Raw genomic sequence first — 72,089 nt, 5'->3', positions numbered from 1 at the left:
GATCTAGGGGAAAATCACTGTGTATATGTGTTTTATGTGTTATGCTCTCGCATTGTTTATTTTCTGTGTTTTAGAATTCGTATGCAGGTAATTACTATACGAGGTTAAAACCTACAGAAATACATTGGGTTTGATCCTAAATCTAATGATTTCAAATTCAAAACTTATTGTTAGCTTTGTGAGAAAATGGAAGGAAGGGTAACAAAGAGATGTTATAGGTGGCTATCCAAAGGGGTTAGAATGACATTGGTAAAATTCATTTTGGAAGGGATCCCTATTTATTAGTTATCCTTAGCACACATTCTTGAGGGAATGTTGAAAAAAATAGAAGAAAGTGTTTGAGTTTTCTACGTATTGGAAAAAGAGAAGAGGAGAGGATACCCATAGTTAAGTGGAGTAGGCTTTCAAAACCAATAGAGGCAAGAGGTTTGGGCTTAAAAAGAAAAAGCACTTTTTTTGGCTAGGCATTGGTAGTAAAAAGCCTACAAAGGATGATGCAAAACAAAGGTTTATGGCGGAATTTACAATATCGAAGTACATGGATCCTTGGTTTATGGGGGACTACTTGATTAGAATAAAAGTGAAGTCATATGGAGGAACATTAATTATTTGGAAGGCTCTAGAGAAAGCCTAATGCTTGCCAAGGAAATGGTTGGCCTCGAAGTTCATAAAAAGAAATAAGAGTAAGAATCAATGAATACTTGTGGATGAGTTTCCTAAGTAACTTTGGGCTATTAGATCAATTAAAAAATACTCTTAACAACTTGGAGATTTACCATTTAGAAAATGCAAGGTATCCATTGTCTGATTCTACCTAAAGCCGTGAATGGAAATATGCCTTACAATTGGAATTTTAGGGAGAAACAATAAAGGAATGGTAATAGTTCATATCCAGAACTATTGAAGGCAATAAAAGAGTATATAATTTATGTAAAGTTATTATGACCCCTTAATGCGACATTTATAGCTCTAATTCAAAAGAAGAGCAACCTAGAGATCTTTGATGACTACAAGATTATATCATTATGCAATTCGATGTATAAAATCACAATGAAGATATTGCCCAACAAAATTAAAATGATTTATTTAGGTTTATCTCAAAAAAAGGTAGTTTGGGTGCCTTTGTAGTTGTCAAATTCATGACTTTATGGGAACAACACAATGTCTCCCCTCAATAAAGGTGTTTTTTTCTTTTTTTAAGCTTTGGTTATGAATATTGATTTGGCTAAGGATCAGGGCAAAGTTTTTTGGTTACACCTAAGCCAATTACCGATTCAAATTAGAATGTGAATCCAAGTTGTGAATTTGACAACAAATTGTCTCTCTTAAATGTCACTTACAATATTAATAAATGGATCACCTTCCAACTTCTTTTATTTCACGAGGTATCTTGGGTTGGGATGTTGAAATTCCCTTTCTTATTTTTTGTGGTGGTTAAGGATTTCAGTAGGATGATTAATGCACACAAAAAGGAGAGTATTATGAAGGGTGTCAATTTAGGGAGGCAACTGTCACTGACTCATCTTCTATTTGTAAATGGCATTGTGATGCTTGGATTAGGAATATTAAGAGAAACGATGAAGCAAGGAAGTTCTTAACCTACATTGTAAAGTGGTGGGGATGAAAGTGAATATTAACAACACCTTGATTCTTTTTAATGGCTTGAAAGGGGATTTAGAAAAGAAAATATCTCAATTATTGTCATATAGTCCTATATCCTTTGACAATAATATATAATACCTTAGGTTCTATCTAAAGCCTAATGATCACATATTCAAAGGATGATATTGGCCATGAGAAGATAAAAGGGAAGGCAATGAACTAGTGTTGAAGATGACTTTTTAGAGTGAAAATTTGACATTGATAAATTTGTTTTGGAAGGGATCCCTATTTTTGGTTATCCTTAGCACACTTTCCTAAAGGAATGTTGGGGAAAAATAAAAGAAAATGCAAGATAAGTTCAGAGTGAGGCATTATAGATATCAAAGGAAAATGAAATCAGAAATCCTTTTCAATTAGTTTTGAAGGATTATATAAGGATAAATTCATTTTAGATCACAAGTCATTTCCATGCACTATTTCTTGGGAAACATGGCTAGCAAGAAATGAAATAACTTTTCAAGATGAGGAAATACTCCTAATTAAGGTTTATCATGAAGTCAAATTTGCTTATGGGGGGGGGGACCTGGAAACAAAAAAATGAAGCAGTTGAGAACTCTAATATGTGAAGATATAGATAAATCAATGGTTTAAGAATATTTTAATGGTGCGTTAAGGAGATATATGAGTATGTGGAGTTAGGGGGTATACTTTTTTTCTATTAATAAACAAATTGTTGGTCAAGGGGCTGATAATAAGGAGAAAAAAAATTGCATTATGGTTGTTGCTCAAAATTGCATTAGAAGTATTAATATAAAATTGTTTGATCATAGGGGGCTTCAAGGGCAACATTTATTAGGAAATGAAAAAAAAGGGTTGGAAATTTATTGTTAAACCAAATCATGGAAAGAGTGAATGAGGTAAGGAACATGTTTACAAATTTATCTTTTCAATCATGTTTTTAAGAAGTGAATAAATAAGTAGACAAGTTCTCTAAATAGGCAATACTTCTATAGGAAGTTATGTTATATGAATTTGAAACAAATGAGGATTGAGCTCTCACATAAAAGCTTCAATCCTTATATTGAATATTAACATATTTGTAGAGGAGAATTATGTTTCTTTTTATGAAGTTATGATTTATATAGCTATTCTATAAGCCATTGCACTCTTTTGTTTTGTTTTTAGTCCTAAAATTACAAGTTAAGTGGCTCTCGATGACTATGCTACAAGATACAAGATATCTATTTTTTTTTTCCATGTGATGTTAATGAAATAGAGAACTAGTGCTTTAGTACTATCACACAAACACCTCATTGTATGGTATAAGTTCCTCTTTAAATATTAATATAACCTTTTATTATTAGAAAAAGAAGAAAATAAATATGTGTAACTAACATAGATTTAACATAAACAAGTAGGATAAGTCAAATCCCACTAACACAAATGGATTTCTAAGGTTTTGCTATGTAAGGTGACTAAGGTATAAAACTTGTTGTAATTAGGAAGAGACACTAAAAAAAATCCAACCATGTTTGAGGGTTGTTGTGGCCCATATATGGTGTAATCCTCAAGTTATTTTTATGGCTTAGATGCCCCTGGATCATGGTTTCTTAGACCATAGGTTATTTCCGCAAGTCAGAGACACATTAGCAAACAAAAAATCCATAGACATGTATGATAAAAAAGTAGCATATGCAAGAGGATCATGCTTATCAATAGGTGGATATGGGAGTATTAATATGGAAGAAAAAATAAAGATAGAGAAATGTCATTGTAGCAAGATAGTCAACATTATATTAATAAGAACCAATGTTATCAGAATGGGACCAAAATTAGTTGGTTTGACTAGTTTTGGCACCGTACTGGTCCAGTTTGGTGTTTCAGATCGATTAAGGTAATTTCTACACTAAATTGAAAGGTTGTGTAATGGAACCAATTGGTTCGGTACTAAACTAGAATTAAAGCACTAAATAAACTCGTTCCATAAATAACCAAATAGTTCGGTGTAGTGTAGTATGACATTGCTAAAGATCACCAAATCTTATTTTATTAAAAAAAACATACTAAGAAAAATATCTAAACCTAGGGCCCTACAAAACCTAACCTTAGTAATTAATGGTAATATTAAATTCTTAAAGCAAAAGTTAGCATTCTCATTGTCTTTCCTTTTCTATCCTTTTATTTAAATTTTTAACATTGCCATAAATTGTTTTAGGATGTTTGTGGGTGGTTCCAACGTCATTAGAATTCACATGGAGAAAATATAATTTTAGATCCCATCCAAAATTTAGCAAACTTAAAAATATTCAAGATTCAAGGTTGGTGATATTGTAAGGTTTCCACTATATTCTAAATGCATCAACAAAGACACTCTAAATGGCCTCTAGAATCCTAAATTACCAAAGCACTAAATGAGTGACTATCATGACATAGTCTATATTTTAGAGTCTAGACTCTATAATTTGATCATATGGTACTAGTTTCTAGCCATGGTTGTATTGGTTGTTGAACTCTTCTGTCATGTATGAGAGTATTGGATTAACATTTAATCAAGCCTCTGTGTACCTCGATGTTGTTTGTAAATATTGTTGAACTCCTTTTCCATGTCCCTAATGTCTCCATGGCTTGAGTGAAGGGTGCAGTTTCACTTGGGTCATCATAGAGGAGTTTAACAACCAATACAATAATCATCAGGCACTAGTACCATATCATCAAATTATAGAATATAGACTCTAAACTCTAGATTATGTCATGATAATCACTCATTTAGTGCTTTGGTAAGTTCGGATTCTAGAGGCCATCTAGAGAATCTTTGTTGATGCATTTTGGTTCAAAGATGTATTACACTTAGTGTTCTTTTGATTGTATGTCACTATTACTTCCTATATAAATTGGAAAATTTGCATATTCATGTATAAATGGTTTGGATTCATATGGATGCACATGAGTGTTGAGATTGCAACAAGATGATGGAGCTTAGTGAAAAGAGTCGCCTTCACTAAGTGGGCCCGCAGGCTATTTTTGGCGCAAGTCTATTTTTAGACTATGTCTATTTTTAGACATATGGATCATGTCTATGGATTGCAGGTTGCTGTTTATGGATGATTGATCAAGTTGGGAAAAAATAGATGGACTTCTATTTTTGATGAAAGTGTGAGTGATCACAGTGTGAGTGATCAAAGTCTATTTTTAGACTGGATGTCAAAAATAGAAAAGTCAAATATTATTATCTCACAATAATATTTGGACTATAAACTTAATCTTATTCTCTTGGAGCACTTCAGTTTGAGCTACAGAGGTGGCACATGCAGTTGTCAGAAGGAAATACGCTTTTCTTATGAGTCAGTTGAGTTGTTGCATGCATGACTTCAGTTAGAACTCAATCAGTTGAGTTTGGTGGAGTTGACTGTGGAGTTGATGGAGTTGTGTTCAGTTTAGCTTTGTTAAACTGGTTGTATTTAGTCTAACTGGCAAATAGACTAGAGATGAGTTGGGTGAATTAGTTATTAATTAATTCACAAGTTATTAACTCATAATACAACTAATGAATACATCAGTTAACTCAGTTGCATGTGAGTGCATGTTCAGTTCAACAGGGACAGGTGGTAGAGAATCAGATTGCTATCAGTTGTGACTATAGTTGTGCACCAGATCTTGCACAATCAAGGGATTGAGTATGCCAATGAGTTTGCTCACGTATTTCCCCACATTATAGCTTGTGCTCACGTCCAACAAAGAGTGAGTGACTATTTTGCAGGTGAAAAACGAGTTTGGTGAGCCATTCTCATCACTTCTTGAGCAGGTATTGAGCAGTGGAGGCAGGCAAGCAGTGGAAGAGATTTGGAGATCAGATCTGAGCTGTATTGTGTGTAACAGAGGTGGAGATACTTGTGAGAAGTATTATGCTGTGTAATGTTACATGACTCAATCATTAATATACAGATAGTTGGGGTTTTTAGCGAGATGCTTTCCCCGGGATACATACTGTGTTAATGTGTGAATGCTCTTGATGTTTTATTGTTATTGATGGTGCTATATTGATGATCAACGTAGAGGAGCTTATGTATTGTGTATGTTTTCCGCAATAGTACATGATCAGGATAATCTCCATTGAATATGTGTTAAATTATTCAAAATTTCTACATGGTATCAAAGCGAGCTAGATAATTGTAGAAAAAGTTTCTACATGGTATCGGAGCTGTTGATCATCAGATCTACTATTCAGGAAGTGTTTACATTCTATTTCTCTAGGCAGAGCCTGTAATCGGGCCAGGTAGCCTCTGGATTCATCCTTCCTTTGGAAGGTGAAATATCCGGTGAATGCCCATACAGTCAATCTCTGTACGAGAAATATTGTGTTCTCACGAATTCTAGATCGGAAGTGGTTGAGTTGGAGCTGGTGGAAATTCGAATTTGCAGCAGTGTTGTTGAAAATGTCTTTCAACGGATTGCAAATGTTATTCCAAAGCAAGAGCGACCTGGCGCTCAAGGATAAACTCAGAAACAATAAAGGTGAGAATGGATCTTCATCAAAGGTATCTGATGAAGAGAATTGCGCTTTGGCTGCCAAAGCAAAGAAAGGGAAGAGCAAGAAAGCTTCTCAGTCTGGTGCGAAAGGCAAGAAGCAGGATATGTCCAAGGTGAAGTGTTTTCATTGTCACCAGCACGGACACTATGCCACAAATTGTCCGCAGAAGAAGAAGAACAAGCAAGCTGCTGGATCTGCAGGGGGAGAGGCCTTAGCTTCTCAGTTTGAGCTTGATTTTTCATTGATCGCATGCTTGGTTTCAAGTGTGATGGGATCAGTGTGGTTCTTGGACAGTGGTGCGTCTTTTCACATGACGGGAGATAGAGATTTGTTCTCTGATCTGGAGGACAAAGATCTTGGAGTGCACATCGAGATGGGCGATGATGGTAGATGCAGTGTGACCGGTATCGGTACCATTTCCTTTGAGAGGGAGTCTGGTAAACCCTTTGTATTGAAGGAAGTCATGCATGTTCCAGGATTGAAGAAGAATCTCATCTCAGTGGCGATGTTAGAAGACAAGGGGTATGATGTTGTTTTCAGCGAGGGAAAGGCCTTCCTGCGCAGCAAGACAACTGGTGAGACCAGGAAGATAGGGGTTCGAGTGAGGAACCTTTATCAGTTGCATGTAGATGGATGCGCAGCAATGGCAGGCAAGGCAGAAGGATTGGTGAGCCGGGATGATGGCGAGTTGTGGCACAGGAGATTGGGTCACCTTCACCATGGAGCCTTGAAGATACTGCAGCAGATCACTACAGGACTTCCTAAAGGCACACTTGCGCAGTCAGATCAGTGCAAGGGGTGTACTTTGGGGAAGTTTGTGAAAGCCACCTTTCACGAGAAGGATAGTTGCGCCACGACGATCCTTGAGAGAATTCACACAGACGTGTGTGGACCTTTCTCAGTTGCTTCGACAGCAAAACACAGGTATTATGTGATTTTTGTTGATGATTTCTCTCGTAAGTGCTGGATCTTCTTCATGCAGAAGAAGAGCGAGACATATTCAAAGTTCTGTGAATTCAAAGCACTGGTCGAGAAGGAGTCGGGGAAGAAGGTGAAGGCTCTTAGGAGCGATAATGGTGGTGAATACATCTCGGACGAGTTCAAGGATTTCTGCAAGACAGAAGGGATTCGTAGAGAGCTCATAGCTCCCCATAACCCACAGCAGAACAGGGTAGCTGAGCGGAAGAACAGAACGATTGTGGGTGCTGCACGGGCAATGTTGCATGATCAGGGCCTACCCCTTCACTTGTGGGCGGAAGCATGCAATACAACAGTTTATGTGCAGAACCGTTGTCCTCATAGGATACTTGGCATGAGTACACCTGAGGAGACTTATTCTGGTAAGAAGCCTGATCTTTCTCATTTGAGGATTTTTGGTGCTAACGTTTACATGCATGTGACGAAGGATGCCAGGAAGAAGTTGGAGCCGACCGCAGAGGTTGGGATATTTGTGGGGTACACTGATACGCCCCACAACTATCGTGTGTATTTGCCAGACAGTGGTAAAACTGTTGTGCGACGGGATATAAAATTTCAGGAGGAGAAAGCAATGAAGTGTTCGCTTGAGAGGGAGCTACACTTGCATGCAGATGAGGAGCTATTAGTTCCTAAGGATGAGCTTCAGGACGTGGATCAGCCACAGGACGAGGTTCATGGAGTGGAAGAGACCACTCATGCAGCGCCAACCATCAGAGGGCGAAAGCGCTTGACAGAAGCTGAGCGACTGGCTCAAGATGCAGAGAAAGTTGTAGGACCACCTACAGCCCAACGCAGGCAGAGACAGTCACCTGATCGGTACACTGGATACATGGCTCTTATGAGCAAGTGTGTTGTGACTGAGCCATCCTCTTTCGAGGAAGCTGTGGAGGATCCCGCATGGGTAGACGCCATAGTGGAAGAGTATGATTCTATTGTCAGAAACAATGCATGGGAGATTGTTCCTAGACCGGAAGGGAAATCAGTGGTGGGTTCGAGATGGATCTACAAAGTTAAGCAGGCAGCTGACGGGAGTGTGGAGAAGTACAAGGCAAGATTTGTTGCCCGAGGCTTTTCACAGATCGAGGGGATCGATTATGAGGAGACCTTTGCACCTGTCGCAATGTATTCTTCCATACGGACGATTCTTGCTCTCTCAGCGCAGATGGGATGGCACATTCATCAGATGGATGTGAAGACTGCGTTCCTCGACGGAGTCATTGAGGAGGAGGTGTACATTGAGCAACCCGAAGGCTTTGAAGTCTTCAGCAGCGAGTCGCATGTGTGCAGGCTCAAGAGAGCGTTGTATGGGTTGAAGCAAGCACCACGTGCTTGGTACACACGGATAGACAGCTATTTCACAGGACTTGGATTCTCCAAGAGCGAGGCGGATCCGAACCTATACCAGATTGTGGTGGAGGGTAAGTTGCTTATCATTGTACTGTATGTTGATGATTTGATTCTAACGGGTGATGAGCTGTTGATACTGTCATGCAAGAAGGATCTTCCTACAGAGTTTGAGATGAAGGATTTGGGCCTCCTTCACTATTTCCTGGGATTGGAAATATGGCAGCACAGTGGTGGACTGTTTGTTTCTCAGGGCAAGTATGCTCGGGAGATACTGGAGAAGTTCAACATGCATGGCTGCAAGCCTGTTGATACTCCTCTTCCTGGAGGTTGGAGGAAGGAGGATGCCACTTCAGGAGAAGAAGTGGATGCCACTGTTTATCGACAGTTGGTGGGGTCGCTGATGTATTTGGTCAATACACGACCTGATATATGCTATGCAGTTAACCAGCTTTCACAAGCTATGGTTAAGCCTACCAAGCTCTTCTGGAAGGCGGGCAAGCATGTATTGCGCTACTTGAGAGGCACATCGGGATATGGTTTGTGGTACAGACAGGAGGATGAGGTGAAGCTATGTGGCTTCACGGATGCAGATTGGGCAGGGAGCCCAACAGACAGAAAGAGCACATCAGGAGGGGTCTGCAGTATTGGATCGACAGCAGTTTCTTGGTACAGCAGGAAACAGAGATCCGTGGGACTCAGTTCAGCGGAGGCCGAGTATATGGCAGCAAGTTTGGCTGCATGCGAGGCTATATGGATGAGGAAGATCCTAGTTGGTTTGTTCGGTTCTCATTTGGATCCTACTGTGATTTACTGTGATAACCAGAGTTGCATTAAACTCTCGGCTAATCATGTATTTCATGATAGATCTAAACATATTGACATCAGGTACCATCATATCAGAGATTGTGTGCAGCGGAGGATCATGTTACTTTCGTACATTCCAACGGAGGATCGGGATGCTGATATTCTGACGAAGGCTCTCACCAGGAGCAAATTCGAGTACCACCGAGGCAGGATAGGGGTTGCTGATAATCCATATCTTGTCGAGAGGGAGTGTTGAGATTGCAACAAGATGATGGAGCTTAGTGAAAAGAGTCGCCTTCACTAAGTGGGCCCGCAAGCTATTTTTGGCGCAAGTCTATTTTTAGACTATGTCTATTTTTAGACATATGGATCATGTCTATGGATTGCAGGTTGCTGTTTATGGATGATTGATCAAGTTGGGAAAAAATAGATGGACTTCTATTTTTGATGAAAGTGTGAGTGATCACAGTGTGAGTGATCAAAGTCTATTTTTAGACTGGCTGTCAAAAATAGAAAAGTCAAATATTATTATCTCACAATAATATTTGGACTATAAACTTAATCTTATTCTCTTGGAGCACTTCAGTTTGAGCTACAGAGGTGGCACATGCAGCTGTCAGAAGGAAATATGCTTTTCTTATGAGTCAGTTGAGTTGTTGCATGCATGACTTCAGTTAGAACTCAATCAGTTGAGTTTGGTGGAGTTGATGGAGTTGTGTTCAGTTTAGCTTTGTTAAACTGGTTGTATTTAGTCTAACTGGCAAATAGACTAGAGATGAGTGGGGTGAATTAGTTATTAACTCATAATACAACTAATGAATACATCAGTTAACTCAGTTGCATGTGAGTGCATGTTCAGTTCAACAGGGACAGGTGGTAGAGAATCAGATTGCTATCAGTTGTGACTATAGTTGTGCACCAGATCTTGCACAATCAAGGGATTGAGTATGCCAATGAGTTTGCTCACGTATTTGCCCACATTATAGCTTGTGCTCACGTCCAACAAAGAGTGAGTGACTATTTTGCAGGTGAAAAACGAGTTTGGTGAGCCATTCTCATCACTTCTTGAGCAGGTATTGAGCAGTGGAGGCAGGCAAGCAGTGGAAGAGATTTGGAGATCAGATCTGAGCTGTATTGTGTGTAACAGAGGTGGAGATACTTGTGAGAAGTATTATGCTGTGTAATGTTACATGACTCAATCATTAATATACAGATAGTTGGGGTTTTTAGCGAGATGCTTTCCCCGGGATACATACTGTGTTAATGTGTGAATGCTCTTGATGTTTTATTGTTATTGATGCTGCTATATTGATGATCAACGTAGAGGAGCTTATGTATTGTGTATGTTTTCCACAATAGTACATGATCAGGATAATCTCCATTGAATATGTGTTAAATTATTCAAAATTTCTACAATGAGTAGATTTATTTTTTTAAATCAAAATTTGAATATTTTATGTATTTTTTGATTAACCAATTTTTTGGTCTAATTAATATATATATATATTCTTAGAATGTGGTCCCGTTAACATCTTTAGAGTAAATTGATTCGATAACTAGTTCAATTTCGATAACATTGATACAAACTATTAGTTAAATATGACTTACAAGGCATGAAAATGTTACCAAGAATCTTAGTACTAAAGTGGGGAAGAAGAACAACCTATATGGATTGTGAGGAGCCAATATCAAACACAAGAGGGCGAGGGTCCTAAAAAAAACTTATAACCCTGTAATAAATTTTATCTCATGTCCACATGAAAGTACTTAATTTTTTTTACTCATAGACCAAGCAAATGGATTGATGAATGGTGACATAATTGGTTTTAAAGAAGGAAAAAATGGCACTCCCCTCTCCATTATAAAAGGAATCTTCTTTTTTGGAATGTTATGGATCTATGAAACCCTAGTCAAATACTTTGTAATTTGTCTAAAGATTTTAAAAATATGTGTTTTCAAGAAGTTAAGATCAATTTAGACTTCTATTGAAAATAATCATTTATTTTATATTGTCTACTTCATCTATAGATATGTCTAACAATTAAGAGGGATACGAGATTGAACTTTTATTGTCTCCAATGCTTGCTAATTATATAACAAAATGATGAGTCATCTTAGGTTAATGACTCTTCTTGGTCATTTTAAACCCCAATGGTCGTAATTTGTGTTATGAACACTATGCTTCCAGTGATTCACTTGAGGCATCTTCATTACATCAGATGGTTGGGGATCTACTTGGAATTCTAATTTACAATGATTTCAATGTTGTAGAAGCTCTAGAGGATGAGGAGGGTTTGATTCTTCATTGTTGAAGTATTAAGGAAGGAGATGATCAATTATAATTATGATATAGTCTTATGGTCTATGATCACGATATATACAACAAAAATGACTATTTAGAGTTTTATTCACCTTAAACATAATTACTGACATAATGAGAACTGTGGTGTCAAAATGAGAAATCTAGCCCTAAAAACTCATATTTCGCTGGTCAAAAGCAACAAAATCAACCCTTGAATAAAAAAATGGTGCTCAAATTCCTTCACATTAAAATATTAATTTCTAAGGCAAAAAGCCCCTAATCTAGCATATGGAGAGGCAAAAGGCCCCTTTTTATAATTAATTAATCTAAAACATACAAAATTGGGCTTTCCGTGCCATAGGTACAACAACTAAGGGTCAAAATCCCTCAATAATGACATATCTCCCTAAGAAAGGGAAAATTAGCACTCTAAAGTGTAGTATCTAGCCTCTAAAGGCCCTTCAAACATCTACCTTTATTCAAACCATACCCCATAAGGATAAGATGTGATGTCCTCCAAGTCTTCTAATGTGGCCCTATGGGCTTTCAAAATAGGCACTAATCCTCCAAAGCCTTACAAGGTTGAAAAAAATCCTCCACAATTTGAGTAACTAAAACCCTGACATCTCATATGCAAAAACATGGTCTCCAAAATGGAGTTTGTAATGTTTCAAAACAAGCATTCAAAATGGGGCCAACTCCATAGATATAAAGGAATATCAAGGCTTGAATCAAGTCAGTACTAGTGTAATAAAAGTCAACTTAAATAAATATATGTCGAAAATGCAACAAGATGATGGAGCTTAGTGGAAAGGAGTCGCCTTCACTAAGTGGGCCCGCAGGCTATTTTTGGTGCAAAGTCTATTCTTAGACTATGTCTATTTTTAGACATATGGATCATGGTCTATGAGTTGCAAGATGCTATTTGTGGATGATTGGTCATGTTGGTAAAAATAGATGGACTTCTATTTTTAGACATATGGGCGGAGTCTACTTTTAGACTGCCAGGCTAAAAATAGAACAGTCGAATATTATTAGCTCTTAATAATATTTGGACTATAAACATTATCTTATCCTTTTGGAGCACTTCAGTTCGAGCTACAGATGTGGCACATGCAGCTGTCAGAAGGAAATACGCTTTTCTAATGGGTCAGTTGAGCTATTGCATGATGGACTTCAGTTAGAACTCAAGTGATTGAGTTTGGTGGAGTTGATTGAGGAGTTGATGGAGTTGTGTTCAGTTTGACTTAGTTGAACTAGTTGTATTTAGTCTAACTGCAGAATACACTAGTGATGAGTGATGTGAATTAATTATTAATTAATTCACTAATTATTAACTCATAAATCAACTAAAGAATACATCAGTTAACTCAATGCATGGACAATTCAGTGGAGACAGGTGTTATAGGTGAGTGAAAGGGCAAGACAACTATCAGTTGTGACTATAGTTGTGCATGAGATTTGCACAATCAATGGATTGAGTATTGCCAATGAGGATTGTGTGGTTCAGCCAAGGGAAATACGAGTTTGGATCAGCCATTCTCATCCATTCTCATGCAGGATTGCGCAGTGTAGGCAGGCAAGCAGCGGAGGAGAGTTGAACCTGTGATTGATTCAGATCTAAGCTAGTTTGTGTGTAGCAGGTGGAGATAGTACTGAGTACTTGTGAGGAGTATTGTACTATGTATTGTTACATGTTCTCAATCAATATAATATACAGATAGTTGGGGTTTTTCAGCTGTATGCTTTCCCCGTGATATACTGTGTTGATATGTGTGATTGATGCTTCAATGTGCGCATGCGATTGTTTCTGAATACTGCAAATTGATGATCAATAGTAGAGGAGGTTATGTATTATGCATGCATTCCGCAATAGTGTATAATCAGGATAATCTCTGTGAATAAGTGTTATATTATTCAAAATTTCTACATGGTATCAGAGCAGAGTTGATCATCAGATCTATTATTCAGAAAGTGTTTACATTTTATTTCTTCAGGCAGAGTCTGTAATCAGGCCAGGTAGCCTCTGGATTCATCCTTCTTTTAGAAGGTGAGATATCTGGTGAATGCCCATACAGTCAATCTCTGTACGAGAAATACTTTGTTCTCACGAATTTTAGATCAGAAGCGGTTGAGTTTTGAGCCGGTGGAATTCGAATTTGCAGCAGTGTTTTCATGGTGTCAAAGTTGAAATGTCTTTCAACCGATTGCGATTGGAGTATGCCATTGAGGGCAGCTCGAATTATATTGCATGGAAAGACAGGATGGAGGCGGTGTTAGATGATAATGGGCTGAAGGAGTTCATAGAGGCTGAGGTCCCAAAGCCTACTGATGCTGCTCACGTTGAGGCTTGGCAAAAAAAGACAGCAAAGTGTCGAAGGATTCTGTTGGAGGGCGTGAAGGATCACATTGTATCCAACCTGCATGGAAAGGCTTCTCCATACTTGATGTGGAAAGCGTTGACAGATCTATTCCAAAGCAAGAGCGACCAGAGGAAGTTGGCGCTCAAGGATAAACTCAGAAACATTAATTGTGAGAATGGAGACAGTATGCCCAAGTATCTCACGAAGTTCACCCAATGCTGGGATGAGCTGGGAAGTGTGGGGGTGACTATCGATGATGAGGACTTGGTGAGCTTGGCTCTCCTTGGTCTTCCGAAGAGTTGGCATTCTTATCAGGACTCTGTCAATGGTCAGGAGAAACTGCCAGGATGGGAGAGACTTTGGTCAGATCTTGTGCAAGAGGAGATCAGGTGGAATACCAGGGACGAATCTTCATCAAAGGCATCTGATGAAGAAAATTGCGCTTTGGCTGCCAAAGCAAAGAAGGGGAAGGAGAAGGGTTCTCTTTTTGAATCCAGTTCTTCCAATGATGGGAAGAAGGTTGACAAATCGAAAGTGCGATGCTTTCGTTGTCATGAGGTGGGCCATTATGCTGCAAATTGTCCACGGAGGAAATCCAAGAAGGGATCCGGGGAAGGATCTGAAGGTGAGGCACTTGCTTCACAGTTTGAGTTGGATTTCACACTCTTTGCATGCATGGTTTCATCCATGGCGGGAAGTGGTTGGTTTCTTGACAGTGGAGCTTCTTTCCACATGACCGGTGACAAGAGTTTGCTCAGTACTTTGGAGGAGAAAGATCTCCATATACACATAGCGATGGGTAATGATGAGAAGTATAGTGTCTCAGGTGTAGGCACGGTTATTTTTCAGAGGGAGCATGGAGCTCGCCTTACCTTGACCGATGTCAAGTATGTACCAGGACTGAAGAGAAACTTGGTGTCAATCGCGATGCTGGAAGACGGAGGCTATGATGTAGTCTTCAGTAAGGGAAAGGTTTTCCTTAGACACATCATCACTAGACAGGTGAAGCAGATTGGTTCACGGGTCGAGAACCTGTATGCTCTTGAGGTTCAAGATGCATGCAAAGCCTTGAGCAGCGAGGCAACTGATGGAGACTTGGTGGTTGAGAGGGAGCGTATATTACCTCTCAACATGCAGAGCCAGAAGAAGTCTCAGACGATTGTGGAGGAGCCACGATTAGTGCAGCAACTTCAGGAGATTGTGGAGCAGCCACAACAAGGGAAGCTGAGAGGAGATCGAGTAGAGACATATACTCATGCAGAGACCTCCAATAGGGGGAAACTTCGAGCCAGGTGGGCTGAGGGATCACATGTAGCCATACCTCCAGGAAGGAGGTGGGGTGATGTGGATTGATCGTCCCAAGGAGGAGGGGCAGGATCCTTGAGGTACCCAACCTCTTGGATGAGACCTTGCTACGGGAGCCCCAATGTGGAGTAGCAGAAACTGACTGATTGGGTAAAGACAGATGCGGATGGAGCGGCAGAGAGAGCAACAATGTAGGGAATCCCAGGACAGTGCATAGTGTTAGAGCCTAGATTTGCCTCAGGCTGAAAAGACAAGGTTCTAGGTCCACATCAAACCACGCTCAGCCTCGTAGCTAGCCCTACGAGGACAGGAGAGGGCTCTCTCCGGGTCAGTCTCGGCAAAAGGTAATCGATGAGGCTCGCTAAATTTGCAACTGATCTTAGGCTAGGTATTACGTGCAAGGATTTGATTTGGTTTTTGGTAATTTTTTGTTGAAAAAATGGGAAAGGCAAATTGGGCTCGGGGACGAGGCACAGTTTCTGCAGAGTTCTGATTGGGGCAAGGAAGGCAATCACTTTGATGCTTTAAAGTGAGTGAATGGATAGATAAGACTGATGAGGAGCTAAGGAGAGCAAGAGAGTCTCAAGAATTCTCCTTAAACAGATGAAAACATGAAAATTTAAACAAATTCAAAGGCAAAGCATAGCAGTTATGGATTCTACCTTAATCACTCATTTGTTCAAATTCAGAAGAAGAAGCAGGAAAATGATACACATTACACTAATGAACTTACAATTACTCAGAGAAGCACACCATCGAAACATAAAACCACATGGATCCCAAACAGTGCTGCAAAACCCTGGTCTTTCCTTAGCCAAAAATGCAGAGATAGAATGTACAATGATATGCCAAAGCAATCCCAAGTGTCCAACCCTGAGAATGACTTAGAAATTACATAATATAGACAAGCCAAACCTATTCCCTTGCCTCTAGGGGTCGAGCTCATCATTCTAGGAGTTGTTTGAACCAATTCTAAACAATGAACTAAAAACTAGGTAGTCAAACAACTTACCCCTATATGCTAGCAAACTAATTCATTCACTCACATTTCACCTTTTGGTGAATGAATCCTCTAGAACAAGTAAAATGTGCCAATATTACATCATGTTTGTCAAATTACATCATGAAAAGTCAAGAATAACTTCAAGAAGCAAAACTGATCAAAACTGGGCGAATTGCTGAGCTGAACAGTGAAAAACAAGCCAAAATTCTTTGTGCGCCGCGCCAATTTCTATGTGCATTGCGCCACTTTGAGGCACTTTCTGAAGTCCAAATTGAGCCCAAGTGTGCTTGTTGGAAAGCCCTACCTGTCTACTTTCCAACCCAAGTGGAATTTCTGAATTTGGTGCCCATTTGCCCCTCCAAAACCTCAATCTCCCAAGACTGCTTCCTGTGTGTGAAATTAGGGGCAGAGAGGTCATTTTTAGGGTGTTTTTGACCTCCCGAGGACTCAAAACTTGCCCAAACTTCTTGGCCATGCACCAAAAGTCATGATTTTTCATGAAAAATCCAAAAATATAAACATTTTGCAGTTTGGAGCTCCCTAGCAAAACCGCGCGCCACGTGGTGCGGCGCACAGGGAGAAAAACCTGTTTTTTAGTGCAAAAAATTTCAAAATGCAAAAATTGCTCCAAATTTCTTGAAATTTGGGCTGGAGCTTCCTCATTAAGTGTTATGCTGGGCTAAAGAGGCTTCGGCCAATATCTTAAGACGATCAAGCTCCCTTTGCCTCTTTTGCTTCCTTATTGCCTTCTTCAATTTTGCCTTTAAATTCCTCATTCGTGCCTTGCAAACCATATTCTGTGCCCTATAGTGAAAAACCATGTGTCTCAGCAATGCCTTGTCTCTATCGGCCTTATCCAGAAGTCTCTCCAAGTGGATGTTGACTCTCTCAAGCCAAGACTCTCGATCAGCGTCGATTTCTTGCTCAAGCAAAGTGAACTCCACCCTCCTTCTTTGGGCAGCTTGGCGGTTTTTCTTTATGTTTTTGCCACCTCTATGAGGCCTCCTGGTTGCATGTACTTCTGTTGGCGAATCACTGTGGGTCTCCTCCTCACGATCATATGACGGATCAGATGCCATCTCTACTAGTGGATGAAATGTCTTGGAGCTGCCTTGAACTGTCTTGATGCAAAATAGGTGATTTTATGGTGTGCCTTGACCTTTGCCACCAAGGGGAACAATGATAGGTGGGACTGTGGAGGGAGAGGGTAAGAGGGGTTTTAGGAATGTTGCCAACTGGAATTTTGGGAATAGAAGGGTTTTAGGGATATTTTTTAGATTTTGGGATAACAATTAGGATTTAGGAACATGTAGCTAGGGTTTGGGATAATGAGAATTAGGGATATAGGGTTAATGAGAATTAGGGATATGGGGTTTGGGAATGGGTTTATGAAATTGGAAAAAAAATCAGGGAGGGAGTGATGAAGTGGAATTGACAACAAAGCTCAAATTGCAAACCCTATGCAATTGTTTTTGAGGAAAAATTGCAAGGAGGTAGGGTTTGAAAATTTTCTCACTAAAACACCATAAACACCAAAGTAACTCATTCATTGGTCATGGGAGAAATGTTAACTTATTTGAACACAAGAAGATTGAGCAAAGTTTGCAATTTGGGAGAGTTTTTTGAGTGAATATCAGGCTTTTTAGCCCAGTGCGCCGCACCTTCCCAGTGTGTCGCGCCAGTGTAAATTTACACTAGAAATTTTCTCCTAGTACGCAGCGCCTCCCCAGTGCGTCGCGCCTTTTTTCAGGAGCCTTTTGGAGGCCTTCACGGTGTCCAAATTGGGTGTAGGATAGCTCGTTGGAAAGGTATTTGAGTCTACTTTCCAACCCAACTATAATTTTTCAATTTGGAGTTCATTTTCCCTATCAAAAATCAAATCTCCCAAGACTGGTCAAAATGTGCCAAATGAGGCTGCCTCAAGGCAGAGTGCTGTTGCAGTCAACTTTTGAATGCCTTCCTCAACTCCAAATTGAGCTCATGATAGCTCATTGGAAATATCTTTGTGTCTAAATATCATTTGAATCATCAATCAAGTCATTTGGCTAACCAAGCTAGGAGAAAACTTGATTTTCCCAAGGTCACTTCAGAGGTGCATCAATTCTCCCGAGGCAATTGTATTTTTGACATTTCTCTAAAACCATGACACCTGTGTAAAAAGTGAAGGAGGTTTTTCTTCCTTGGAATTTTTTGGACAAAAACCTCTCTCAGTTTTTACAAATTCATCTTTTATTGCTTAGAAATATCATTTGAGTGAAACCTATCCCGATGTGTGGAACATGGGATTTGTCGAAATGAAGTGAAATGAAGGGGATAGGGAGCTTCTAAATTCTTGAGGAAATTTTGGGAAGTAGGGAGGGATTTTAGGAAGTAGGGAAAAGTGTAATCTCAGAAATTGAGTGAGGGGAAGTGGTACAAAAGGGCAAAACACAGGCCCAATCTAGAAAATAAGGTTTGTAGCAAGAAACTAGGGTTTGTGCGAAAATGAGGAATTTCGGGAATCTCAGTGATAGGAAGTGTTTAATAAGGTACATTAGGGATAGGGGAAGGTAGATGAACATCAGGATACAAGTTTTGCTGATGATTTGACCATCCAAGAGAAATTGCTTTCAAAACCCTGGGAGAGGGAAATGACCTTACCTAGGCGCAACTGAAGCATGAACAAGGTGTAAAATGACCCATTGGAACCTGACATGATGATGACAACCCTCTGAATAATGGTAGACTCATCTGAATGGTGACATGAACCGACATTTGGACAACTTTGAAAAAAGTAAGCGCAAACCCTAGACCTAATACCTAGTGACCAAATTTTGCTTGAAGACTCATTGAAATGACAAAATTTGACCTTGACACCTTAAAATCACTTTGTAAGAGCATATTTGATCATTGGAGGAAGGCTGAAAAGACTGACACTAACACATAGCTAGCAGGCTGTAGCAATGCGAGAGGCACAATTGTTTTGCACAGTGCTAGGTGGCACAGAGAAGTGTGCACTGGTGCGAGATGCATGGAGATATTGTAGTAGCGCAGATGTCAGAGAGGGAGCACTTGTCAGCAGCACGTAGAGTGTCAGCATCAGAGTATGTTCCTAGCCCAACAGAGTGGTCAGTTGGGAGTGTTTTTGTTCCAAGTGTTGTTGGAGCAAGTGGACCAGGCAAATGTGTTGCATGCAGAACATTCCAGAGTTGCAGGATAGGTTGCAGATAATCCATATCTTGTTGAGAGGGAGTGTTGAAAATGCAACAAGATGATGGAGCTTAGTGGAAAGGAGTCGCCTTCACTAAGTGGGCCCGCAGGCTATTTTTGGTGCAAAGTCTATTTGTAGACATATGGATCATGGTCTATGAGTTGCAGGATGCTATTTGTGGATGATTGGTCATGTTGGTGAAAATAGATGGACTTCTATTTTTAGACATATGGGCGGAGTCTATTTTTAGATTTCCAGGCTAAAAATAGAACAGTCGAATATTATTAGCTCTTAATAATATTTGGACTATAAACATTATCTTATCCTCTTGGAGCACTTCAGTTCGAGCTATGGATGTGGCACATGCAGCTGTCAGAAGGAAATACTCTTTTCTTATGGGTCAGTTGAGCTATTACATGATGGACTTCAGTTAGAACTCAAGTGATTGAGTTTGGTGGAGTTGATTGAGGAGTTGATGGAGTTGTGTTCAATTTGACTTAGTTGAACTAGTTGTATTTAGTCTAACTGTAGAATACACTAGTGATGAGTGATGTGAATTAATTATTAATTAATTCACTAATTATTAACTCATAAATCAACTAAAGAATACATCAGTTAACTCAGTGCATGGATAGTTCAGTGGAGACAGGTGTTAGAGGTGAGTGAAAGGGCAAGACAGCTGTCAGTTGTGACTATAGTTGTGCATGAGATTTGCACAATCAGTGGATTGAGTATTGCCAATGAGGATTGTGTGGTTCAGCCAAGGGAAATACGAGTTTGGATCAGCCATTCTCATCCATTCTCATGCAGGATTGCGCAGTGGAGGCAAGGAAGCAGCGGAGGAGATTTGAACCTGTGATTGATTCAGATCTAAGCTAGTTTGTGTGTAGCAGGTGGAGATAGTACTGAGTACTTGTGAGGAGTATTGTACTATGTATTGTTACATGTTCTCAATCAATATAATATACAGATAGTTGGGGGTTTTCAGCTGTATGCTTTCCCCGTGATATACTGTGTTGATATGTGTGATTGATGCTTCAATGTGCGCATGCGATTGTTTCTGAATACTGCAAATTGATGATCAATAGTAGAGGAGGTTATGTATTATGCATGCATTCCGCAATAGTGTATAATCAGGATAATCTCTATGAATAAGTGTTATATTATTCAAAATTTCTACATGGTATCAGAGCAGAGTTGATCATCAGATCTATTATTCAAAAAGTGTTTACATTTTATTTCTTCAGGAAAAGTCTGTAATCGGGCCAGGTAACCTCTGGATTCATCCTTCTTTTGGAAGGTGAGATATCTGGTGAATGTCCATACAGTCAATCTTTGTACGAGAAATACTTTGTTCTCACGAATTTTAGATCAGAAGCGGTTGAGTTTTGAGCTGGTGGAATTCGAATTTGCAGCAATGTTTTCTTGGTGTCAAAGTTGAAATGTCTTTCAACGGATTGCGATTAGAGTATGCCATTGAGGGCAGCTCCAATTATATTGCATGGAAAGACATGATGGAGGCGGTGTTAGATGATAATGGGCTGAAGGAGTTCATAGAGGCTGAGGTCCCAAAGCCTACTGATGCTGCTCAAGTTGAGGCTTGGCAAAAGAAGACAGCAAAGTGTCGAAGGATTCTGTTGGAGGGCGTGAAGGATCACATTGTATCCAACCTACAAGGAAAGGCTTCTCCATACTTGATGTGGAAAGCGTTGACAGATCTATTCCAAAGCAAGAGCGACCAGAGGAAGTTGGCGCTCAAGGATAAACTCAGAAACATTAAGTGTGAGAATGGAGACAGTATGCCCAAGTATCTCACGAAGTTCACCCAATGCTGGGATGAGCTGGGAAGTGTGGGGGTGACTGTCGATGATGAGGACTTGGTGAGCTTGGCTCTCCTTGGTCTTTCGAAGAGTTGGAATTCCTATCAGGACTCTGTTAATGGTCAGGAGAAACTGCCAGGATGGGAGAGACTTTGGTCAGATCTTGTGCAAGAGGAGATCAGGCGGAATACCAGGGACGGACCTTCATCAAAGGCATCTGATGAAGAAAATTGCGCTTTGGCTGCCAAAGCAAAGAAGGGGAAGGAGAAGGGTTCTCTTTTTGAATCCAGTTCTTCCAATGATGGGAAGAAGGTTGACAAATCGAAAGTGCGATGCTTTCATTGTCATGAGGTGGGCCATTATGCTGCAAATTGTCCACGGAGGAAATCCAAGAAGGGATCCGGGGAAGGATCTGAAGGTGAGGCACTTGCTTCACAGTTTGAGTTGGATTTAACACTCTTTGCATGCATGGTTTCATCCATGGTGGGAAGTGGTTGGTTTCTTGACAGTGGAGCTTCTTTCCACATGACTGGTGACAAGAGTTTGTTCAGTACTTTGGAGGAGAAAGATCTCCAGATACTCATAGCGATGGGTAATGATGAGAAGTATAGTGTCTCAGGTGTAGGCACGGTTATTTTTCATTGAATGCCACATAACAACTATATAAATTGTCCCTCTTGCCATGGTTGACATTTCTGATACACTATTTCTTGTTTATTGTCCTTATAATAACCATAAAAATGTGCCCTCTTAATGCTACAAGCACATATAAATCTAATTTTGTAGTTTGAATAGTAGGAGATGTGAGTCTCCCAAGGTTGCTCATAAGTGAGGGACATATCTTATTGATTTTTTAAAGATATATCCATTGTCCAAGGAAATTTATCTTCAATATGGTTGTGAGCCGCATCCCTTGCTTCCAACACATGCCCTTATCGAACTTTCACTACTAAGCATAACACAATCAGTCTCATCTAGAACAATTCCAGGCATGTCTACAGTTTCAACATGTGTAGGGTGAGAAGATTTTATCATAGCTTCTAACAATGGAATATTTTTGACAATAGACATTTAAATCAGAGCGCACTTGTATCTCATTATTTTTAAGCCAAGGATATCTTCCTATTAGAGAGAGAGAGAGCATAACAAATAAAAAACCATAAATAATAATAAAACATGAGAAACAAAATTTATGTGATTCACCCAATATGGGCTAAATCCACCAAGAAGTGGCTAAGCATTTTATTATGTCATCTATAAACTCTTTGACATTTTTATAGCCTTCATATTGATTTTTACCATGCCATCACAATGGTCGAAAGGCAACTTTTTTCCAAGTTAAAAATCAGTAACTTTCTATTAATAAAAACGAAAAGCTACATTTAGTAGATGCATTGAAGCATTCTGGATGTTGTCCAGAAGGACCCGTGTGCATGACACACACATAATAGTGAAGCTACCAAGAAAAATAAAAAGATTAAAAGATAAAAATAAAAAATAAAAATACACATTTCCAGCTAAACTAGACTTGTCTTTTTTACCTTTTTTCTTTTGAACTTTTTGCCAGGCCCCCAGAGGTGGAGAGGTAATGACGATTGCCAGCTGATTATAGCTTGTAAAATTTGGGATATCTTTGGCTGAATCAGAGCTTTCAGAAACATGTGGTCTCTTATTTCCACCAGTGCCTTGGTTGTTGTTATTTTCCTCTACTTGGCTTTCGAGTATCGGATTAACTACTGAGTTATTTGGAAACTCTGGTTGTTTCTTCTGATATTCCTTCTTTTCATCTCCCATATCTTGTGAGCCTTGTTGTTTTTCTGTCTCCTATTGTTGTTGGGTTCCATCTTGTTCTTCTTCATCATCATCTGATGAAGGGGGTTCTGGAAATTGCCATCCTTTTTGCTTTTGCGTTCTCTTCTTTGTTTTTTTCTTTACTTGTTTGCATGTATTTTGCAGATGCCCTGTTTGGTGGCAGACTCTGCATCTAAAGGCAGTATTTTCAAAATCTAGCCATTGTATCCACTTAAAATATTTGTGTGTCAGATTTATACAATCAGGGAGGCCTTTACTCAAATCCATCTCCACACAAATACGTGCAAAGGTGAAGATCCCTTTTTCCATTCTTTCTCGATCTGTCTTTAGGTACCTTCTGAGGGAGTTCCCTATGCCTTCTAGAACCTGATGGTGCCAAAAAGGAAGCGGAAGGTTATGTAGCCTAACCCATACCGACATTTTTGTGACCACCATTGTATTTGCATCAAAACCAGAGAACCATGGGGTTACGAAGAGGCCCACCCTTCCCTAGAACCATGGCCCATCATTTATGACGTAATTGTAATCTTTTTGGGTGTCAAACCGAACCACAAAAAAACATTTTGCGCACAGGTAAATATCACATTCTCTTGTCCAGTTTTGGTATATCCATTCATTAAGCTCTCCAAATTTTGGCCAGAATCCATTAAAGTGACAAATGATGGTGTTTGTGTGTAAAATAGTGAATATATCACTTACTTCTGGTAATTCAATGGACAAATATGGCGCCTTTTCCATCTTTTCTACAATGTATGGACCTGGAATTGTTAGATGTGGGGCTTGTTTGTCCTGTGCTGCAGGTTTCCCTCTTAGTGTGTCTTTGAAAGAGGCCTGATCCTTGTTGGTCGGATTTTCTCTTGTTGTTGTGCTTGCTCTTGTGGCCCCGCCTTGTAATCTTAGATTCAGGATAATGGTGCAATCACATTGAATCCCATAATATTTCAATTGGATCTCTTCCTGCAACACTTTCCCAGAGAATATAAAACTTTGTGATAAAATAGGAATACCTATAGCTTTTTGGGCATTTTGCTTCAGATCAATCACTACATCCGTTCCTCGAACCCATATCATTAACGATTTCCCAGATATGGTTTTGATGAAGATCTAATATAAGTCCTCTGGATTTGGGGTTAAACCTCTGCTTTCCTTGCTTGGTGGATGATGCCATGAACCGACGCTGCATAAATCCCACCTCTTCTCTGCTTTTGTTCTTTCCCTCGATCTGTGCCCAACCCTAGTGAAAAGGGTGCACAACCTTGCATGCATCACTAGTCCGTTGTTGGGGAAATGATAAGTACCATTAACCCTCGACAAAATGCTCTGATAAAAAATAGAGATAAATAAAGCAACCTCTATCCAAAAAGAGGCATGAAAAAACTGCGATTTCTTTGCCGCATACTCATACCGTCCAAATAAAATTTCAGAGATGGAAGCGTAAATAAGAGGCTCCTTTGTACTGTAGTGTGCAAGAAAATATTTGACATGCTGAGTCTTTTTATTCCACAGGGGTTTCCTGTTGTCATTGATGTTAGAAACTCTGTCCAAAAAACAGCCAGGTCGTCTCTGTCCTAAGCAAGGTATAGATCCATTCCCGTGTACAGCCCCCCCTGTCCCGGTCTCTCCAGCTTCCCAAATCCATCGTGGGGGAGAAAATCAACCCTCTGCACACCAAAAACATCTAGTTCCGAGGTGAAAAAGCCTATGTCAATCCATATTCCACTGGCTTCCACCATATCGCCTCCATCCCTCTCGCCATTTAAAAAACCCTTGCATCCAAGGCCGCAGTTGCTTCCATAACCGCCTCTTATGTGTTTTTGTCCTGACTGACTTGGTCTATGCCATGTGAGATGATGCCAATAGAGGCTAGAAACACAGCTATTTCCTCGAGGCCCTTGTTTGGGATCCTTCGCCTGTAGCAGATGGGAGGGAAACTCCCAGGAGGAGGGCCAAAACCTAACCCCCATCTCTCCTTTACGTAGGTGATGCCTGCCTTCCCCCTGATCATTGCCTTCGTCATTCTTCTTTATGTCAAATGATTATCATTCGGCCTAAAGGCAACTTATAATGGAGTAATCATGCATTTAATTAGGCTACATTACATGAAAATACCATGGGAAAAACCATGGGTTATAGAAACCTAAAGCTCGTAAACCACCATTGGTACACCTACAATGACAATACCAAATTAACTCTTTGACCGAGCCAAGTATACTCTAACAACCTTGAAAAGTCCCCCTTAAAATTAATTTGGGGAGATTAACTTAATCCTATTATCATTGTTGAAGTCCATATAAAAAGTTTCCATCTACTAGAATACATTGGCAACCAACCATTGTATCTACGAGTGTTCTAGGACACTTTTTCTCATACATAGTTCATTAACCATCTCACATCCAATATCTCACATTCCCTCCTCATGCAAGCATACAAGTACACATGTCACCCTCATACCTATTCAAGTGGTCCATTCCATAACTTGATCATACATAACTCCATGTGACACTATAGTACGACATGTGTGGCTGACTAATAGTCTTATAACAAACTAACCTCAAAATAGCATATGAGTACACATGCCACCCTTGTACCTATTCAAATGCTTCATTCCACAACTCAGTCCTCCATCCTCTCTATGCATGAGAAGGATGACATCATGTGATACTATTGCACTACAACGTGTATGCTTGAATAACAAATCTTGCAACAACCTTCAAGTCAACCCCAAAAGATATCCAAATCAATGAAATATTATAAAATTAAGCCTCAATTAGCCCGAACATGTGAGTTTAGTGACCTCTTAAGGTGATATCATCATGCAAAAGGTGTGTCTCTCTATGAAAAGTGAAAATAATAACTCAAGTGATGTATCTTATTCCATTAGTCATGTATCTCCGCCCAAGTGAGGTGGCACATCATCAAAATGACCCTCCAAAACCCATGTCACCATCAAATGAAGGACTAGTATGACAACATTAAGGTAATGGGTACTTTTACCCCTCTTTAACACCATTAAAGACCAACAAAAGTAGTGTAATTTCCATCAAGAAGGTAGAATGTTAGCCTGAGGGCATCCAATTATCTTAGTGGTGCACCATCTCTCTAGTCGACATCCTAGCACCAAATCTCAATTTCTAAGGTCCTAGGGCCAAAGGGGGGTCACATCATTAATTCAATGTCTTCATCAAATCAAACACTCCTTAAATGACTCAAACATCCTCCATAGAATGTCATGTGTCATCATGAAATGTCATTGGAGGTTCTCTACAAAGTGCTTGAGAAGCATCACTTATCCCTCAAGTGATCATGGATACACCTAAACGAATCAACTAACACATACTTAAGGAATTAAGTGAGATCAACATCTTGGATGCAAGAACCATATGAGCATCAAGGTGAACCATACTCAATTCTAAACTCATCAAAGTACTTCACACAAGTACCATCTTCAATGTCCTACTAGCTTATGATTATGCACAATTCACCTCACTTAGGTATGGGGAGGGTTATCATATGACCTTATTATGTGCTTCTAACCCTAAAGGGAGGAACAATTACTAGGTAGACCCTTTCAAATGATATGTAAAATTTATGGGTTGGCATTTACTTCACAAAATGTGTCATAGTCTTATACTAGGTTATGCAAACCATTTTCCATGAGCGCCTTTGTAGAGGGAATGTTTATTTGCTTGAGTTACCTTCTCTCAATTTTGTTTTTTCCAAACCCCCAATCTTTCCTTTTCTTTTTCTTGTTTTAAATGGACCAATTGACAAGTTTTATTGATTTATCAAGTAATAATGATAAGATAACCCCTATTTAATGATGGGAATTTTATTGCTTCATAAGGGTCGGGATGTTTATAAAGAATTCCTTTTACTTTGATAAGCATGATATGCATGGATACTCTTGGGGACAAGTGGTTATATAAGAGGGAGTTGAGCTTAAGATAAAATCAACTTTTGCTTGCTTTACGTCCCTTACCATTATTTTGTATTTTGGCATTTGGCTCATGATTTTTTTTCTTACACTTTCATCAACCTTGGGGTGAAGTAAGGGAACAAGTGCACAACCAATAATGGTATATAATCCAATTTCAACCTATGATCCATACTATAATGCCTTAAATATTAAATGAAAGCACTTAAATGAAAAAAATGTTAAAATACCTCACCATTGATGGCTCCACCTTCATCTCATGAGTAGGCTAAATCAATGAGTGTACTAACCGAAATGGATGAGAGGCATTAGAGGTTAGTATTCTATGGATCATGTTAGGGCTATTTGCAGGCAAGATGCAACATAGGAGAAAAAATATCTCTTAGTTTTACACATGTATCTGCATGGGAAACAAGGACAAAGGTGTACATTCATGAGTCATGTTGTTTTTAACGGCTTGGAGGAGGATTTAGAAAGGAAATTATCACTTACTACCATTCATCTATCCTTTGATAATGGGACGCAATACACTGGGTTTGATCTTAAAGCTAATGATTACAAATTCAAAGCTTATTGTTAGCTTTATGAGAAAATGGAGGGAAGGGTAACAAAACGATGTTATAAGTGGCTATCCAAAGGGGTTAGAATGACATTGGTAAAATCCATTTTGGAAGGGCTCCCTGTTTATTAGTGAAGTCATATGGAGGAATGTTAATTATTTGGAAGGCTCTAGTGAGAGCCTAACGTTTGCCAAGGAAATGATTGGCCTGGAGGTTCATAAAAATAAATAAGAGTAAGAATTAATGAAGACTTGTGGATGAGTTACTTAAGTAACTTTGGGCGATTATATCAATTAAAAAATACTCTTAACAACTTGGAGACTTACCATTTAGCAAATTCAAGGTAGCCATTATCCGATTCTACCTAAAACCAAGAATGGAGATATGCCTTACAATTGGAATTTTAGGGAGAAACAATTAAGGAATGGTAATAGTTCATATCTAGAGCTATTGAAGGTAGTAAAAGAGTATATAATTTGTGTAAAGCTATTATGACCCATTGATGCAACATTTATAGCTCAAATTCAAAAGAAGAGCAACCTAGAGATCTTTGAGAACTACAAGACTATATCATTATGCAATTCGATGTATTAAATCACAAAGAAGATATTTCCCAACAAAATTACGATTATTTCTTTGGGTTTATCTCAAAAAAATTAGTTTGGGTGCCTTTATAGTTGTCAAATTCATGATGGTATGGGAACAACACAATGTCTCCACTCAAGCAAGGTGTTTTCTTCTTTTTTAAGCTTTGGTTATAAATATTGATTTGGCTAAGGATTAGGCAACGTTTTTTGGTTACACCCGATCTTATTAATGATTCAAATTAGAATGTGAATCCAAGTTGTGAATTTGAAAACATATTGTCTCTCTTAAAAGTCACTTACAATATTAATAAATGGCTAGCCTTCCAATTTCTTTTATTTCATGAGGTATCTTGGGTTGGGATATTGAAATTCCCTTTCTTATTCTTGGTTGTGGTTAAGGGTTTGAGTAGGATGATTAATGCACACAAAAGGGAGAGTAGTATCAAGGGTGTCAACTTAGGGAGGCGACTATCACTGAATCATCTTCTATTTGTAAATGGCATTGTGATGCTTGGATTAGGAACATTAAGAGAAACGAAGAAGTAAGGAAGTTCTTAACCTACATTGTAAAGCGACGAGGATGAAAGTGAATATTAACAACACCTTGATTCTTTTTAATGGCCTGAAAGGGGATTTAGAAAAGGAAAGTATCTCAATTATTTATCATAAAGTCTTATATCCTTTGACAACAAGATATAATACCTTAGGTTCTATCTAAAGCCTAATGATCACATATTAAAAGAATGATATTGGCCATGAGAAGATAGAAGGGAGGGCAATGAACTAGTGTTTTGGATGACTATTTAAAGCGGGAAATTCAATATTGATAAATTTATTTTGGAAGGGATCTCTATTTTTGGTTATCCTTAGCACACTTTCCTAAAGGAATGCTGGGGAAAAATAAAAGAAAATGCAAGATAAGTTCAGAGTGAGGCATTATAGATGTCAAAGGAAAATGAAAGCGCAAGTCCTTTTCAATTAGATCTGAAGGATTATATAAGGATAAGTTCATTTTAGGTCACAAGTCATTTCCATGCACTATTGCTTGGGCGACATCACTAGCAAGAAATGAAATAACTTTTCAAGATGAGGAAATACTCCTAATTCAAGTTTATCATGAAGTCAATTAGTCTTATGGGGGCAACCTAGAAACCAATGAAATGAAGCAGTTGAGAACTCTAATATGTGAATATATAGATAAATAGATGGTTTAGGAATATTTTAATGGTGCGTTAAGGAGATCTATGAGTATGTGGAGTTAGGGGGTATACTTTTTTTCTATTGATAAACAAACTATTAGGCAAGGGGATGATAACAAGGAAAAAATATTTGCATTATGGTTGTTGCTCAAAATTGCATTAGAAGTAGGAATATCAAACCGTTTGATCATAGGGGGCTTCAAGGGCAACATTTATTGGGAAATGAAAAAAAAGGTTGGAAATTTATTGTTAAACCAAACCATGCAAAGAGTGAATGAGGTAAGGAACATGCTTACAAATTTATCTTTTCAATCATGTTTTTAAGAAGTAAATAAATAAGTAGGAAAGTTCTCTAAATAGGCAATACTTCTATAGGAATTTATGTTATATGAATTTGAAACTAATAAGGATTGAGCTCTCCCATAAAAGCTTCAATCCTTATATTGAGTATTAACATATTTGTAGAGAAAATTATGTTTATTTTTATGAAGTTATGATTTATAAATCTATTCTATAAGCCATTGCACTCTTTTGTTTTGTTTTTAGTCCTAAAATTACAAGTTAAGTGGCTCTAGGTGACTATACTACAAGATATAATATGTCGATTATGTTATTTTTATTTTTATTTTTGTGATGTTAATGAAATAGAGAACTAGTGCTTTAGTACTATCACATAAACACCTCATTGTATGTTATAAGTTCCTCTTGAAATATCAATATAAGTTTACTTCTTTTTTTCTTTTTCTTTTTAACATCGTCGGTTGCTGTATTGTATTTCAAAAAAAAGAGGAGAAGGTAGTTCCCCTGAGGTACATAATGTTATGCCATGAGGTGCTAGGAGAGAAGGAGTTACAGTAACAAAAATCTCCTTGTTCCTACCTTTTAGGCTTTGAAGAAAAGACTGAGAAGAAGTAAATCCTAACAAACTATAGCAACAAAAAACAACATTTGCAAAACATAATTAATCTATATTGATGTGGCTGATATGCCTCACTGTAGATTCTTCAGGCTTATCATCTTCTCCAGCGTGCTTTATGCTTGAAGAGCTTGTAGGTACTGCAGTTCTCTTTTCCATCATATATTTCAGTATTTCAATGGATTCTTCAGCGTGAGCACACCTGTTGGATAGTTGGTTGAACTGCTCATGCAATGAAGAGATTCTGTGCAGAAAAAGATTAATATCAGCTTCGTATTTTTCCTTAATGAGTCGGCTTTGGCTGTCAATCTTGGCCTCCATGATCTTCTAGTTGTTGTCAATCTTGGCATCCAAGATCTTCTGGTGGGCTCTCAACTGTTCCAACTTAGCTTGAAGATCGGCACAATGAAGGCAATCCTCGCTTCTCGCCATTGGAGTAGAAGAAGACTGTGATTGAGGGAGCTGAATGATCAAAGGAGCGGGTTTATGGCCTCTTCAGTTTTCCCTAGGAAAACTCCACCAAAACTTGAGAAACTCCAGTTAACCCCGCCAAATTTGGAGTAGTTTCGCATTTAGCGGACCCGCCAAAAATATTTCCAACTTAATCCGCAGTTTAATTAGTGGATAAGCATGGATCAATTAACATAAACTCCACTTAGCGCATTAATGGCGCAGTTAGCAGTTAATGCTAGCGGTTAAGGTTTCGAGGTTGGTCACATGGGGAGGTTAAGGTTAACGACTACCTCCCTGAACCGTCACAGTTTAACACTTTAATTACCAAACACACCCAACATATGTTAAGTCATAATGTGTGGCATAATGGTAATGCGTTGGGTTTGTGTGGGAGGGGTTACGAGTTCGATTCCTCGACTTTCCAATAAACATTTAAATGACCTTTGAGAGGGCACGTCGCGGCCTCCAGGCTTGCCATGTGTCAGCCTCTCATTGATCCACCTAAATGACTTTGACCGGTCTAATGCTGACACTTGTCACATCCCAATTGAGCTAGCTGTGGGAATATTTTGAGAATATTCCCAAGATTATTCCCTGTAATATTCTTTTTGTTGACTGAGCTGTGCGGATGCCTAGTCAGCATCCCAGTCAACCTGGACCCAAAATTTGCATGTTTGATAAAACAAACAACAGGCTTTATCTTTCTCATATGAGTTTTGTTTTGAGTGAAACGAGTCATGTTACAATTGTATCGCCAATACGAATGTAGTCGTTCAGGTTTTGAGCGATTCCCAACACTTTGATTTTTGAGCAAATTTTTGCTCCTAATCCAGATTCTGATCATCAACTCACTCTAGTTAACTATTACAAGTTGTTATGAGAATAAAATTCGATTTTAATTCTCAATTTAATTCAAGGACAACTTAAACTGGAATTTCTGGATTCTATTTTTATCATTTCTTGTTTCTATTTTCAACACTTTGGCACTGGATCCTGACAACTCTAATTGAGGGAGGCAAGGGATGTGCTTCTCGATCTGACTGAGGCGAGCATTTTGGAGTTGAATCTGACGCTAGATAAGTTGAAATTCCCTGTGAATTTCTTGCAGGTCTGTGTCTGGCTTGGATGAACCAACAAAAATGGACGCCAATTCTTTTGCCACAATATTCTTCATAATCTAATATAAATAAACCGTTTGTTGAAACTAAGTATATCTACCTCGAGAATGGCCTAGATCCTAGACCAAAGTCTATCAATCCTCCAAGTCTAGGTCAATATTCTAGGCCTATTGTTTTAACTCTGATTCCCACCCTGAGATCACCTAATAGACAGAGGGAGGCGTATTAAGATGATAAGTCTGAGAAGCTTCCCTGGTCTTCCCAGTAATGCTACAGCGCCCTCGAACCCTAGGTTGCAGACGCTGAGATTGTCCAACACCTCAACGTTTTCCTTTGCTTCGGCTCTGAGCCTGTCCCCCCCCGCCCCGTCCTACGTTCCCTCTGCGAGAGGAGGGTTGAACCATAGGGCTGACTTACAAACCACACAAGAGAACACTAAACCCAAATCTGAGAATCACAACAACTACCTTCCAGGAGCCCGTCTGAATTGGCAGCCAGCTCGTAGAGAGACAACCTGGCATAGAAGCTTTACGAGACCAAAAGTAATGTATCCCTGAAAAGATGAAAAGACATGATACAACATAATAGTAAGCAAGAGACTCAAAAAATAGAGTATGCTTCATGGAGTTGACCCAACCCTGGCACAACGGGCCACCTTTTTTTGCCTTCAATGCCCAGTAACCCTTTGAAATCAAGGCTACTTGCCAATCATGGTAGTTCATGCCACTGATTCCCATACCGCTTCAAGCAACTAGTTTATCATTAAGGAAACGATTTGAAAAAAAGAACCCATAAACCTAGAACACTAGTTAAAGCCCCAACATCATTTGCAGAATACAAAGCCATCAGAGAAAGCAGAATGCCATAATAAATAGAAATATTGTCAAGGTGCATGGGACAGTTATCAAAATTGGAATTTATTGTCTCACATACAACCTGGGAACCCTTGTAACTTTTCGGTCTCATCAACTTAGAAACAACCATCTTAATATTCAAGCATTAGCAGTTAACCAAAGCGGGGACGATGTACTTAGGGCTAACAAAAAGGACATACCTGCACCAAACGCTCACAAACTGGAGAGGAAGATGCACTGATACCACCCTTTCACAGATACCCTTACAGCCTGGAGGAATTGTTTTACCATAGCAATCAATTAGACTGAAATTCTTGAGCTAGACCTCTAAATAAAGCTTACTAATCAAAGTCTGCGCCTTACAATACACCTAACAACGTTCATTGCCACCTTACACATGCAAGGAGGTAAATGAGGGCTGTCATCTGACCACATATCAATATACCTCATAATTACACCGCTCCTCACTTGGATCCCTCCAAGACCACTTCATCGGCTCTCACCCTGATTGAGGGAAATTGACTATTTTATTTTTTATTTTATTTTTTATTCTATTTTATTTTTATATTACTATTTCTTATCTGTTTTTGTTATATTATTATTATTATTATTATTTTAACACTGTCGGTTATTTATTTTTTATATTGCAAAAGGAAAAAGGAGCGGGCTCCTTGTACATTCGGAAGGAGGCTGGTTCAAGTGTAGTGCACAAAATGGGAGCGCAGTCCCAACATCCGCACTTGCAGCCTTAATTCTATAAAATTCAAAAACTGGCATGGCATATTGCCTTACAAACTATCCTAGAAAAAAACTATATTTGCACTGCAAAAAAAAAGAAAAAAAAAAAGATGATCACCAGAACTGATTTACTGATTCCTCTTGTTGAGGGCGGCACTTCTTGCTGTTCCTGGTGGATGTTTTGATTGAGGGTCTTGATGTACTCAACTATTTCTTCAAGATGCTTGCATTTTTCTTTTAGATCTTCTATTTCAGCTCTCTGTTTATCTATGTCTCTTTGCATATACACATTGGTTGTCTTCATTTCTGCCCTGAGGTCCTTTAAAGCTTGATTAAACCTTCCAATCATGAACCTATTGGCCCTACAAGTTGGGCAACTGTCGTTCTTTTCTGCTCTTTCTAATGGATTGCATGCCATTGTATTGCTTTGAGTTGTTGTAGAGGCTGTGTCTTTTTTGATCCCAGTGTTGGCCCTCTTACTTTGATGCGTTCTATTTGTTCCTCTGTTCTTGATGGCGAAGTTCTGGCTGGTGGAGTCCACTTGATGAAAGATTCTCAAATATCTAGGAGAACAAAAAAAACATTTTTCCTGCTTTGTGTTCCAAAAACAATCCAAGGAGTTGTCTTGAAATGAGGAGCTGGCCGAAAGATGTTGCTTATGCGAGAGGTAAAGAGTAATTAGAAAATTTGATTCCAGAAAAACAAATGACTGAGGACGCTGGGGAGATGAAGCTGCTCTCAAGATGGGGGTAGGTCTTAAAAAACATAACTTATGTATTGTACAGAGAGGGAATGCGAGGAAGTGGAGAGAGGCTATTGAGAGGTTCTGAGTGCTTGAGTTATGAACGTGAAATATACCGAAAGTGCAATCAGCTGGGGAAGAGCCCTGAAGAGCGACTAGTGACAGTAAGGTTATACCACGCTGAGGTTGATTGAGCCTGGGTATATGAATGAACTGCGAGGTTGATGGATCGGGAGAATGAAGTGGGTGAGCTGTTGGAAGCTTCAGGCTGATAATGGGATCATCAGGAGGACTGCGGGCAAGGGGATACAAAGAGATTTGATCACTTAAGAGATAGCCTGAATGTAAATAGGTTGGGCTTTCTAGATAACGAATATGGCTGAGCTCTTCGGCCAATTTATTGACCTTAGAGCAGAAGATTAACCTGCTACTAAAGGTGATTGTCATGATGTAGATCACCTTTATGCTTTTACAGTTGCCCATGATAGAACACCTTGCGCTTGTATGACATTTTCAATCCTGTAGCTTGTGACTGATATGACTATTTTCGTCTTTGCTTAGAGATTGAGTTGATTTTGCACTCTAAATCTTGCAAATTGCACTCGAGATCCAAAGATAACAAATCTTCTTTGTGTTCTGTAGGCAATCCCATTTCTGGGAGTGAAGATTTGTTCATCTTTTTCTTTCCTTTTGTTATGCTTCATTCCACTTTCTCCTTTCTCAGTCCTCATCATAGGTGTAGAAGTCATGGTATGTTTACACAGTAGACTTCGTTGTTTTCCTTGACAGTCCCAACTAGTCTTTCAATTGCTTTATTGGCATAGTTATTCGCTTCTTTGTTTTGATTTCTCAACATATGTTTGAGAGTTATTTTTCCTAGACTTTTTATGTTTGATCTAATCCTTTGACAATTTTTATTAATAGCGATACTATTGAAATTCTTATCGTTGACCATTGTTGCTATAATGATTGCCGAGTCTCCTATAATTATAGGATCCTTGATCGCAAGTTTTTTTAACAATCTTGTGCCTAAGAGAAGGTTGTATGCTTCCGCCTTGTTGTTTGTAATTTCTCCGAGACTCCATTCATAAGTAGTAATTGTTTTCCCATTTGGGTTTGTAATTACTCCACCTGCACCTGCTTTTCCTGGGTTATTCTTTGATGCCCCGTCGAAAAAAGTATTGGATCTTTTTTGTTTTTGCCTCCATTCTTCCAATTCTTTATCATCCATCCTTAACTTCCAATTCTTGACTGTGGGAACTTTTTTATTTTTTGTTGTAGCTTCTATATTTTTTTCGAGTATTGCTTTGCTGCACCAATATTTCTCTTCTTGTTGTAGGTTGTTCTGGTCCACATTTGTCATTCCATTGGAGTTTATTATTTCTGATACTAGACTCCATGTTTTTTAAAGAATCTTGCCTATTCTTGCATTTTGTTCTTTGAATATACATTTGTTTCTGGCTAGCCAAATCTGTGAGCACAAAATTGAGGGGAGGCATTTCCAGATCCTGCTTATTGTGGCCTTGTTGCTCTTTGAATACAGGTAGCTCTTCTCCCATGTTTTATGATGTGATGATAGCTGATTTGAAAAATTTATATTTATTTCCAGCGGACTTGTTATCTGGTCCAACATTCTCTGGCCACCCTACAGTCCATGAAGAGGTGTTGAGTTGTTTCTTCCTCCAGTTGACACATGACACACCTAGATGGTCCATGTATTCCTTTTTTTTTTTCATAGGTTAGAATTTTCCCTTTGAGAAGAGTCCAAATGAAAGCTTTGATTTTAGGAAGGTATTATGTTTTCCAGGTTACCTTCCATAGACTCCAGTCTTGTTGGTTTTGTTGTTCTTGGAGGATGTTATACTCGGATTTCACCTTGTATTCCCCTCCATTTGGATCCCACACAAAGTCATAATGTTCCTCTCTGTTTATGGGAGCTACTCCTGTAAGATGAGATTTTAATTTCTCCCATTGGCCTTTTAATTTTTTTGGAATTGTTGGTATTTTCCATTCAAGCCAGTTATCCTGATCCCACTCAGAGATTGAGTATAAAGTATTTATCCTTCTCTCTTCCATCCAACCATGAAGTCCTCTTAAATCCCGCTGGAGATTTAGAGGTTCTCTTCCCATTATTCGATCCTCCCAAATTGCAATTGTTTTTCCATTCCTTGGATTTTTAGAAATGTGGTTTCTAATAAGGGGAATTATCTTCTTTACAAGTTTCCAAACTTGTGTGCAAGACATGACTAGAATAGATTCAGTTATCAATTTTGTTCTAGGATGATTTAGATATTTCATGGCTAGCTAGTACTTTTTCCCACTAGTGTTCCTTTCCACTTATCATTCTCCAAATTATTTTTATCCCTAAGGCAATGTTCATTTGGCCTGGTAAGCAGATTGCTAGACCTCCCTTTTCATAAGGAATGGTAACTTGCTCCCAACGAACTAGGCTGAATTTTTTATTCTCTTGCTTTCCTCCTTGCGATAGGAAACTTATTATAATTATTTCCATTTGCTTATGGGCACTTTCCGGGGCTAGAATAATCGCATATTGATATATAGGAAGGGCTGAAAGGAGTGCCTTAATCATGATCACTCTTTCTACCAAATTAAGCCACATCACTCCCTAATTCTGAATTTTATCTTTCATTTTTTCCACTTGTTTGCTCCATATTTCCGCTTTTACATTTTCCTTAGCTAGGGGTAGCCCAAGATATTTAAAGTGAGTCCATCTTGTTTGTATTGGAATTTCCAATATTTGTGAGATGTGTTGCATAGATCTTGGAGAAATGTTCCAGCTATATATTCTGCATTTAGTATTGTTTAACATTCCTCTGGAGGCTTGGAGAAAATCATCCAACACTTTTTAAAATCTTCTAGCTATTATGCTTGATGCCCCCCCCATAAGAAGGGTATCATTAGCAAATAGTGAATGATTTATATTTTTGACCCCTCTTGCTATTTGTATACATGTTATTTTTTTTCCCTTCTCTGATTTTTCAGTGCTGCACTTAAAGTTTCCACCATGATGATATAGAGGAATGGAGATAAAGGACAGCCTTGTCTTATCCCTCTTGTGCTCTGAAAAAATTTGTTGGGCCTTCCATTTATTAGAGGTGTTATCCATGGGGTTGATATGCAAGCCTGAATAGTCTCTATTATATCTGTTGAGAAGCCAAATTTTTTGAGTACTGCTGCTAGATAATTATGGTTAACTCTGTCAAAGGCATTTGCCATATCTAGCTTTACTATCATTCCTTTCTCTTTCCTTTGAATGCTGCTGTGAATAGCTTCCTGAACAATGATCACATTGTCTGTGATTTGCCACTTGGGTACAAAGCTGCCCTGATTTTCCGATATGATTTCCGGAAGAATTTTCTTGATTCTATTTGCTAGAATTTTAGTGATTATTTTATAAGAAGAATTGCAAAGAGAAATTGGTCTGTATCTATTGAAAGTCATTGGATTGGACTCTTTGGGTATGAGTGCCAAATAGGAAGATTTTGTGTTTCCTCCAATTTTTTTTTTTGAAAAGCATTTTTGATCATTCTCATAAAATCTTTTTTAATAATATCCCAGTGCTGTCTGTAAAAAGCCATTGTAAACCCATCTGGCCCCAAAGCCTTGTCAGGGTGAAGACTCCAAACCGCTTCCCTGACTTCATCCTCAGTGATCTCTTTATTTATTTCTGCATTTTTCTGGTCACTTATTTTTTATTTATGTGCTGCAAAAAGTATTCATTAACTGCTTGTTGATCATTAGCTATAAGTAGATATTTAAAATAATTGTGGGCTGCAATTTTTAATTCTTCAGCTCCCTTTATCTCTTGCCCATCTACTTGGATCTATTCAATCTGATTTCTTGCCTGTCTGATTTTCATTGAACTATGAAAAAAGGTTGTGTTTTTATCTTCTGATTCCAACTAGAGACATATGGACTTAATTCGATTTTCTTCTTCTTCCTTTCTATTTTGCTTGTAAATTTCCCAGAAGATTTCCTTTTCTTGTAGATAATCTTGTTTGCTTTCCTCTTTGTTTTCTTTTCCTTTATGAATGTTGTCCATTTTTTTTGTAAATCTGTTTTCCTTGCTTTGTCTCGAATATCATTTTCTCTTGCCCAAATTTTTAAGTGCAGCCTTAAATTCTTTAGCTTTGTTTCCCAAACATATTGGGGAGACCCAGTGATACTTTTTGTCCAGCTCTCTTTGATTTGGTTTCCAAATTCTCCATTGTTGTCCCAACTCGAATTGTATCTGAAAGGGAGCAGGCCTTGATTCTTCAACTTACCCATACTCAATATTACCGGCTTGTGATCTGAAGCTGATGTGTGGACGATCTTGCTTTTCATAGAAGTGAATTCAGTTGCTATGTTTTCTTGTACTAAGATTCTATCCAACCTTTCCTTGATATTACTCTTGCCTATTCTTCTATTACTCCATGTGTACTTTCCGTTGCTTGGAGGAATGTCAATTAATTTATGTTGTTCCATTATTTCTTCAAGGGCTTCTCTTGACGGATCTGTGTGGTAGTTCCCTCCAAATTTTTCTTCAGTTTTACTTATCAGATTTAAATCTCCTCCAAGGATTAATTTCCCGTTTTGTCTTTCTGCTAATTCTTCTTTTATTGAATTCCGGAGTGGTATTTTTCTTTGTAGTGATTTGGGGAATATAAATTCATGAAGCTATATAGTTCCTTTGTGTTGAGATCTCTCAAATCTGTTCTGATCCAGTGTTTGCTGAATTTTTGGTTTATTATTTCCCACTTTCTTTTTTCCCATATGGTACATATTCCTCCTGATGCTCATGTTGCCTCTAACACTGTTCTATCATAATTTCTTAATTTTTGAATCAATTTTTTATTTTCTTGACTGCTTGTTTTGGTCTTTTGGATCATATAGAGGTTTAACTTTTCTTTGATTAAAATATCTCTAGTTGCATTGGCCTTGAAAGGGGTGCCAAGGCCGCGACAATTCCAAGAGACCAATATCATTATTTATTGTTGTGCTGGTGGGAACCTCCCTTTCCTCTTTGCTGACTTTTTTCATTGTTTCCTGTATTTTTCCCAAGGAAGGATTCCATTGGTTGTTGAGTTCCTAATGCCATTTCTTTAGCCGCAACCTCGTCTCTTATTTCCTTGTTGGATTTTCTTCCCACATTTTTTTGCTGGTCCAAAGTTTGGGGGTTTTCTTTAGCTTGATTTCTAGTTAATATGCGATCCCCTGAGGGAGGGGGTAGAGGGGAAATAGGAATAGAGGAAGAGGGTATGTGGGCAAGGTAGTTGGGGTTAGATATTGGGGATCTAGGAGAGGGTGGATCATTAGGGTCTTCCAAGGGCCCAAAGGGATTCACAGATGTGTGGAGTGGGGAGATAACCTTCAATGAGGGCTGAGAAGTGGTCTCATTTGGTTCTTGAGGCTGGGAGGCAATTGATATTGGCTTCTTATTGGTGAGTTTTTTCCTTTTTACTTGTTCCCATGTGTTCTCTTGTTTTTCGACATTTTCATTCTCTTTTTCTTAAGACATCTATTAGCAAAATGACCATACTCATGACATACCTTGCATTTGAATGGTATCTGCTCGTAGTCCAGCTATTGTATATGCATCCACTGATCTACCTTGATATTTATTGCCTTTGGAAGGCATTTTCCAAGATCTACTTCCACATATATTCTGGAACATGAATGCATGTTATCCTTTGGTTTGCATTTTTCTATATACTTGCCCACTACATTTCCTATAGCTTTGACCAATTCATCTCCCCAACAATGTAGCAGAAGGTGTGGTAGTCTGACCCAGACTGGGACTGCGCTTGGCACGTCCATTTCTGGATCGAAATCTGGCGTCCACCTATTTAGATATAAACCTCTGGAATCCATGAAATATGGACCATTTCTGAAGATCAAGTCTCTATCTTCCTTTGATTCGAAGAGGAAGGTATAATATCCCCTTCCACAAAATCGTATTGCTATTTTCCCCTGAATGGTTGCATTCCAGTTTCTTTCAACCCATTTTTGTACTGATTTGGGAGACGGCCATAACCCCATGAACTGCCCAACTAGTCCACATTATGCCAAAGAAAGAGTTGCCCTTCGAAGGAGAGCGGGTGGGCGGGAGATCTCTGGTATATCCTCAAGCTTCTTTACAAATTTGTTGATTGTTGGCCTGTTCCTTGGAGCTCCATTCGCAACAATCAAGGACATGAATGCTTCTCGTTTTCTTCAATTCCTTGGTGCCTGGATGAGAGGGGGTCACCCTCCTCGGAGGGGTGCATGGTCAGAGAAAACTCAGCAGCAGGAGGCTGCTGAGACAGGCCTGCGAAATCAGGGAGGCAGCTAGGTTTGCGCAGCTCTCAGGCAGACTCGCGTGGGTTAATCATTAGTTTTTTAATTTAATTTAATTTTGTTTATTAAATTTAAATTTTATTTTGTTTTTATATAATTTGATTGAGTCAAAATGTTAAAATTTACATCTCTTCCATATTATTTTGGAGAGTTTTTAAATTTTATTTTATTGTTATTTTTTACATAACTTGACCTGTCAAAATCTTTAATAGGATAGGAAAGGACATTAAAACATCTTTTTCTCTTTCATAGTGGGTTGGAGAATGTCTATCAACACAATAAAATTAAATAAAGTTAAATCTAAATAATAATTATTAATAAAATATTTTGATTTTAAAACTAAAAATAAAATGAATAATTATAATTATAATTAAACCATATTATATGCATTTTAATTCCAGACCTACCAATTGCTAAGAACAAATAACAGGAAGCCAAATAAATGCCTTAATAAAATATTTTGATTTAAAAAAAAAAAAAATAATTATAATTATATAATTATAATTAAATCATTTTAATTCCAGATCTGACAACTACTCAGAGCAAATATCCTAATAACACGAGGCCAAAGAAAGTTGCTAAGAGCAAATTTCTGCAGATCAAGGAAGACATTTCGCTACCCGATTAAATCTGTAACAACAATGCATGCTTGCCGAATGGGTCTGTAACAGTAATGGCCACCAGATATGTTGAAGATTTTATTCATGCTCGCTAATTAATTGAAGGATTAAGCACTTGAAATGGAGGAAGTTGAATTCAAAAGGATGTTGTTGAAGCCGGTTACATAATTTTTGCAGAGAAGAAAAGCGGAGCCCAATTCAGGTGAGCCACTCCATCGCAAGATGGGTAAGTTAAAGGAAAAATCCTTGCAAAATATCTATTTCAAAGGGTGCGATTTTCATATATTTGAGTAGCCCATTAATATTACAGCCACAATCCATTCCGATCCGCAGAATGTACAACCTAAGCGCTCAGCGAATCACTTTGACAAATAAAAATAAGTCAGCTCGTAGATTTACATATTTTAAGAATATTGTGAAAAATTGGAGTAAACAATTAATCTTTCTTTTATTCATTAGATTCTAAAATATTTCTAAAATTTACAATAGAACTAACTGCAATTCGTATGAAATCCACCAACTATATTTGTAATTTAGCTCACAACAAAGCCGTACATTCAACTTTGAGGAATGCTTGTTTTGGGTGAAATTTTTCCTAAATTTGCTGGCTAAAATTCCCCTTGAAACACTCTCAACTCAGTGGAACAACTTTTGCCTCTGCGTCATCCTAGAAGTTTGAATTCGCTGAAACAAGAGTTTATTTGTCCCACTAACCCCAACAAATCTCTTCCACTAAGTTTGAAAATCTCTCCTTGGGTGGCACGCTAAGTCCACTGAAGAAAGAGCTGAGATTTCCACCCCAAAATCTCCTTGTGCTAAGCAGCACTGGTAGTCTTTGCTAAGCATCTCAGGAGTACTCTAATTCAGAACATCAAATTGTCAAAAGCCCCAAAATGAGATTCTCACCTTCAATTTATAGCCAGCCATCCCTCATGCTCCTTGTGGGCTCCACCCATCAAATTCCCTCTCTCACCCAATTCGAATTCCTCCAAGGGGTGCATATTCCCTTGGAGTGGCCCTCATTCTCGACTTCCTATCGAATTTCTTGGCTTTTCTAGTGTTTGAGTTTGGCACGTTTATAAATTTTATTTTTTCACCAACTTTTCATAAGTTTATATGCCAAATATTTATTAACTGACAAAAATTGCAAAATTGAGAATTCCCTTAGCAAAATTATCAATTAGGGACACGACAATCATCCCCACCAAAAATTACTTGTCCTTAAGCAATGCCTGAACAATCGCCCTCTCTATCAACTCACCCAAATGGCTACAACAAACGATATCAAGGTTCCAAATGTGCTACTGAGTCATCCCTGTCTCTGACACTATCTTGTCATGAAGGAGTCCCTCAATACTAGGACCCCAAACCATCCTGATCAACGTGAAGCACTCGTTTCTCCACTCACTATCCAACCTGGTATTGGCACCTGAAGCCCTCCACATACCATCAATAAATAGAGCATCATGATCATATAAAGTCTTTTCTGTCTCCACGTGCAACTGCTCTACTAAGTCATCCATCTCATGTACTCCAAGGGTGGGCACCTAAAGATACAATTTGACTCTTGTGGAAATAAATCCTTGCCCGCACGAGCTTCCCCTGAACTCCCATTGTTGATCATCCCTCCATGTTGGTGAAGTCCTCCATGCCAACAAAGAATCACTAAAATCTAATGGAAAATTGTAATGATCTCCCCTTGTCGAACCCAACTCACTCCTAAGGGTAGTTGAACTGTCAAGTATTGTGATGCCAAGGTCCCATGCCCATCGCAGGAAGGAACTCTCCTGTAGACCCTGCAACACTCAGATAATGACTAACAGCCTAACATGCACATACTAGAGCCGCGGCTCCTACAACTCTTGGTCATAATATATGTGATGATTGAGGCTATGCCCAACCTGCCAAGGGGACTCAATAATGCCCGCACCTATCACTCCATGGTTGGCCTCAATTTCGAACAATCGCCTACCTCACCATATGATGAAAACCTAGATGATACCCTGTTTGTCAACCTAATAATGAACTGGATCACCGACTATCCTAACCGTACTCACTAAGTAATGGGGTGTCCCCCACATCCACTAGATCCCATGACCATACTAGAGGTCCACAACCCCCAATTTCCATTGCTTGTTGATGTGACGTGTTGCTAGCCATTGGGACCCCTTTGTGCCTCATCTCTAGCCCCTACATGTATCCCATGGATGGGCACTCAGCATCAAGAATTTGTTTCGTATATGACGAACTACTTTTCTCTTGCCACACCGCATAGTGAAATATGTTATCCAAGCTCCTAACGATGTTCCTGGGTACTGCCTGGAGCTTAGGCATCCTCCTGCTAACAAGGACTAACATCTCTTGTACCTCATGCTCACATAACACCTTAGGTTGTCCTACTGGAAGTGCCCCTTGCCACTCGCTCACGGTCACCTCCCTAAGTGTGAACTCAGGGGTAGAGCATACACTACCTCTGCAACAAACCACACACTCCCCACACCTGTGTCTGTCAGCTCGTGCCCTGACCAAATGCCATCATTGAGAAGTCTTTTTCTGGACACTTTGTGCCCCAACTAATTGTCTCGAGCAAGCCTCCTGCATCTTTTTGCTTGCGATGAAGGCATCAAGGGATAATATCTAGCTCCGTTGTGCCTGCAAACAATATGGAAGTGAGATTGGCGCGCAAATCCCCATGGATATCATCAAATGCTACTCGTTTGCATCCTCATCGATCTAAGGTGAGTTACACCCACCATCATGTTGATCGCCTCTATTAGGTGGTCTCCCTGGAGGTGACGCTCCGCTCCCCTGCATACAAACTTGTATCTATGTGCCCCTTGGCACACGACTACACCCCTCTGTGCACTATTGGACACCACTACTAGATGTCATATCATCATGTATCAATTGGTAACCCTCCTACGACGATGTAGTTTTCACTCCACGTGAAACCTCGAGGTGGTGTGAATCGCTCCTCCTACTCCACGGTGCAAGCCTGCACAACCTGACACTCCCATACACTTTTATGCTTTTCTCTAGAACATTGAACTCCATGGTACAACTTTGTGAACCACAAAATACCTACGTCAATTGTCACACCACCCGACATCATCGGCCATCCCACATGCATCAATAAATCCACGACTTCGCTAGTGACCCCACCATGATGTGGGCTACCCCTCCTCATTTTCCTTGGTAGACCTAAGTGGTCTATCTCCCCACATGCTAAGGAGAATGACACTATTGTGCCTAGCCTCCATGGCTCATGTGTCCAATGTGCCCATAAGAGAGCATTGTCTCCATACAACGCCTCATCTAGTGGCTTGCTGATGCCACCTCCTCTGGCCAGCCCCTGCCAGAGTATTCCAATCTCCCTGTGACTCCATGTGCATCCAAGATGCCTAAACAACCCATGGGGTCAGCGCACGAACTGCTTGGCTACTAGTGCCAACTAGAACTCCCCCAAGGAATGAGTGCACTTAGTCACTGAGTCCACAATCCCACCATCGCCATAGCCATCCGACATCCCAAATTATGATAGGAAGCCCCACCTGGATCCCAATGCCAACCTGGGCCTGCAACATCTCCAATGTCTGAAAGCTCTTGCTAAGCTTCACTCTTGACTACAATCATCTCTACAAGGCTATCCCACTCCACCAGGTACCAAATTAGAATCTCTCACCATCAAACCCCAAGGGAAGGAGGAAATGCACGAACACTCGTACACAGAACAAGCCCGCCATCTTGCGAATGTTGCACCTTGTGCAACTCATGTCACCTCATCTCGCAAGTCTGGTCAGCACATATAATCTGACTAGGTAACTTTGCCTCTATCCCGCCAATGTGCAAAGATAACCTATTAGTATTGCAAACCCCATCTATATATGCTCAAAGAGGGTTGCTTTCACTCTCCAAGGTGTACTCCTCTCGCTGTGTTTCTAGGGAATCCAATCGTTCCCCAACGTAAGTTAGTTTGGCCACTAACTCGGCACAAACCACTCTGATAACCTCTATCTCCTCATTCTGTTGTAGAATGGTCTCTTAGAATTTTGTGGCCTTCCTTTTCAATGCTAGAAGGTCAGGTTGGAATTGTCGAAATTGTTGTGGGCGACTATCATCTGTAAACTCAGTCACAACTCTGGATACCTATATGTCTCTTGTCCCCTCATCAACCTTTTGTAGGGGATCATCATCTGGAACTTTGTCACAACTCTGGGTGCCTCACCAACGGATACATCCTCAATGGATGGCCCTACGAGTGTATGCTCAACGGTCTCCACTAAGGTGCTAGCCGAAGCTATCAAAGGGATCTCCAACAAGGGTGATACCTACGTCAAACTGGGTATGTCTACATGCTCCTCACACTCCTGTGTTCCCTCAGCCTCCTGCTCAATCTCCTCCTTAGGATCCTGACATCTAAGGTCGGATCTCCACCAACAATAATGCCTCCTAACTCCATCCTCTAACTTTCCTCCCCTATACTTCTCAAACGAGAAATCCCTCCTAATCCTAGGGTCTAATGCCTCATACTTCTCAATCCTATCCATGAAGGACCTCCTCAAATCTACAAAGGTGTCAGGTTCCCTCCTGTTCTCCGGTCCATCCAGAAAATGTGGCATGGTAGGTTGGCTAGGCTAGCCATGGGTATTGCTCTGATGGAATGTGCACACATGCACATGGCTTCTCTACTAGGTATGACTCAACCTCCCCATCATTTATTGCATCCTCTCTAAGACTTGTTGGTTTTGCCTCCCCAAATGTCGGTTCTGCCTCATCAACTCATCCATTATCTCCCGTGTACTATTCCCTCTATGTGTCATTGGAGTGCCATAAATTCACCACTCGCTATGCATGCATGGCCAAAACCTCCATGATCTTGCTAGCTCCCCCACATTTGGCCAAGATCATGCTCTGATATCAATGTAATGTTCCAAAAAAGGAAATAGAAGTGATAAACAAAACAAAATACACATAAAATAAAGAAATATTTAAACAACAATCAAACAACCACAATTTACACCAGAATTGCGCCAAAATTCAACCATTTTATTATATATTGAGAAGAGAACAATGATTGTAACGTGTGCACATGGGCTTGCCAAAACAAGCTAGACAATCCCAGGTGAGAAAAATTTTACCTGGATACAAAGGAAAGGCTTCTCCTCAATGTTCTACGCTGAAGCTGGAAATTCTTCAACTGTTGGCTAGAAGAATCCATGGTTGAGCCTCCAAAAGCGCTTAGAAAATTCTACCAAAGCAATCCTGAGCTCTCCACCAAAAACCCAAAAAGGATTTGGGAAAATTCTACCGGCCACCCCGGACCCAAAATTTAAGCTCACTAATCTGAAAATGAGATCTTAAATCAATATAAAGGTATTACAGACTCATGCGAAGGAATGCCTACATTACTTAGTGCAACGGATCGAACAGATTGCAAATAATATAGACAATGAGCAGTTATAAAACATAATAAGCACACACATCAACACAGAAAATAATCAAGGAGTTCACCAGACTTCCTGGCTACATCTCCTAGTCCAGCTTTCAGTGTCAACCTCTAAATTATGTCTTCAAGAGCAGATTATTACAAGTGTGAGATCAAACTGAGTCTCAACACAACAATGACAAAACAAAATGGATTTAATTGAAATCCTCAAGTCTACAAGAGTACACAGACTCTCCCTCTTGTTCTCTGTCTTCTACTTTCTCTCTGTCTCAGCAACTACCTCCCTCTGTCTCTGCCATTGAATGGCTTTTAAGCTTATCTGCGCGTGTCTGTTCGTCTCCCCTTTCGGGCTCTCTGGCTCCTGTTCGTTGTCCCTTCATCTCCTTCTAGAGTGTTTAACAATCATTGCTAAACGCCCTAAAGTATGGTGGCCACCTGCTTGTAACGGAAAGGACCATTGGCACAGGTGAAATCCCAAAAAGTCGTTTTTCTGTTTACACAGAGAAATACACAGAAACCATAGAAAAATCTATAAAAACACTTTCTATCGAACTTCAAATAATATTGAATCCGCCCTATAATCCTATCGGGTCTGCCTTTGATCGCTATCGCAAGCCCACTGTTGATCTGCGTGATCCCTGATCCAACGATGGACATCCATTTCGGGTGGCTTATGTGAACAGAGATTACCCGCCTGCAAGGTGCTAATGTTGGCCAGTGTATGGGATCATGCGAAGCCTGTCCAATACCACTTACCTCCTGAGGCCCGCCCGAAATCCCGCTTACCATGAAACTCAAATACATAAAGCCGCATCTATACATCTTTCGGGTCCGGCTTTTATCACTTCGGGTCACTTCCTTTGTATTTCGGTTTTTATACAGAAATGTGCTAATACACAGAAAAACCCGACAATTACTTTTATATCGAAACTCAAAACTTATAGAGCCGCTTTTATAAATCTCGTCGAGTATGGCTATCGCAAGTCACATGTTGTATCGGCCCCGCTCCTTTGTATCGCTGCGATGCAATATACCGCAATCGCATATCACATGGTCTTCGTGTCTCCGGTAAGTCTCCCCTTTGTGTTATAGCTATGCGATATTGCGATTTGCTTTGGGTCGTTGATCTGCGCGCTCGATCAACGGTCCTAGTTAAATCGCGCTGATCACTATCGCGATTTCCATAGGGTTGCCTTCGATGTACTCCATTGGTCTCTCCCGGTTGTGATATTCCGATTTGATCTGAATTGTTGATTGATCCAATCCGATAGCTCCTGTGTAGTGTTACTTTCACCTTTGCTTAGCTCTATTTTCTGCCATTCTTTCACTCTTTTTCCCCTGCGATAGTGTTTCCAATAGTTAATATATATGAAGACTAAGAGGTTTTAGGATCCATTTTAAATCACGCCTTCCCACTGAAAAGCTTTTGGACCACCAAAAGTTAGTTTTTAGGCATCGATCAAGTGAGGATACAACTCCCTCACTTGTTTAACTTCTATCCATCGTGTTTTGCATGGATTTGAACCTTTGAGCCCTATTCTCAAGTACTCAACACCCCCTCCATGCATAATTCTCACCTTCTTGTCTAGAAATATATCTTCCTGTAATTCATTGAGATATCCAGGCAACAGATCCTCAATAGAAGGCAACTAACTTTGCTCTTTAGGATCTTAAATCAATGAAGGTTCATACAATCCCAAGTTTTCTTCATTAATGACTAAATAGATCTGCATATAAGCTGGCAAATCAAGGCGAAAAGCATTTTCACTAATTTTATCAAGTATCTTGAAAGGTCCATACCTTATTGGTTTTAGCTTCTTGCCTTCACCTTGCATTCTGTCTTTGCTGATGTATAGCCAGACTTAATCACCAACTTGGAAACTATGCTCAACCCGATGCTTGTCATGTCTTACCTTGTACTTGGCTTGACTTCTTTCTAGTTGTTCTTGTACTGCCTGGTGAATTTCCTAGATTTGTTCAATGAACTTGGTTGCTTTGTCCACATCACTGTGTCCATCAACTGCTATGTCTTTACCAAAGACAAAATCCAAGGGAGACTTTAGTATAAAACCAAAATGAGTCTCAAAAGGAGATATTTGAGTAGAAGAGTGCTTGGCAAAGTTGTAAGCATGCTGCACATAACACAAATGCTCATCCCAAAGCTTGGGATGCTTGCTACATTAGCCTCTGAGCAACTGGATCACTGTCTTGTTGACCACTTCTGTCTGACCATCTGTTTGTGGATGAAATGTTATGCTCTTCTTCAACCTGGTGTCCATCAACTCCCATAGACTTGACCAAAACTTCCCAACAAATCGAGAATCTCGATCAAATACAATAGAAGTGGGTAACCCAAAATGAACCCATACATTCTGAAAGAACAACTTTGTTGTTTGTTCAACTATAACCTGCTTGTTACATGGTATCAAAATACACATTTTACTAAACCTATCCACAACAACATACAAATAATCATGACCCTTTCTATATTTTGGCAATCCCCCAACAAAGTCCATGGAAACACTTTCCCAAGGATGAGAAGGAATTGGAAGTGGAGTGTACAAGCCTAATTTTCTATTACTTGGCTTGCTTGTAGCACACATAGTACACCCTTTGATATATCTAGAAACTATCTCATGCATTCTTAGCCAATAACAAAACCTTTGCAATTGTGCAACTGTTTTACTTACACCAAAATGACTTGATATTAGAGAAGTATGTGCTTCTCGAATTATGTTAACTCTTTCAGTTTGTGGAATGCATAACTTTCCTAAATGATATAAGAGTTGGTCCTTTACATAATAATCCAATTCTTCTACTTGTTTGCCATGACTTAAGGTTGCATATACATCTTTAAGATCTACATCTTGAGCATATTGTTTAATGTAACTTTCATGCATTACTGAGTTATGCTTAAATATAGTAGATGCATCTATGATTGGTCTTGATAACATGCCTGCGACCTTATTGTGTATGCCCTTCTTATATCTGATGACAAGATGAAATTGATGTAGAAAACCCATCCACCTATAATGTCTTGATTTCTGCAATTTAGTTTGTGAGTGAAAATATTGAAGTGGTTGATGATCTGTATGTATGATTGTTTCCTTACCCATTAGGTAATGTTTCCACTTTTTCACACTTTGTACTAATGCATACAATTCTTTATCATATGTGGGATAATTAACTACTGCAGAAGTAAATGTCTTAGAATGATAACATATGGGTTTTTCATGTTACATCAACACTGCTCCCATGGCATAGTCACTGGCATCTGTCTCAATCTCAAATGGATGTTGACAATTTGGTAGTGCTAGTACTGGTGTTGTACTAATTTTCTCTTTTAAGGCATCGAAGGCTTTCTGTTATTTGCCTCCCCACTTAAACACTCGTTTCAGTCCTGTTAAAGCATGTAATGGAGTTGCAATCAATGAAAAGTTAGCAATAAACTTTCTCCAGTATTGTGTTGCCCCTAGGAAACTTCTAACCTTTTTAGCAGATTTGGGTTTAGATCAGTTCACAATGACCTCAACCTTATAGGGATCTATCCTCAATTCACCACCCCCTACAATATGACCCAAATAATTTAAAGATGTTGCCAAATTCACATTTTGACAGTTTTACATAGATATTTTCTCTTTTTAAAACATCTAAAGTCTGCTTTACATGCTTTACATGGTCTTCCCATGTCTTACTAAAAACAAGAATGTCATCTAAATAAACAATTACAAAATCATCAATAAAAGGTTTGAGTACATCATTCATAACTCTCATAAATGTAGCAGGAGCATTAGTTAAGCCAAAAGGCATAACCAACCATTCATATAGTCCTTGCTTTGTCTTGAAAGCAGTCTTCCATGCATCCTGTTCTGCAACTTTGACCTGATGATAACCACTTCATAAGTCTAACTTAGAAAAGTAAACTGCTTCTTTTAATTGATCTAATAGATCATCATTATGAGGAAAAGGATAATGATTCTTGATCATTATTTTATTTAGTGCTCTATAATCAATGCACATTCTCCATGATCCATCTTTCTTTCTCACCAGCACGATTGGAGATCCACATGGTGATGTGCTTGGTCATATAAACCCTTTTTCGAGCAACTCCTGTACCTGCTTCTTTATCTCTGCATTCTCTAAATCTGACAACCTGTACATTCCAATGTTAGGTAATGGAGCATCTTGCTGCAAACAAATATCATGTACTATTTCTCGCTTGGGTGGCAGACCTTTTGGTTCTTGAAATAGAACATCATACTCTGAAACAACTTTAACTAAATCAGCTTTATGTTTAGAATCACAACCTTCAAATGCATTGGATTTTTCAGGGTCCTTTGCCTTTACAACCATAAGTAAAAACTACTTACTTGAATTCACAATTCTTTTCAATTGTCCTGAGTTTATGAGAGAATAGTTATTTTTGAGTTTATGAGCTCTTATAATATATTCTATTCCATCTTTAGTGAGTTGATACTTATTCTCAGCTCTATAGAAAATAGTTTTCCTATCATACAAGTATGGACTTCCCAAAACAATACCACATATATCCAATGGAACTATATTTAACTCAACCTCATCTACAAATGTTGATCCAATAGCAAACCTAAGTTTACATTGTCTCGTTACTTGTAGCTTTGTTTTATCACACACCCAACCTAATGGATATGGCTTCTCATGAGGTTTTTTTTGTAATCCCAACTTCTTTACAAGTGTTTCAGAAATCAAATTTACTTGTGATCCACTATCAAATAAAGTATCAATATTATTATGCTTGGAAATTACTCTAATATGAAAAAGCTCATTTCTCTCTCTCGCATTACTTTCATTATCAACAGATTGTGCAGAATTACTTGTGGATGCTTCAGAATCCTTACCTTTAATACCTGTGGTTGTAACTATTGTTTCATCGCCCGAATCTAAGCCCAAGTCTTTCTGATTAGCAGCAACATTCTTCTTCTCCTTTCCACCAAACTTCTTGGGTTTCAGTTCTGGATGCAAAGACCAACAATGTGCCTCATTGTGTCTGTCTTTCTTGCAATGAGTGCAGGAAGGTTTTCCCTTCTTTGTAGTGTTTGCTTTCCTCTCCTTCCATTTCATTTTCTTCTTTTCCTTGTTCTTGCTTACAGAATATTTAGATGTTCCCCCAACCTCTAGGTTTACATTCTTACCTCTAGCTTATAGATGTGTTGCTTGTATTGATACATCATCTAGGCTAGTGGGATTAAACATGAGTATAGTATGCTTTAAATAACCATGCAGACCACCTATATACTTCAATAAAGTCTCAGGTGAGTCCAAGGATATACCTAGAGTTAAAGCTCTTTTCCTGAATTCCTGGGTATAATTTTGTATACTCCGACCCTTCAACTGGCGAAGAGTTTTCCAACTCATCATTGTGTGCTGCATGTAAGCTAGAGGATAGAATTTCTTTTTGATAGCAGAAACAAAGTCATTCCAGGTAGAAAGGATTTTACCATGTTTTTGCAGATCAACTTGCGTCTTGCCTTCCCACCATACTAGTGCAGTTCCTCCAAGTCGAAGGCTAGCTATTTGAATCTTTCTCCTTTCTAAATCAATGTTCTGCACCCTACAATATACATCAATCTGTCTTATCCAATTATCTAGCTTCTTTGCATTAAGTTCTCCATCATAAATTGGCAAATAAAACTTCACATCTAATTTAATCAAAGAAGTTTTCTTCTTTTTCTTATCAGGGCTAGTTTTATGTGAAGAAGATGATGAGGATGATGAAGGTGATGATGGAGGAGATGGTGGAGAATGCATTTCTCCTTTTCCTTTGCCTTCTGGAGAGGCAAACAAAAAAGATTTCTCTGCTCCTTTGTCTTGTTTAAGTGTTGAGGGGCTTGCACCTCGACCCTTCTAAAATTCTAGATACATCTCTTCCACCATGGCTTGGAGTGCCTTAAACCTTCCATAAATTGAGGTTCTGATCCCAATGGAGTTTCTTCTGCCATTATCCTCTGAGAATAGACTCTTCCAATCTCTGGGTTAGCCTCAACAAGTTCTCCTTCTCCTAGTTTGAGCTTTAATCTAGTTAGCATTCAAAATCCAACACAAGCTTGTCTAACCTTAACAAAACCCAAAGCTCTGATACCACTTTATCTGAAAATGAGATCTTAAATCAATATAAAGGTATTACAGACTCATGTGCATGAATGCCTATATTACTTAGTGCAACGAATCGAAAAGATTGTGAATAATATAGACAATGAGCAGTTACAAAACATAATAAACACACACATCAACACAACAAATAATCAAGGAGTTCACCAGACTTCCTGGCTACATCTCCTAGTCCAGCTTTCAATTTTGACCTCTATATTATGTCTTCAAGAGCAGAGTATTACAAGTGTGAGCTCAAACCGAGTCTCGACACAACAGTGACAAAACAACAGGATTTACTTGAAATCCTCAAGTCTACAAGAGTACATAGACTCTCCCTCTTGCTCTCTGTCTTCTGCTTTCTCTCTGTCTCAGCAACTGCCTCCCTCTATCTCTGCCATTGAATGGCTTTTAAGCCTATTGGCGCTTGTCTGTTCGTCTTCCCTTTCGGGCTCTCTGGCTCCAAGTCGATGTCCCTTCATCTCCTTCTAGAGAGTTTAACAATCATTGCTAAACGCCCTAAGGTATAGTGGCCACCTGTTTATTACAGAAAGGACCACTGGCGAGGGTGAAATCTCAAAAAGTTTTTTCTATGTTTACATAGACAAATACACAAAAACCATAGAAAAATCCATAAATACACTTTATATCGGACTTCAAAGAATATTGAATCCGCCCTATAATCCTATCGGGTCTGCCTTTGATTGCTATCGCAAGCCCACTGTTGATCTGCATGATCCCCGATCCAATGACGAACATCCATTTCGGGTGGCTTATGTGGACAGAGATTACCTGCCCAGAAAGGCAGTTTTCTCTCTCCTGCAAGGTGCTACGTGTTGGCCAGTGTATGGGATCGTGCGGAGCCTGTCCAATACCACTTACCGCCTAAGGCCCACGGGAAATCTCGCTTACCATGGAACTCAAATACATAAAGCCGCATCTATACATCTTTCGGGTCTGGCTTTTATCGCTTCAGGTCACTTCCTTTGTATTTCAGTTTTTATATGGAAATGTGCTAATACACAGAAAAACCTGACAATTACTTTTATATCGGAACTCAAAACTTATAGAGCCGCATTTATAAATCCCGTCGGGCCCGGCTATTGCAAGTCGCATGTTGTATCAGCCCCGCTCCTTTGTATCACTGCGATGCGATATATTGTAATCACATATCGCATGGTCTTCGGGCCTCTAGTGAGTCTTCCCTTTGTGTTATAGCAATGTGATATTGTGATTTGATCTGGGTCGTTGATCTGCGCGCTCGATATACGGTCCTCGTTAAATCGCAATGATCTCTAACGTGATTTCCATAGGACTGCCTCTGATGTACTCCGCTGGTCTCTCCCGATTGCGATATTCCGATTTGATCTGGACCGTTGATCGGTCCGATCCGACGGCTCCTGTGCAATGTTACTTCCACCTTTGCTTAGCTTTGCTTTCCACCATTCTTTCACTGTTTTTCCCCTGCGATAGTGTTTCTGATAGTTAATATATATGAAGACTTAGAGGTTTTAGGATCTATTTTGGATCACTCACTCCTCCACACTGATTGCCGAATAATTCTGTTGTTTCAGGCACCAAAACTCCTCCAAAAATTCTGTAAAATTAGGCGCAGACTCCTTGAGGCTAGTCCAACAAAAACCAAAAATGATTTGGGCTAATTCCAACTTCCCAGAATTACCCAAATTTGGTGATACACCCTCCTTGATAGATTCTATGTCCCTCACAAACTATAATTATTGAATATGTCACAATCCCTCCATAATTAGTTGTAGAATGGCTTTGCAAAATTCCTCCAGAAGATGTGTGTGAAATTCCTTCCCAAACCCAACACAAATGAGATGAATACAACCCCATGAAATATGTTCAAAAACACCTTTGCACAGACCCTAAAATGGTGAATTTGGCTCTCACAGGACAAACAAATTATAACTCTGAAATTCATTGCAAATGTTGGTCCACCCTCAGTGAAATTTTTCATAAATTCGCTCGTCAAAATTCCCCTTGAAATTCCCTCAACTCAGTGGAATGACTTTTGCCCCTGCGTCATCCTAGAGGTTCGAATTGGCTAAATCAAGAGATGGTTTGCCCCACTAATTCCAACAGATCTCTTCCCACTAAGTTTGAAAATTTCTCCTAGGGTGGCACTCTAGTCCACCGAAGAAAGCGCTAAGATTTATGCTCAGAAATCTCCATTGTGCTAAGTAGCACTAGTAGTCATGGCTAAGGAGCTCAAGAGTACTCTAAGTTAGAAATTCAAATTGTCAAAAGCTATAGAATTAGAGTCTCACCTCCAATTTATAACCAGCTGCCCCTCGTGCTCCGTGTGATGCTCAGAAATCTCCATTGTGCTAAGTAGCACTCGTAGTCATGGATAAGGAGCTCAAGAGTACTCTAAGTTAGAAATTCAAATTTTCAAAAGCTATAGAATTAGACTCTCACCTCCAATTTATAACCAACCACCCCTCATGCTCTGTGTGGTCTCCGCCCATCGAATTCCCTCTCTCACCAAATTTGAATTCCTCAAAGGGGTGTGTATTCCCTTAGAGTGCCCACCATTCTCCACTTCCCATCAAATTTCTTGGCTTTTCTAATGTTTGAGGGTGACACCTTTATAAATTTTCCCTTTTCACCCACTTTTCCTATGTTTATATGCCAAATATTTATTAACTGCCAAAATTTGCAAAATCGATAATTCCCTTAGCAAAATTATTAATTGGGGAGATGAAAAACAACTCAAACCCTGGTTCGTCGATTTGAACCTTGGTAAAAAAATGTATGAGCCTGATTCAAAAGAACTATTTCTAGGAGATAAAAAAAATGCCCACACTGCTTTGTTTTGGGTAGACTCCTAGCAACAACTACGTAAATTGGGGGACCAAAGTGAGCTAGAATGGCTATACCAACAGATGACAACCCAATGGTGAATAACAACAATAGACAATTGGGCAGGGGAGGAAACTAATCAACACAAGTGTCGACGAATTCCTCCATATAACTAGCAACCAAAACCGAATGGTGAAGTATAGTAAGGGTTTGGAGAAATTTGCAGAACATATGTATCCCCTATTCAAACCAAGAAGATAAACTGCGATGGGGGTATAAATCAAAGGGATATTTTCTATTAGTGAATCATATCACCTAGAGGCAGGCCATCAAGATCTATAAGTGGAGGAAGTCTGGATCAAAATATAGAAATATAATATATGGCCAAAAATGTCCATTTTTCTTTGGCTTCTTCTTCATAAAAAGCCTTTAACTTAGGAAAACATCAAAAAATGCAACTATTGGGGCCCCTCCCAATTCATACTTTGTCTTTTACACTTGTAGAACCTAGAACACTTATTCAACCATTACACCTTTTCTATGGGATTATGGAATAGACTAGTTGAATGCCTCATGCAATTAAATAGGGATCCATTCAATATGTTATGAAACCAGCTCAAGAAAAGATAGAAAAGATAGATCAACGCCTTAGAATTCAGCCTCTTCGAGGGGGCAACCTCCTTTACATTACATAAATGAACAATTCTTGGATGATACAAATGACAAAACCTCCTTTCTATATATAGGAGTCTAAGGAGTCACAATATAATCCAGCCAACCTAACAATAATAATATAAAGCCACAAAAATAACAATAGAGGGATTCTATGGGGCACATAAATAATAATATGGGGGTAATAGGGGCACAACAATATAAATAAGGGGTATAACTACAATAGTAATGGGGTAATCACTAGTATTATAGGGACCCAACATGCCCCTCTCCTTCAAAAAAGTGTTGTCCTCAACGCTTGAGTAGTTCTGGATACTTCTGCATAAAATTCTCATCCTCCCATGTGGAATCTTCAGCGGATAAGTTCTTCCACTTGATAAGATACTCTGAAATTGATCGATTTCGTAGCTGTCGAGTTCTTGTTTCTGTGACTGCTTCCGGTTCCAATATAATTTTTCCTTCCTCGTCAAGTTCTGGCAATATTGTTTGAACTGGGAGCTTGTCGCCTATAACCTTCTTTAAACATGAAACATGGAAAACTGGGTGCAATCGAGAAGCTGCAGGAAGCTCCAAATTGTATGCCATAGTACCAATCTTTTCCAACACCTTGTACGAACCATAATACTTTGGTGATAATTTATTATCCTTCTTAGCTTGCTTTAGGGACATTTGCTTATATGGTTGTAGCCGTAGGAATACCCAATCACCTACATCAAAACTTCTTTCACTGCGATGTTGATCTTCCTGTTGTTTCATTCTATTTTGTGCCAACACGAGGTTATCCTTTAAGAGTTGGAGGACTTGTTGTTGATGTTCGATGTGATGTTCCACTGCTTGAACCTTAGAATTTTCTCTTAAATATGATGTGATTGATGGTGGTTGGTACCCATAAAGTGCCATAAATGGGGTCATTTTTGTTGCTGTATGGAAGGAAGTGTTATACCACCATTCAGCCAGAGGCAACCATTTGACCCATTGTGTCTGTTTATCAGATACAAAGCAACGAAGATATCCTTCCAAACATTTGTTTACTATCTCAGTTTGCCCATCAGATTGAGGATGATAAGATGAGCTATGAGCTAACTGAGTACCCAGACAAGAAAATAATTCTGTCCAAAAATTTCCAGTGAAAATGGGATCTCTGTCACTTACAATAATCTTTGGGTTTCCATGTAGCTTTTGAACTGTTTCCATAAATGCAGTAGAAACTGTACTGGCTTTAAATGGATGTGATAATGCACAAAAGTGTGCATACTTGGTAAGTCTGTCAACTACCACCATGATGACACTCTTTCCCTCAGACTTGGGTAAACCTGTGATAAATCCATTGAAACCTCCTCCCAACGTTGGCTTGGAATGGATAAAGGTTGTAATAGACCCGGTGTCTTAATTGTTTCAACTTTATTTTGTTGGCAAACCAAACATTCCGCCACAAACTTTTGAATATCTGATTTAAGGCCATCCCAAAAAAATTCCTTCTTAACCCTGTGGTAAGTTTTTAAAAATCCTGAGTGCCCTCCTAAGGGAGAAGTGTGCAATTCCATAAGAATCTTTTGTTTTAGCTGGGAATTCTTACAGAGGTATAAGCGATCTTTGTACCATAACGAATCATTTTTCCAGCTAAATGTATCAGAAGTACTGGAATCTTGTTGTAGCTTTCGAATAAGTGCCCACACTTCTTCATCATTCTTCCATTCCTCCTTTGCTTCGTTTATCCAATCTGGTTGGATAATAGAAATGGCACACAACAATGCTTCCACATCCTCATCCTTTCTTGAGAGTGCATCTGCCACCACATTTTGCTTCCCTTTTTTGTAGATGATTTCAAAGTCATAACCCAACATCTTTGTGACCCACTTTTGTTGCTCTTCAGAGGATAATCTTTGTTCTAAAAAGTATTTAAGGCTATCATGATCCGTTTTTACCTTGAAGTGTCTTCCCATTAGGTAGGGTCGCCATTTCTTAAGTGCATGGAGTATTGCCAACATTTCCTTCTCATAAATAGCTTTGCTTAAAAACTTTCCCTTGATTGGACGACTTTCAAAAGCAATGGGTCTTTCATCTTGCATTAGAACAGCACCAATTCCATTTCCTGAAGCATCACATTCCACAATAAAGGTTTTTGTGAAGTCCGGTGTAGCTAAGACCGGTGCTTGGCACATTGCCTCTTTAAGATGTTTAAAGGCCTTTGTTGCTTCCGGAGTCCATGAAAATGAATCTTTCTTCAATAATGTTGTTAGAGGTGCTGCTATTCTCCCATAATTCTTAACAAACTTGCGATAATACCCTGTCAACCCAAGAAATCCTCGCAGATGCTTTATGGATGTGGGGATTTTCCATTCCTTAATGGCTTTAATTTTGCTAGGGTCTACCTTAACTCCTTCATGAGATACAATATGACCCAAATATTCCACCTCCTGGACTCCAAAGAAACATTTGGATCTTTTTGCATATAATTGTTTCTCCTCCAATAGTTGTAGCACCTTGTCAACATGTTCAACATGATCCTTCCAAGACTTGCTGTAGATTAGTATATCATCAAAAAATACTAACACAAATTTTCTAAGGAATGGTTTGAAAATTGAATTCATCAAACCTTGAAATGTTGAAGGTGCATTGGTAAGGCCAAAAGGCATGACCAAAAATTCATAATGACCCTCATGAGTTCTAAATGCCTTTTTTGGAATGTCTTCAATCTTCATTCTGATTTGATGATATCCAGAACGAAGATCCAACTTGGTGAAGTAAATTGATCCATGCAATTCATCCAGTAATTCATCAATGACAGGAATGGGGAACTTATCTTTAATAGTGAGCTTGTTGAGCTCCCTATAATCTGGACACATGCGCCATGATCCATCCTTCTTGTGCACCAATACTACTGGAGCTGAGAAAGAACTTTGACTCGGTTGAATTATACCAGCCTCTAGCATTTCTGCAACCATACGTTCAATTTCACTTTTTTGGACATATGGATATCTGTACGGCCTGATGTTTGGAGGAACACTTCCTGGAATCAGATGAATAGCATGATCATGATCACGCATAGGTGGGAGACCTTTGGGAGTCTCAAATACCTTGGAATGATTGTCCAGGACTTTTTGGAGATCTGGAGAAATAGATGATTCCAATGTGGAAACATCTAGCGAACATAATTGTGCAATTACACCTCTTTGCTCCTTTTTTAGAAGCTTTGTCATGCCATTAGAGCTGATTATCTTTCCTGGTTTCCCTGCAATACCCCTTAATTCAACTTCCTTTCCTTCCACAGAAAATTTCATGAAAAGTTCTTGAAAATTAAAAGCTATTGTACCCAAGGATTGTAGCCATTGGACTCCTAGTACAACATCAGCACCTCCCATTGGAATGGAAAGCATTGGGCTAGTCAATACATATTCTCCCATGGATAGCTTGATATTATGGCACTTTCCAAAACAATTTATTGTTCCTCCATTTGCAATCATCACTTGACACTCTGGTGCTGGATATAGGAAGCAATTCAATTCTTTTGCTACCCTACAATGAATAAAATTGTGGGTGCTTCCTGAATCAATCAACACTATTACCTTTTTCTTCTTGATTTGTTCTTCTATCTTGATGGTTTGAGGAGTGGTAATTCCCGCCAATGCATTACAAGATATGGTCGGATTTATTTGTTCTTCATCTAGGCTTTGTTCCTGGAATATATTCTCTTCTTTTGACCTTTCTTGCTCCTTTTCTTCTTCCTCTTCACAATCTATGTAGAATAATTTCTTCTCAGCACACTTATGACCTTTTGTGTATTTGCTATCACAATTGTAACAAAGCCCTTTTGCTCTTTTTTCTTCCAATTGTTGTGGTGTCAACCTTGTAGGTTGTGGAAGACTATGGGCAACAACACTTCCGTCTTTATAGTTGTGAATGGTATGCTTCCTAGTTGCCATAATTTTGCTTTCCATTTTTCTTGCTAACCTGAATGCCTTCTCTAATGAATCAGGTTCCCAAAGGCGCACATCATGTTGGATATTATCCTTTAAAGACCCTATGAACACATCAATCCTATGCTCCTCTGGAATATCTTTTACCCTTATGTTCAATTTTTTGAACTCCTCAATGTGCTCCATTATTGAACCCTTTTTTTTGAGACTTATCAATTGGCTAAAAAAAGTGTTGCTTTTTGTATCCTCATAATGTGCTATCAATTCTTCCGTAAAAATTGCCCAAGTGATAAATTGTTTACGAGAACAAAGCCATTGATACCATACAAACTGATTTGGTTCCAAATATAAAGTTGCCATACGTACCTTTTGTGTGTTTTGCACATTATTGAGATCGAAGAATTGCTCCATCTGTAATATCCATGTGGCGGGATCCTTGCCATCAAACTTCCTCATATCGATTTTTGGAATGTGGTGATTCTTCGATCCAACATTAGCGTCTATGGAATCATGATTAACATTTCTTTTGTTCTCATCATGAGTTTCCTTTACTACCTTTTCACCATTAGTAAGTATTTCTTGTAGAAAATTAGTCAAATCTGTCTTCAAATCTGCCATGCCTGTCTTCAAATTTGTGTTCAAATCTATCTTCAAATTGTCCATCTTAGCTTCCATGCCATTCATCTTAGCTTCCACGCCATTTATCTTAGCATCTGTTAACTTTTGTGAGCGTGACATTTGTTGCACTTGTTCTTGTAATTTTGATATATCATGTAGCATTTCTTCCTCTTCTTCATGAGTCATGCTAGAGCTTTCAGGTTCCTTACTAGGTGTTTGCATTTTCTTTCCTCGGGGCATCAGTTACCGATAATAATGCTCTACTATGCCCTTTGAATTCCTTCAAAATAAATTTTCAAACCAAGCTTAAGCAAACATTTAAAAAAAATCTACACACTTTTTTTACTTTATAGGAGCTCGATATTGCCTCTGATGTATCTCTGTACTTTCCAGTCATCTAGTTCTGAACTTGTGACCTGTAGTATCTCTCTGTGTCCTCTTTCCAATGCCACAAGTCTGACCCAAATTGGATTCTCCAAGGAAGAGTTATGCGAAATCTCCCACAGTGACTTGATTATAGACTAGTTCAGTAGAGCTAACTTGTACGACGTGCCGCGAGTCACTGTTTCAACCTTTGGATCTAAAAAACACCCACAAGAAACTACAGTCCGTCCTCTTTCTGTACCTTTTTACGAAATTTCAATCCGATCCTCAGAGAGAAAGTTATGACGATTTTCCCAAGGTCACCTGTTTTGAATGTAATTCAGGAGTCTGCAAAAAGACCAACTTCCTCAGATCATATCTCCGAAAATATCGCGCGAAAAGCTCTGAAATTCGGACCCAAGGTTCAGCGCCAATTCTTCTCAAATGGGTTTTTTTTGCGACTTCTGAAACGTCACAGGAAAAAAAGTTATAGCGAAAATGCCATGATGACCTGTTTGGAGCAGCGAAACCCTAGAATCCAAAGCTTTGATACCAAATGTTATGAAACCAGCTCAAGAAAAGATAGAAAAGATAGATCAACGCCTTAGAATTCAGCCTCTTCGAGGGGGCAACCTCCTTTACATTACATAAATGAACAATTCTTGGATGATACAAATGAAAAAACCTCCTTTCTGTATATAGGAGTCTAAGGAGTCACAATATAATCCAGCCGACCTAACAATAATAATATAAAGCCACAAAAATAACAATAGAGGGATTCTATGGGGCACATAAATAATAATATGGGGGTAATAGGGGCACAACAATATAAATAAGGGGTATAACTACAATAGTAATGGGGTAATCACTAGTATTATAGGGACCCAACACAATATATCCAACAATTTAGTATGTTGTCATTCTCAGGCTTTCTCCAATCTGGTTTTCAATCGTATTTGGACCCTCTCTCATAGCTTCCTCCTCTAGGGGATATGGAAAGAGCATAATTGAAGAATCTTTAAGGGGTCTTCAATCCCCTTAGACTCCATATAGAACTCTACTATACACCAAATCAAAGAATCTATTCTCGCTCTTCCCTAGTCCCCCCGGAACTGGAAGGATTAGGGTAGTGAGGTGAAGCTTATGTTGGGATGATTTCCCTCCTCTCCTACAATAATGTTCTTCTCTTCTTCTACCCCCTTCCTCGCCTCTCGCTCTTCAAACTGGCTCCCACCTGCCTTCTTTTCTTAAATTGAATTTTGACGAGGCTTTGAAAGGAAACCTGGGTCCAACAAGATTTGGTGGAAACATTAGACATCATACATGCATGCCTCTCTTTATTTATTTTGGAATTATCAGCATTAGCAATAACAATGAAGTTAAACTCATGGGCCTTCGTATGGGTTTGGAGTGTGCTCACACCCAAGGCTACACCAAGCTCTTAGTAGAAGACGACTCTTAAATATCTATATCTATATCTATATCTATATCTATATCTATATCTATATCTATATATATATATATATATATATATATATATATATATATATGCTCCATAATCTTTAGAATGACACACATATTTATAAGGTTTCCTTGTGCTAGTGGTTGGAATCCCTCTTGAAATGAGTAGCTTCTATTATCAAAAACATCCTAGCTCTTACTTATCCCTCTTCATGTTCAGAGATCAGGTTATAAAATTGCATACCTACTAGCGAATGATGGATGCCTAAAGTCTTCTCCCATGCTATCATCCACTTGGAAACTTATGCCAAATTCTCCTTTAGAGGATACGTGTTGGTCACTGGCTCAAAATGATTTTTATAGCCTCGGATGGGGTGACTCTCAAGTTAGGGGGTGCTGATTTTTGTGTAGCATTGGGAGGTATTCCCGCATGCCAAGAGGCCTCCTAAGTCAGCCAAGGAAAATTATAGAAATTAAAGTAAAAAGTTCAAATTCTGTCAAGTCGAACCACCATGAAAAGGTGTGAACCCTGGTCAAAACCCACCCATTTGACAAGTATAAATACACGAAGAGACATCCTCATTTCAACCACTCACTAACAATAACATATCTTCTAAAGCAACTGAAGAAAGGAGCAGATTAGAGGACAAATTGACCAAAGTTTTATTAAGTTTGACCAGCGTTGAATTCTTTGTTTTTCGGTAGTTTGACTGGTTTTTGACTTGGATTTTGGCACAAATTTCTAAGATAATTTGTTATTGTGATCCTTGTTGAAGGACAATTTCTCCTAGAAGAAAAGTTGTTGGGTTTTCTCCCAAGTTTGGGTTTCCCAGTTAATTTTTTTTTGTCTCTATTGTGCATGGTTGTGTCTTTATGATCTTAATGTTTTCACGATAGTACTATTGAAATATTCTATGTATAATTGACTCAATATTATCAGTGGCATAAAATAAATTGAATGAAGATTATTAGGTAGTAATTATTAGATAAAAATATTGGCTTCTACTATGGATCTTGTACAAGATTCAACATGGTATCAAAGCATGTTAAAGAACAACCTAAAAGACAAGTGTGAAGGATCTCATTTGTGAAGAACAAAAATCCTAAGAGAGTTGCGGCAAGGGAGGATTTGTTCCAAGAAAGGAAAAGTTGATTCTATAGTTGACCAAGAGAGGCTCGGTTGGTTCTATGACCATAAAGGAAGGTTAATATGTGTGTTGGCCGAAGTAAGGTGTTGACCAAGTGATTTTAGAGTCTTTTGTGTGCAAAGAAAAGGGTTTGCAACCCTAGGAAAGGGTTGAGGGCCTCAAAATCGTGAACAGGAGGACCAAGGGCTTCATATTGTATGCCCAGATAGGTGGATAAGCATTAAAGAGTTTCGCAGATCAATTGAGGCATTAAAGAGTATCGCAGATTAATTAAAATGATGAAGCAGTAAACACTAAATTGTGGATGGATAATGTTTATAGGATGTTGTCACGACTAAGGTGGTTCCATCTGAGTGTTCTACAACTTTATTCGGTGCTTCAACCCTTTAAAAAAATCAAAATTGTAAGTAAGTAATATGCCATATTTTGTTAATGTTAATGTGGTTCAATTTTCACTCATTAGCGGGAAGTGAGGGAAATCTAGTGAAATCAGACGTATAAGAACATATGGACATCCAAGAACTATTTTTGTTTGTTTGTAAGTAAGCAGTGGGAATTCTATTCATCTTTCAAACAAAAAATTACAGTGTTTTTCAGCTGGCCTGCTTGACTGGAAACCATACCAACTGCAATATAGCCATGTTTTCATCAAACTTTTGGTCATGACATTGTTGATGTTTTTTCTGGTTTGACCAACATTTACAAAATTTACAAAAAGGTATATGACACTAGTCCTCCTTATAACTTCTACTAGCCCTCCTACACTAGCCAAACGGGTCGGCCCTAGCAGTGACTAAGCTACTAACCCTAATGAACATGAAAAAATGAACATAACAATAGCCTAAATACAACCACCAGTAACATATCAAAAGCATTAAAAAAGCATATTAGTCTTCAGGGTTTTTGCCAGAAGGGGTTTCCACCTGTTCAAGTGGCTCCTGGTCGTTGTCCTAACACGAGGTCTCCCCTTTCGTGTTGCGAACTCATAATCGTCACACTTTGGCTAGTTGATCTTCGTCATTTCCTAGAGTGATGAACATAATGCAAGAAAATGTCAATTTTTTTTGCCATAGTGTCAATGCAGTCCTTCTGGTGACGTTCAATATCCACGAACATTCGCATATGGGTTTCCATCCTTTCCACCCGATTTTTGAGAATGTCAAGCTGCTTTGAATGGGATCCCTGAGTGCCTGTCTCTGCAATGACTTCCCCATTAGCTTCTTCATGTACCATGTTGTATCCACGGTCTTTTGGTAAAGGGTTTTGTTGATCAGTGGTTGTCATTGACGTCAACCCAAGTAGCATCAGGGGCTACCCTCATCTTGCAAGGGAATTTTGACTTGACAATTCATATTATTTTGCATCAAACGTATTCTCTATGGATTATACTCGTTGAGATGTTTCCGTTGATATATGGTACACCTTCCAATTCTTTACGGTTTGACAGTTATTTGCGTTTGAAGTTAGTAACCCCGGTTAGTGGGCTAAAACATTATGGGGTTGTGGCATGGCACTCATAATTGGTTATGGTCATTGAATAGTCAATAATTAATAATGTTTTTTTTGCTCCTAAAATCCCTCCAATGTTCACTTGTTGAGGACCCTCTCAACTCAAGACATTCATATAAATAATGACCTTCATATCCTCCTCTTGTAGGGATTTTGTGGCTTCAAACAGGTCATCGTGGAATTTTTGTTATAAATTTTTTTCTACGAAGCTTAAGAAGCTAAAATAAAAACCCATTTCAGCCGAATTCTTGTGAACCTCATGATTGAATTTCAGATCTTGGTTCGCTATATTTTTAGAGATATGATCTGAGGAAGTTAGGGTTTTTGCAGGCTCCCGAATTCCATGTCAAACAGGTGACGTTGGGAAAATTGTCATATATTTCTCTCTAAGAATTGGATTCAAATTTCATAAATAGTCATAGAAAGAGGATGGATTTTAGTTTTTTGAGTAGCGTTTTCAGGGCTGAAGGTTGCAACAGTGACACGTGGCACTTTGTACAAGTTCGCTCTATTGATCAAGTCTATAATCAGGTCATTGTGGGAGATTGGGCATAACTCTTCTTTGAAGAATCTAATCTTGATTAGACCTATGGGGTTGGAAAGAGGACTCAGAGACGATGAAATTTTAGACCTTGGAGATCCAAAATTACATAGATACAACAGATTCAATATCAAGCTCCTAGAAGATAAGAAAAAACATGCATTCAAGGATCACTGCAGTAAGGACCACATATCAACAGTCAAGTTAAGTATGCTACAACAAGGTATGTATGATTAGTGTTTACATTTGAAATATGAATATCATCTCTGACATATGTTTTTGTAGGACAACATAAGTACATGCAGGGTCTCGATTATATCTCTATGTCTCTATATGTCACAGTTCGTTTTGATACCACATTTCGGATGTCCTATTCTTGATACTACACATTTGATGCTACACCAATTCTACTAAATCTATATGATGTTTAAGTTCATGTTACTTGTCTTGTCATAGTTGATATAATGGTCTCTTTTTTGTACTTAGAACTTGGTCCATCACAAGTCTAGGGTTTGTCATCAGTTTTTATTGTATATATCTTTAGGTCAGTTTTGGATATAGTCTTGCATAAAATCCAAGCCTATATCAAGGGTGGGAGTCTTTGTCTACTGCTGCAACAAGTCAACAACAAAAGTGACAAGCACACTTCAGGTACGCATTGTGATTTTGATTTGTATTTATTCATTATTATGCACTTACATGTGTTTTGCAGGCAGAGGTATGTTGAAGGGTATTTGTTTTGTTTTGGGGTTGGTTTCACCGGGAAAAATTTGCATGTGGGTAGAAGAAGATTCAAGTAAAACTTCAAGAAAGAATTCGAGAGCAGAAGTATCAAATCAAAGGAAGCATTGCAGCGGGACATCCTTTGAAGACATGAAAACCATCCGTATATGGTGAAGAAGTGTCAAGGCCAAGAGTCATTGTAAAGTCATAAAAGATTCATTTGTAAAAGTGTCATCATTGGAAGAGTAATTATTGTAAAAGAGTCAATCTGCCTAGAGTCGAAAAAGCATTATTGGGAGGTATAGGGGTCTTTGTTGGGATGATGTCATGGTTGGGTTGTAGGTCATAGTGTGATTGTGTTTTCGGTCAAAATCATTGTAAATCATACTATATCGTGGATCATTGTCCCTGGTACGGGAGTCCACACTTTTGTATTTAATTTTTGTCTTTATAGGGTAGTAGGGTGGTGCTAGGTAGGTGAATGAAGTCACCTATAGGTTGGGGCCTGTAAACACATCAAGGTGGTAGGGTGGTGCTAGGGTGAGTTGTGGCTCACTAGGGTGTTGGGGCACCCATTAAGTTGATTACTGAAGTAACCAGGGTGTTGGGGCGTCCTTCTAGTGGGAGTTGGGGAAGATTCTTTTCTAGAATTCTAGGAAGTTGTTGCCTTCATTTCAGTTGGGGCTGAAGATTAAAGAATTTATTAGAAACGCGTTCGGTGGTTTTTGACCCAGAGGGGTGTTTCCACCTAAAATTCTTGTCCCTACTGTGTTATTTTATTTATTGTTATTACTGCATAAACATTAATAATAATTGAAGATTAACTAATGCTCTGAAATGATTTAAAAGTGCTAATTGATAATGAATACTGATTCACCCCCCCTCGGTATTTCCAACAATTGGTATCAGAGCTTGGTTCCTTCAATAGTAGTCTAACAACTGGAAGGATATCATGGAGTATACTAAGAATAGAGTTCCTTTGTTCAATGGAAATAACTATGCACTTTGGAGTGGAAGAATGCGGGTTCATTTGTTGGCGCAAGGATACAAAGTATGGGAAATCGTTGACAAAGGCTTCACACCGACCTAGGATGAACAAGGTAAGAAAAATATGGTATATGATGCAAAGGCTAAAGATCTTATTATCAATGGGCTTATCGAATATGTTTATCTTAAGGTATTGAGTTGTGAAACTGGTAAAGAGGTATGAGGCAAGCTTGAAAATATATATGCAGGTGACTCAAAGGTGAAAGAAGCAAAGCTTCATGGCGGCTAAACGCCTACAGACAGGCACGACCATAAGCAAAGCAACCAAGCATTGGAGGCTTGCCAAAGCTATGGAAAACATAGCTGAGCTCGTTATGGGGATGAAAGGTCTAATCTTTCAAACAATCAGGAGAAAGGCGAATGGTCTTGCTGACCATCTGGCAAACTGTGGAGCAGACAACCCCAACATTGCCATGGACAGGTGCTGGCGGGAGTTTGACGACCCAATCATAAAGGAAGCATGCATACAACTGGCAGCGAAGGATCTAATCCAGGTCACCCAACCTTAATCGAGGACGGCACCTGGCCACAGTCTCGGAATCACGAGGAGATCGGCAAGGATTATCAACCCAAAGCCCTCAATGGGTTGATTGGACATAGGGGGAGGTGGAGCTCCTGGCGGCAGCGGCTCTTGCAGATAGGCGATCATAATGAATTAAGCGACGAGATCCATTACATCAGACACCGTCCTTTCAGCACGCATGGAGAGGATCCGTATGGAGAGGTTTCATTACCATTAATGGCAATTCTGAGTGGAAGGAGGCGGAACAAGGCCCGAAGGAACAACACCAAGCATGCCAGCATACGGGGCATATCTCCCTTCACGCGCCACCATCCCTTAAGAAGGCTTTCACCATACACTTGGCACCCGGCTCGTCAGCCTGGTAGTTACATCATTAGCTCCAATTCTTCCAGTGACAGGCTCGCTTGTGCGATTCTTCAGCTTACCCATCAGCAAGGTACCACCACTATCAGAGGCATTTACTCCAATATCCTGAGGAAACATCATTGCTTTCATTATAAAAACATGGGCAATTGCCCTGTTCTCCTCATTGTTCTTAGAGTTCGTGTTGAGAGCGGGTCCGCTTACAAGTCTGGTTTAATTCGGGCAAGTCACAAGAGGTTTACCATGGAAGCGGGAGGTAGTCGCTGCAAGGCAGCTAATAGGGAACTTCAGGCAGCCAGAGGTGGCTACGAAACCAGGACCGCGACCAGAATCAAACGCAAAATTGCAGAATTAGAGGCTCAGGCGAAGCTTGAGGAGGGTGGTCGTTCGGATATGGAAATTGCTGCTGAGGTCAACTGGTTAACAGACCCCGGTACTCCCTCGAAGAGGGCCACACAATTTGTGCGAACCCAGGCGGAGAGCTGGCGCACGAAAACCTTAATTGCAAAGGCGCTGGAATCCGTCACAGAGGTTAATCTCACTACACAGGTTAATCTCACTACAGAACAGATGGCCAAGATTATAGACTACAATAGCTCCCTGGACAGCAAAATCACCTCGGTGTATGAAGCGATCAAAACCCACAACCGTATGCTTAGGCTGCTCATCCAGCTTCTCAAAAACTCCATCAATACTGCTCCTGCGGCTCAGCCAGCCACTTCTAGTGCGAACCATGCTGCTCAGCCAGCCACTTCTGCAGCGTTTCAGCCTGCTTCCCTGGAAGAAATGCAGGCGAAGGTCGACAGCCACGTCAGGGACATCGGCTTGGACACCATCGCCCAGATGGGGAATTACCACTTCTAAGGTCATTATGTTGGCTCTCTTACCGACTCGGGTTCTTGCTTCTCTGTTATCTTTTCACTCTGTTATCTCGGCTTTAGTGTTTGTCTGTTGCTCTGTTGTTACTTCTCCTGTCTACTTACGGTAGTTCCTGAGGTTTAGTAATGTTTTGTTCTGTTCCTCGCCACCCTGCGTGGTGTGCTACGTTTTGGTTTACTTGTATCACTTCCTCTAAGCAGGCGATCAGCCGAGGAATATTGTACATCCCTGCTCACACTGCTTCGGCAGTTTTTTGTATTATACTTGTTATATAATATAATCTACTCACTTACACAAAAAGAAAGAAGCAAAGCTTCAAATTTTCAGGGCAAAATTTGAGAAACTCAAAACGAGGGAAGATGAAGATATTAGTGCATACTTTTAGTGTGTTGATGAAACAACAAATACATTGGAAGGTTTGGGAGAATATATTGAAATGAAAATTGTTGTTCGAAAGATCCTTAGAACCTTGCCAGCAAGATTTAACCCTAAGGTATCTGTCTTGGAAGATAGATCAAATCTGACCAATCTCAACATAGATGAATTGCATGGACTTCTTACGGCATATGAAATGAGGATTGAAGAATAGGATGGCACATCTCACTTAGAAATAGCATTTTCCGCATCCAAGAAGAATAGTAAGGACAAGCGGACTCTGAAAGAAAAAACTTACAATTGTAAGGAAGAGGAAAAGGAAGAAGATGAAGAAGAATTCTCAGATAAAGAGTTTTCCTACTTCACACGAAAATGAGAACAGGTACGAGAAAATTTAAAGGTAAACTTCCATTAATATGTTTTGATTGTGGCGAGGTTGTACATTTTGCAGCCAAATGTCCTCACAGTAATGAGGTTTTATGAGAGATTTTTCGGCGTAAATCACATGAAATTTCATTTGTCGACACATTTCGAACCCACCAGTGTGGTTCATCGTCAGGACAAGTTGAAGAATCAGATCCAGCATGCATGTTAAATACTTAGATCAGAACATCCAACGACTATAATCTAACGACTATATTGACTAACGGATAACTTTGACTAGGAAACGGCTAGTTAGACAGGACCCAGGGTATAACTATATTAAATTAAAAAATAAGTCAATTAAAGGGAAGCCCTTGAGATTGAAAAAAGACTAAGCAATCTCAATAGAGAGGACGGATGGAAGATCAGTCGTTGTTAGATCCCAGCCCTCTCTTCCTAGTCGTTTTCTTCCCTTCCTCCGCTCCCTTTTTTTCAGCTTGTTCTTGGTTTAATATAAGTTAGACTCCCCTAGTTATCCCGTATCCTTCTCTCATTAGCCTTTAGTCTTGGATGAGTTGGTTATATAATATGAGATATTGTATTAGTTATATTCTAATAATTTTAACTTAATTAATAAAAACAATATTTATTACTTTTGAAATTGATCTAAGATAATATTTTTATTAAATTTAACAATTTATCTATTAATTAAAGAACTAAATAAATCTTTGACTTTAATATATTATAGTTTTATTCTATATAATACTTAAATTATTTCTTTATAATATATATATAGAGATATATAGATATAGAATAAAAATTAAAATAAATATAAAATAGTTAATACCTCTTATGTATAACTAACTATTAATTTAATAATCATTTGATTTAATTTAATATTTATATATTTGTATTAAATTAATTATAAAATTATTAAAACTTTTATGTAAATTCATATGTCCCTATTTTAATTTTTAAGTTAATATAGTTAAACCCCGGGTCTTGCCTAATTAGCCGTTTCAAAATTAGCGGTTAGTCAATATAGCCGTTAGTCAATAAATCTATGAATTTAATATATTATAGTTTTATTCTATATAATACAAATTATTTTAATTTAACTAAAAATTAAAATAAATATAAAATAGCTAATACCTCTTATGTATAATTATCTGTTAATTTAATAATCATTTAATTTAATATTTATATATTTGTATATATATTTATAATAAAAATTAAAAAAAATTATGTAAATTCATGCGTCCCTTTAATTGACTTATTTTTTAATTTAATATATAGTTATACCCCGGGTCTTGTCTAACTAGCCGTTTCCTAGTCAAAGTTAGCCATTAGATTATAGCCGTTGGATGTTCTGCTCTGAGTATTTAACATGCATGCTGGATCTGATTCTTCAACTTGTCCTGACGATGAACCACACTGGTGGGTTCGAAACGCGTCGACAAATGAAATTTCATGTGATTTACGCCGAACAATCTCTCATAAAATTGATATGGATCACAGAAGCCTCAATTCAGGTTGTTACGAAAGGAAAGAAAAGTCCTAGGAAGTTCAATAAGCAAGGCAAGAAGAAATGGTTTAAGAAAAGTTTCTTCTCCAAAGAAGATAGATCCTCATCCAAAGAAGACAGTGATAACGAAGAAGAATTCAACGGAAGAGTATTGTTTATGGCTAAGCACAATAAGCAAGAGGCACCTGATGAAGAAGAATAAATGTCTGAGGTTGAATTTCAAAATGAAGTTATCAGGGTTATCAAAGAGCTCAAGGCTGAGAAGAAGCACGTCAACACTCTTGATGATGAATTAAAGAGAGAAAGGGAATAAGTCCTAAATCTTAAAATTAAGGTTGAGGAATACAAACGAATTGAATAATCGCTCAGGAAAGAATTAAAGGAAAGCAACAAGGAAAGAGAAGCATTGGAAGCTGAAATCGGTTATTTACGAAAGGAAGTAAAAAATGGAAAAACTCTTCAAAACTATGCCAATAGCGCAAATACTTTGGATGAACTCATCAGCAACCAGTGACCATGCAGCGACAAGACTGGTCTTGGTTACAAAGAA

The sequence above is a fragment of the Pinus tabuliformis genome, chromosome 1_2, assembly GCF_031772625.1.
Source record: "Pinus tabuliformis cultivar Carrire ecotype Pingquan chromosome 1_2, CPIR1, whole genome shotgun sequence".
Classification (NCBI taxonomy): domain Eukaryota; kingdom Viridiplantae; phylum Streptophyta; class Pinopsida; order Pinales; family Pinaceae; genus Pinus; species Pinus tabuliformis.
This window is presented reverse-complemented; position numbering follows the sequence as displayed.